This window comes from Borostomias antarcticus, assembly GCF_949987555.1.
Source record: "Borostomias antarcticus genome assembly, chromosome: 20".
NCBI lineage: Eukaryota > Metazoa > Chordata > Actinopteri > Stomiiformes > Stomiidae > Borostomias > Borostomias antarcticus.
In genome coordinates this window covers 1934042-2006130 of record NC_140253.1, presented here as the reverse complement: position 1 = coordinate 2006130, position 72089 = coordinate 1934042, and the positions used below count along the sequence as shown (strand labels likewise).

General features: G+C 44.2%; 3 protein-coding genes across 5 annotated transcripts in view; 2 read left to right on the top strand and 1 right to left on the bottom strand.

The window, feature by feature from the left end:
• The window catches only part of LOC311322362 (uncharacterized protein), a gene marked incomplete at both ends in the record, with an annotated part of 2977 nt that extends 1281 nt beyond the window's left edge, over positions 1-1696 (bottom strand). The window contains 2 exons of the mRNA XM_084454429.1: positions 276-773; positions 1369-1696. Coding sequence (XP_084310555.1) covers positions 276-773; positions 1369-1696 — 826 coding nt within the window. The remainder of the gene's footprint in view (positions 1-275; positions 774-1368) is intronic.
• Positions 1697-30718: 29022 nt separating this feature from the next.
• On the top strand, positions 30719-48851 carry vps37a (VPS37A subunit of ESCRT-I). Of its 3 annotated transcripts, none has more exons than XM_084454757.1 (12): positions 30719-31117; positions 31866-31940; positions 35168-35285; positions 37717-37817; positions 38376-38577; positions 41417-41487; positions 44103-44230; positions 44724-44782; positions 44998-45066; positions 46148-46291; positions 47724-47847; positions 48518-48851. In XM_084454757.1, exons 1-11 carry the CDS (start codon positions 31008-31010, stop codon positions 47802-47804), a joined length of 1158 nt encoding a protein of 385 aa, XP_084310883.1. In that variant the 5' UTR covers positions 30719-31007; the 3' UTR covers positions 47805-47847; positions 48518-48851. The 3 variants fall into 3 exon arrangements, with proteins under 3 accessions (XP_084310883.1, XP_084310882.1, XP_084310884.1); XM_084454756.1 differs by having other exon boundaries at positions 38373-38577; XM_084454758.1 differs by lacking the exons at positions 41417-41487; positions 44103-44230; positions 44724-44782; ... (2 more) ...; positions 47724-47847; positions 48518-48851 and adding an exon at positions 38755-39339 and having other exon boundaries at positions 38373-38667.
• Positions 48852-69578: 20727 nt separating this feature from the next.
• LOC311322361 (fibrinogen-like protein 1) overlaps positions 69579-72089 on the top strand; it is a gene marked incomplete at both ends in the record, with an annotated part of 4109 nt that continues 1598 nt past the window's right edge. Inside the window, 4 exons of the mRNA XM_084454428.1 lie at positions 69579-69647; positions 69786-69987; positions 71284-71443; positions 71830-71924. Of these exons, the coding sequence (XP_084310554.1) occupies positions 69579-69647; positions 69786-69987; positions 71284-71443; positions 71830-71924 (526 nt within the window). The remainder of the gene's footprint in view (positions 69648-69785; positions 69988-71283; positions 71444-71829; positions 71925-72089) is intronic.

Below are 72089 nucleotides of genomic sequence, written 5' to 3'. Positions count from 1 at the left end.
ATTTGTTTTATGACCCTTATATTACGAGGCTAGTTGACTGAGAAGCTTTTTTCTTTTTACACACACACACAGAATATCTACTGTACATACAGCTGGTTAACTGTGTAGCAGCCAGAACACAACCCACCATCTGTCCCTCAGCGAACTGGGATATGAACCAGTGACCTTTTGGTTTCTGTCCCTCTTCTCTGGCTGCCTTGCGTACCTATCTTCCTCACAGCACCAAATACACACATGAAATGAGACTGGAGATCAGAATGAAGAATTGAACCTACCACAAAGTCTCTTCTGAAGGGCATCTCTCTCTTTCATCAGGGTGTTGTAACTGGTCTCTAGCTGGTCTCTCTCTCTGGTCAGGTTGTTGTAACTGGTCTGTAGCTGGTCTCTCTCTCTGGTCAAGTTGCAACTGGTCTCTAGCTGGTCTCTCTCTCTGGTCAGGTTGTTGTAACTGGTCTGTAGCTGGTCTCTCTCTCTGGTCAGGTCCTTGTTACTGGTCTGTAGCTGGTCTCTCTCTCTGGTCAGGTTGTTGTAACTGGTCTGTAGCTGGTCTCTCTCTCTGGTCAAGTTGCAACTGGTCTCTAGCTGGTCTCTCTCTCTGGTCAGGTTGTTGTAACTGGTCTGTAGCTGGTCTCTCTCTCTGGTCAGGTCCTTGTTACTGGTCTGTAGCTGGTCTCTCTCTCTGGTCAGGTCCTTGTTACTGGACTGTAGCTGGTCTCTCTCTCTGGTCAAGTTGCAACTGGTCTCTAGCTGGTCTGGCTGGTGGTCAGCGTTGACTGAAAGAGAAGTTGGGGTTTACTTTAGCAGAGAAGAGGATGTGATTCTCGCAACGTGAAGATAAAACTTCCCTCTTTTCAGGCTGCCCACTCTGATCAAATCTGCATACAAATGACATGAGGTTACATTGTGAAATACATATGGCCAAATCCTTGAGAGCGTGTAAGCTGGTCTCTCTCTCTGGTCAGATTATTATTCTGGGTCTGTAGTCTCTCTCTCTGTCACTCTCCACCATGTCTGTGGAGAAGTCACTACAACCTTCTACATACGGTCATCAACAAAGATTATCAACATAAATAGTTTTTTTTAGTACAAAATGTATATCTACAATAAAAAATATCTCAAAAAGGCTATATATTATTCAAAAATGACTTTATATAAGATTCTGTACTCACAGCTGACTCCCAGGCCTATGATCCCAGCCAGTAGGAGAACACACAGCAGCCCCAGACACACTGCAGCAACTCTGGAGAGGCTCCACTCTGGACTCTGAGAAGCTGACCACAGAGATCACTCTTACTGTGTGTGTGTGTGTGTGTGTGTGTGTGTGTGTGTGTGTGTGTGTGTGTGTGTGTGTGTGTTTCTGTGTGTTACCTGGTCCATCTCCTGGTGTGCGATTTGACATGTCTTCTGCATTGTTGACCATTTCGGGAGAGTAAAAGACATCATCACGAACATCGATCTCCTCCTTGATGTCATCGTAAACATGTGAGGTCATGTCCTCTGCATTGTTTACCCTTTCAGGACAATAGACATCATCATAAACATCGATCTCCTCCTTGATCAAGTCATTATAAACATCGATCTCCTCCTTGATCAAGTCATTATAAACATGGATATAGTTCTCCTGGTCCATTCCTCCAACTCTGCTGGTCTTGTTCTCTGATGGAACTCCTCCTCCTTCCTTCACAACCAACTCCATGGTGACTGAGTCTACTCTGGTGACCTCTGGTCCTTGATCTGATGAGTCCTCGTGTGTCTGGAGCTTTAAGGTGTGTAAAGATCAGGAAACACACGCCTGTATTGGGGAGGTGCTGGCTGGTGGAATCAGAACCAAAGGGAACTATCATATCAGTTAACTATACAACAGGAAGGAGACAGACAATAGAGGAAACCATGCTGTTATTGATCTGTTGTCATGGTACATGCATATCTGACATCCTACCTATCTTAGCTGAACTGAAATCTTAAATGTCATTAAAGGAGAACACCAGACAATATATACAGTAGGTGTCCCACAATAGCATAGCTACCTGGATAGGGGAAAGAGTTGGAATATGTCGAAAGAGAGAATGCTGAAGTTCCCGTTGATATTTTCATCTTGTTCCACTGTGCTTGCCTCCTTCTCATCCTGGCTGATATTCTCTCTCTCAATGTATCTGTTGTTCTACCACTCTGTCTGATTTGGTGTTTAAGCAGCGCTAGTCTGAGTTTGTAGTTTGAGGAAGTTCTCAATGTCTCTGTTTAGTTCCTCTGTCATCACTCTGATTCCTATAGCCGTAGGGTGAAACCAGAGCTCGTTCCTTTTTACTGTATTTAATGTAAGCATGAGTGTCACCAAGGTAACTGGAGTGATGAGAGAGAGAGAGAGAGAGGAAGGGAGGGATGCAAAATGCATTCAACTGACATTGTATGTATTGACATCTCTCTCTTCCACCCATCTACCTCCCTCTCTCCTCCTCTCTCCTCTCTCTCCTCCTCTCTCTCCTCCTCTCCTCTCTCTCCTCCTCTCTCTCCTCCTCTATCCCTCCCTCCTCTCTCTCCTCTCCTTTCCTCTGTCCCTCCTCCTCTCTCTCCTCCTCTCTCTCTTTCTCCCTCTCCTGCTCTATCTCTCCCTCCTCTCCTTTCTTCTGTCCCTCCTCTCTCTCCTCCTCTCTCTCCTCCTCTCTCTCTCTCTCTCTCCCTCTCCTCCTCTCTCTCTCTCTCTCTCTCTCTCTCTCTCTCTCTCTCTCTCCCTCTCCTCTCTCTCTCTCTCTCTCTCTCTCTCTCTCTCTCCTCCTCTCTCTCTCTCTCTCTCTCTCTCTCTCTCTCTCTCTCCTCCTCTCTCTCTCTCTCTCTCTCTCTCTCTCTCTCTCTCTCTCTCTCCCCCTCCCCTCCCAGTGCCTCCCAGTGTCAGGTCGTTTCCATAGCAGCAGCTAACTGTCATGACGTCTGTAGCCAAGGCAACAGTGGTTAATTAACATGAAGGAATTATTAACTAATTGTTAGGGTGGTAGTTAGCCCAGTTGTTAAAGCATCTGTCCTGTTGGAGACCATTTTGGTTAGAAATAAATAAATTAGTTAAATTAGTAAATAGTTAAATGAACAATGACTCCACCTGGTGGACATCTATGAAAGTCAAAGTACAGGAAATAAACTCCTCAAAAACGTTCAGGAACGTAATTTCGGTGGATTATTTCTCCCCTTTAATAATACCAGTTGTATTGTATTTTATATTGTTGGGAAGCGTGATTAGTCACCTTTACAACGAGGTCCAACTTGTAAGGATCGTGCATCTATGGAATGAGCAACACAGCTAAACGTGTGGGTAGCCCCCCCAAAATGTGCCAAAATCCCCTGCAATATTCTTACCCGCACTTTTAGCTGTGTTGCTCATTCCACAAATGCACGGTCCTTACAAGTTGAACCTCGTTGTAAAGGTGACTAATCACACTTTCCAATGATTTAAAATATAATACCAACTGGTATTATTAACTATGATGACTATGATGTGTTTTCACTGCTGTCTACTAAACTAAACTAAACCCAGTGCAGCAGCTCTGGAGAGGCTCATCTCTGGCCTCTGAGAAGCTGACCACAGAGACCTCTGACCTCTGGTTGTCATTGCTGCCCTCCATCATAGGGGAGAGAGAGGAGGAGGGGGTTATGAACCTATAACCTACTGGGTCAAGCAGGGTTGAGAACACAGTTTAACATCATTATGAGCCTGAGGTTGTTTTCTGTAGAGAATAATGACCTGGTCCCTGAGTCTGAGTCACCTGACCTGACTGCTCTCTGTTCTAGAGATGAGCTGCTGTTTTTATGTGGGGGGATTTGTATCATAGTTCGTGTTGAACTCCTGTACAAGTCACATACTGATGTATTCCACATGCCAGTACATCACATTCTCCACTAAGATGGCGCCAATATCCATCATTCATGATGATTAGAAATCACTAGACTCACAGAGGACGAGACGGAGGGAGATGTTCAGAGTGGCTTGTAGGACACACAGCAGCCCAAAGCTCAAAACAACCAGCCTGAAGAGTCTAAATCCTGTGGGACAACACACACACACACACACACACACACACACACACACACACATATGCAGGCACACATACACACACGAAGAGACACACACACACAGACACACACACACACACAGAGTTGTTTGAAATGATTTGTTTCTCTTGGCATAATGATTGGAAGGTGGCCAAATCAGCTTGTATGATCTGTCCTACCTGACTGTGGGGTCTCCTCTGGGGTCCTGGTTTGAACATCCTTGGTTGGATCATCAGAGAGGTTGATAACCTCCACCTCCATCTCTCCATGACCTCTAAACACCGCCATCCCTACCAGCTCTACTGGCTACTGTAGAATAGATATCAGCTCTACTGGTTACTGTAGAATAGATATCAGCTCTACTGGTTACTGTAGAATAGATATCAGCTCTACTGGTTACTGTAGAACAGTTATCATCTCTACTGGTTACTGTAGAATAGATATCAGCTCTACTGGTTACTGTAGAATAGATATCAGCTCTACTGGTTACTGTAGAATAGATATCATCTCTACTCGTTACTGGTTGTGCTCTACTCGTCACTAGTTGTGTGTGTGTATACACTTAATGTACAGTTGTGCATGTATACGTGGGCCTGTGTGTGTTTGTGTGTGCATTTGTGTATGTGTATGTGTGTACAGGTATGTGTGTGTGTGTGTGTGTGTGTGTGTTTGTGTGTGTGTTTGTATGTTTGTGTGTGTGTGTGTGTGTGTGTGTGTTGGTATTGTTTCCTGTCGGGTCTCAGTGATCTCTGAGGCTCTTAACCACAGGGAGGTTGAGAACAGCGTGCTAGAGTTTGGGGTTGAGAACACCGTGCTAGAGTTTGGGGTTGAGAACACCGTGCTAGAGTTTGGGGTTGAGAACACCGTGCTAGAGTTTGGGGTTGAGAACAGCGTGCTAGAGTTTGGGGTTGAGAACAGCGTGCTAGAGTTTGGGGTTGAGAACACCGTGCTAGAGTTTGGGGTTGAGAACAGCGTGCTAGAGTTTGGGGTTGAGAACACTGTGCTAGAGTTTGGGGTTGAGCTGAATGTCTCTTTCTCACCATCGTTTGTCATTTCTCAACATGTGATAGATAATCAACTTTAATAGGTCAAGAATACAAAATATATTCTTGCTACAGAAAAGAAAAGGGAGTTTTAACCCGTTTGGTAGATGTCCCCAAAGTGAGGGCAAGCTGTGATGACAGTCAGCATGGCCTGGAGTTCACAGCTCAGCTCGACTCCCAGCTCAAATCACACGTGTGGTAACGGCTACGTTGGCCTAACCTCCTTTTTCACTACAGAGGTCTCCTCAGGACAGAGACAGGCTGAGGTCTCCTCAGGACAGAGACAGGCTGAGGTCTCCTCAGGACAGAGACAGGCTGAGGTCTCCTCAGGACAGAGACAGGCTGAGGTCTCCTCAGGACAGAGACAGGCTGAGGTCTCCTCAGGACAGAGACAGGCTGAGGTCTCCTCAGGACAGAGACAGGCTGAGGTCTCCTCAGGACAGAGACAGGCTGAGGTCTCCTCAGGACAGAGACAGGCTGAGGTCTCCTCAGGACAGAGACAGGCTGAGGTCTCCTCAGGACAGAGACAGGCTGAGGTCTTCTCAGGACAGAGACAGGCTGAGGTCTCCTCAGGACAGAGACAGGCTGAGGTCTCCTCAGGACAGAGACAGGCAGAGGTCTCCTCAGGACAGAGACAGGCTGAGGTCTTCTCAGGACAGAGACAGGCTGAGGTCTCCTCAGGACAGAGACAGGCTGAGGTCTCCTCAGGACAGAGACAGGCTGAGGTCTTCTCAGGACAGAGACAGGCTGTTGTTCACATAGCAGAACCCCGTCTAACATAAACCACCACTGTTTCTCTATTTGAATGTCTGCATTTATAAAAAATATATAAAGTGTGTGTTTTTAATTTAACAGAAAAAAGCTATAATTAACTCTAAATGGAGCTGGCAGAGCACAGGCCTCCACCCATGAATGCATGTTGTGTCTCTGTGCTCGCTCACGTGTTTAACCCCACTGTGTGGCGGCCTTCCTCCTGCTCAGCTGGGAACAGAACCGGTCTAATAAAGATCAAAGATGCTCTGTGGAAGAGTTTGCCTCTGGGGAAGCTCTCCAGTCAAAACAGGTCTCCTAAATCACCCCCAAAAAGTGTCTTTGAATGGAAGGACAGACACGCACCACTGAGCTTATATTTCACATATTTGATATGAAGCTATGGTACTGTAACTTGATATTTTATTGAAATATGTTAATACAGTTCACACAAGGCAACAGAAAATTATTTTAAAAATTACAGGCCATTTACAAACATACCAGAATAGTCTTCATCATATATCTTCATAAACAAACATTGTTAATTAAGTCTTCATCATCCTCACATCCAGGGTGTCATTTGTCAAAAAAAAGTGGAAAAGAGTGTAACATAAAAAAGATACAGACTTACAAATGTATATAAAACACAGACATTTCATAAAATCATGTGCAGGCTGTGCAAATACAGTTCTCAGTACCATTAACCCTGGTGATAAAAATAATGATCAGGGGGTGAGATATCAAAAGCAGAGACATGGAAATCAACCCCATCACACCCAGCAAGTCACACCAAAACATCTACTGCCTGAGAGAGAGAGAGAGAGAGAGAGAGAGAGAGAGAGAGAGAGAGAGAGAGAGAGAGAGAGAGCTGTACTTAAAACAAAGATCACAGAACTGTATCATCTGCCTCCATTAACATCAGATCTCTCTCTCACAGATCCAGGTGAAAGAGTGAAGGCAAGCATTGTCATTCCATTTTTTCACAGGATCATTGTTTATGCTCTCAGCACAGTTTTCCTTTGTTCCACCATTAGGCTCACTGCTGCCCCAGTACCTACAGGGTTAAACAACAACACACAACCAGACAGTCACACACTGAGGGAGGTACCAGTACCTACAGGGTTAAACAACAACACACAACCAGACAGTCACACACTGAGGGAGGTACCAGTACCTACAGGGTTAAACAACAACACACAACCAGACAGTCACACACTGAGGGAGGTACCAGTACCTACAGGGTTAAACAACAACACACAACCAGACAGTCACACACTGAGGGAGGTACCAGTACCTACAGGGTTAAACAACAACACACAACCAGACAGTCACACACTGAGGGAGGTGGGATCATGACAACAACAGGTGGTTCCTATGTAGCCATGAATATGAAGAGTTAGTCCTGAAGAAGGAGTAGTTTTCTCTTACGGTGTGGTCAGTGGTGTTCCGTCCACCCAGGTCCAGTTCCCCTCTACATCTATGTCAGTCAAACCGATCCACACTCTCAACTTGCTGAAGGTAAAGACAAATACCTGCCAAGGAGGAAGAAAAAAAAGTTGTGTTTTGCTATATGGAGAAAAGTTATAGACTCAGGTTTGTCCTCTCTCTCTCTCTCTTTCTCTCTTTCATTCTTTTCTCTCTCTCTCTCTCTCTCTCTCTCTCTCTCTCTCTCCCTCTCTCTCTCTCTCTCTCCATCTCTCACCTGTTCCTCTGTGCTGTTTATGATCACCAGGTGTGCTCCTCTGCTTATACAGTCCTGTCTGCTCTCATTCCAGGTTTTCATCTCAGTAGAGACGTAGTAACAGCTGGAACCAAACCTCTTCCATCCATCGATACTCTCTGTTTGACAACATTACACAAAACACTGATGAGAATATTGTTGGAGCCATGATGTCATTTTTGTTTGTTATATTTAATCCTTATTTAAAGTTTGATCTGTGTACATGCAGCTCAAACATTGAACAGCCTTAATGTATGCAGCCAGCTGCAGGTAATGAGAGACAGGTGTGCACTGGAAGATCAAACAGTTTTTGACCGTGTCAGTGGTCTACAGTAGTAGGGTGACCGTGTCAGTGGTCTACAGTAGTAGAGTGACCGTGTCAGTGGTCTACAGTAGTAGAGTGACCGTGTCAGTGGTCTACAGTAGTAGGGTGACCGTGTCAGTGGTCTACAGTAGTAGAGTGACCGTGTCAGTGGTCTATAGTAGTAGGGTGACCGTGTCAGTGGTCTACAGTAGTAGGGTGATCGTGTCAGTGGTCTACAGTAGTAGAGTGACCGTGTCAGTGGTCTACAGTAGTAGGGTGACCGTGTCAGTGGTCTACAGTAGTAGGGTGACCGTGTCAGTGGTCTACAGTAGTAGAGTGACCGTGTCAGTGGTCTACAGTAGTAGGGTGACCGTGTCAGTGGTCTACAGTAGTAGAGTGACCGTGTCAGTGGTCTACAGTAGTAGGGTGACCGTGTCAGTGGTCTACAGTAGTAGGGTGACCGTGTCAGTGGTCTACAGTAGTAGGGTGACCGTGTCAGTGGTCTACAGTAGTAGACCGACCGTGTCAGTGGTCTACAGTAGAAGGGTAACCGGCACGCTGGAGTTTTGAACTGATTAATTTTACTACATTTAATTTTATATTGAAATGTAAAGCTTCATATCTGATTATATGACTCTTATATTACGAGGCTGAGCTTTTTTCTTTCCACGCACACGTGCGCACACACACACACACACACATACACACACACTCGCAAACACACACAAACACACACACACACAGAATATATGCTGTACATACATACCCAGCTGGGCACAGCTGGTTGACTGTGAAGCAGCCAGAACACAACCCACCATCTGTCCCTCAGCAAACTGGGATATGAACCAGTGACCTTTTGGTTTCTGTCCCTCTTCTCTGGCTGCCTTGCGTACCTATCTTCCTCACAGCACCAAATACACACATGAAATGAGACTGGAGATCAGAATGAAGGATTGAACCTACCACAAAGTCTCTTCTGAAGGGCATCTCTCTCTTTCATCAGGGTGTTGTAACTGGTCTCTAGCTGGTCTCTCTCTCTGGTCAGGTTGTTGTTACTGGTCTGTAGCTGGTCTTTCTCTCTGGTCAGGTTGTTGTAACTGGTCTGTAGCTGGTCTCTCTCTCTGGTCAGGTTGTTGTAACTGGTCTCTAGCTGGTCTCTCTCTCTGGTCAGGTTGTTGTAACTGGTCTCTAGCTGGTCTCTCTCTCTGGTCAGGTTGTTGTAGCTGGTCTCTAGCTGGTCTCTCTCACTGGTCAGGTTGTTGTAGCTGGTCTCTAGCTGGTCTCTCTCTCTGGTCAGTTTGTTGTTACTGGTCTCTAGCTGGTCTCTCTCTCTGGTCAGGTTGTTGTTACTGGTCTCTAGCTGATCTCTCTCACTGGTCAGGCTGCCCACTCTCATCAAATCTGCATAGAAATGACATGATGTTACATTGTGAAATACATGCCCAAATCCTTTAGAGCGTGTAAGCTGGTCTCTCTCTCTGGTCAGATTATGATTCTGGGTCTGTAGTCTCTCTCTCTCCACCATGTCTGTGGAGAAGTCACTACAACCTTCTACATACTATATTACGATTATCAACATAAATAGTTTTTTTAGTACAAAATGTATATCTACAATAAAAAATATCTCAAAAAGGCTATATATTATTCAAAAATGACTTTATATAAGATTCTGTACTCACAGCTGACTCCCAGGCCTATGATCCCAGCCAGTAGGAGAACACACAGCAGCCCCAGACACACTGCAGCAACTCTGGAGAGGCTCCACTCTGGACTCCCAGCACCTGACCACAGAGATCACTCTTACTGTGTGTGTGGGGGGGGGGGTTTGTGTGTGTGTGTGTGTGTGTGTGTTTCTGTGTGTTACCTGGTCCATCTCCTGGTGTGCGATTTGACATGTCTTCTGCATTGTTGACCATTTCGGGAGAGTAAAAGACATCATCACGAACATCGATCTCCTCCTTGATGTCCTCGTAAACATGTGAGGTCATGTCCTCTGCATTGTCTGCCCTTTCAGGACAATCGACATCATCATAAACATCGATCTCCCCCTTGATCAAGTCATTATAAACATGGATATAGTTCTCCTGGTCCATTCCTCCAACTCTGCTGGTCTTGTTCTCTGATGGAACTCCTTCATTGAGATAGATCCTGTCTCCAACCATCTCCATGGTGACTGAGTCTACTCTGGTGACCTCTGGTCCTTGATCTGATGAGTCCTCGTGTGTCTGGAGCTTTAAGGTGTGTAAAGATCAGGAAACACACGCCTGTATTTGGGAGGTGCTGGCTGGTGGAATCAGAACCAAAGGGAACTATCATATCAGTTAACTATACAACAGGAAGGAGACAGACAATAGAGGAAGCCATGCTGTTATTGATCTATTGTCATGGTACATGCATATCTGACATCCTACCTATCTTAGCTGAACTGAAATCTTAAATGTCATTAAAGGAGAACACCAGACAATATACAGTATGTGTCCCACAATAGCATAGCAACCTGGATAGGGGAAAGAGTTGGAATATGTCGAAAGAGAGAATGCTGAAGTTCCCGTTGATATTTTCATCTTGTTCCACTGTGCTTGCCTCCTTCTCATCCTGGCTGATATTCTCTCTCTCAATGTATCTGTTGTTCTACCACTCTGTCTGATTTGGTGTTTAAGCAGCGCTAGTCTGAGTTTGTAGTTTGAGGAAGTTCTCAATGTCTCTGTTTAGTTCCTCTGTCATCACTCTGATTCCTATAGTCGTAGGGTGAAACCAGAGCTCGTTCCTTTTTACTGTATTTAATGTAAGCATGAGTGTCACCAAGGTAACTGGAGTGATGAGAGAGAGAGAGAGAGAGAGAGAGAGGAAGGGAGGGATGCAAAATGCATTCAACTGACATTGTATGTATTGACATCTCTCTCTTCCACCCATCTACCTCCCTCTCTCCTCCTCTCTCCTCTCTCTCCTCCTCTCTCTCCTCCTCTCCTCTCTCTCCTCCTCTCTCTCCTCCTCTATCCCTCCCTCCTCTCTCTCCTCTCCTTTCCTCTGTCCCTCCTCCTCTCTCTCCTCCTCTCTCTCTTTCTCCCTCTCCTGCTCTATCTCTCCCTCCTCTCCTTTCTTCTGTCCCTCCTCTCTCTCCTCCTCTCTCTCCTCCTCTCTCTCTCTCTCTCTCCCTCTCCTCCTCTCTCTCTCTCTCTCTCTCTCTCTCTCCCTCTCCTCCTCTCTCTCTCTCTCTCTCTCTCTCTCTCTCCTCCTCTCTCTCTCTCTCTCTCTCTCTCTCTCTCCTCCTCTCTCTCTCTCTCTCTCTCTCTCTCTCTCTCTCTCTCTCTCTCTCCCCCTCCCCTCCCAGTGCCTCCCAGTGTCAGGTCGTTTCCATAGCAGCAGCTAACTGTCATGACGTCTGTAGCCAAGGCAACAGTGGTTAATTAACATGAAGGAATTATTAACTAATTGTTAGGGTGGTAGTTAGCCCAGTTGTTAAAGCATCTGTCCTGTTGGAGACCATTTTGGTTAGAAATAAATAAATTAGTTAAATTAGTAAATAGTTAAATGAACAATGACTCCACCTGGTGGACATCTATGAAAGTCAAAGTACAGGAAATAAACTCCTCAAAAACGTTCAGGAACGTAATTTCGGTGGATTATTTCTCCCCTTTAATAATACCAGTTGGTGTTGTATTTTATATTGTTGGGAAGCGTGATTAGTCACCTTTACAACGAGGTCCAACTTGTAAGGATCGTGCATCTATGGAATGAGCAACACAGCTAAACGTGTGGGTAGCGCCCCCAAAATGTGCCAAAATCCCCTGCAATATTCTTACCCGCACTTTTAGCTGTGTTGCTCATTCCACAGATGCACGATCCTTACAAGTTGTACCTTGTTGTGAAGGTGACTAATCACACTTTCCAATGATATAAAATATAATACCAACTGGTATTATTAACTATGATGACTATGATGTGTTTTCACTGCTGTCTACTAAACTAAACTGAACCCAGTGCAGCAGCTCTGGAGAGGCTCATCTCTGGCCTCTGAGAAGCTGACCACAGAGACCTCTGACCTCTGGTTGTCATTGCTGCCCTCCATCATAGGGGAGAGAGAGGAGGAGGGGGTTATGAACCTATAACCTACTGGGTCAAGCAGGGTTGAGAACACAGTCCAACCATCTCTATGGTGACTGAGTCTACTCTGGTGACCTCTGGTCCTTGATCTGATGAGTCCTCGTGTGTCTGGAGCTTTAAGGTGTGTAAAGATCAGGAAACACATGCCTGTATTGGGGAGGTGCTGGCTGGTGGAATCAGAACCAAAGGGAACTATCATATCAGTTAACTATACAACAGGAAGGAGACAGACAATAGAGGAAGCCATGCTGTTATTGATCTGTTGTCATGGTACATGCATATCTGACATCCTACCTATCTTAGCTGAACTGAAATCTTAAATGTCATTAAAGGAGAACACCAGACAATATATACAGTATGTGTCCCACAATAGCATAGCTACCTGGATAGGGGAAAGAGTTGGAATATGTCGAAAGAGAGAATGCTGAAGTTCCCGTTGATATTTTCATCTTGTTCCACTGTGCTTGCCTCCTTCTCATCCTGGCTGATATTCTCTCTCTCAATGTATCTGTTGTTCTACCACTCTGTCTGACTTGGTGTTTAAGCAGCGCTAGTCTGAGTTTGTAGTTTGAGGAAGTTCTCAATGTCTCTGTTTAGTTCCTCTGTCATCACTCTGATTCCTATAGTCGTAGGGTGAAACCAGAGCTCGTTCCTTTTTACTGTATTTAATGTAAGCATGAGTGTCACCAAGGTAACTGGAGTGATGAGAGAGAGAGAGAGAGGAAGGGAGGGATGCAAAATGCATTCAACTGACATTGTATGTATTGACATCTCTCTCTTCCACCCATCTACCTCCCTCTCTCCTCCTCTCTCCTCTCTCTCCTCCTCTATCCCTCCCTCCTCTCTCTCCTCTCCTTTCCTCTGTCCCTCCTCCTCTCTCTCCTCCTCTCTCTCTTTCTCCCTCTCCTGCTCTATCTCTCCCTCCTCTCCTTTCTTCTGTCCCTCCTCTCTCTCCTCCTCTCTCTCCTCCTCTCTCTCTCTCTCTCCCTCTCCTCCTCTCTCTCTCTCTCTCTCTCTCTCTCTCTCTCTCCCTCTCCTCCTCTCTCTCTCTCTCTCTCTCTCTCTCTCTCTCTCTCCTCCTCTCTCTCTCTCTCTCTCTCCTCCTCTCTCTCTCTCTCTCTCTCTCTCTCTCTCTCTCTCCCCCTCCCCTCCCAGTGCCTCCCAGTGTCAGGTCGTTTCCATAGCAGCAGCTTACTGTCATGACGTCTGTAGCCAAGGCAACAGTGGTTAATTAACATGAAGGAATTATTAACTAATTGTTAGGGTGGTAGTTAGCCCAGTTGTTAAAGCATCTGTCCTGTTGGAGACCATTTTGGTTAGAAATAAATAAATTAGTTAAATTAGTAAATAGTTAAATGAACAATGACTCTACCTGGTGGACATCTATGAAAGTCAAAGTACAGGAAATAAACTCCTCAAAAACGTTCAGGAACGTAATTTCGGTGGATTATTTCTCCCCTTTAATAATACCAGTTGTATTGTATTTTATATTGTTGGGAAGCGTGATTAGTCACCTTTACAACGAGGTCCAACTTGTAAGGATCGTGCATCTATGGAATGAGCAACACAGCTAAACGTGTGGGTAGCGCCCCCAAAAATGTGCCAAAATCCCCTGCAATATTCTTACCCGCACTTTTAGCTGTGTTGCTCATTCCACAAATGCACGATCCTTACAAGTTGTACCTTGTTGTGAAGGTGACTAATCACACTTTCCAATGATATAAAATATAATACCAACTGGTATTATTAACTATGATGACTATGATGTGTTTTCACTGCTGTCTACTAAACTAAACTAAACCCAGTGCAGCAGCTCTGGAGAGGCTCATCTCTGGCCTCTGAGAAGCTGACCACAGAGACCTCTGACCTCTGGTTGTCATTGCTGCCCTCCATCATAGGGGAGAGAGAGGAGGAGGGGGTTATGAACCTATAACCTACTGGTTCAAGCAGGGTTGAGAACACAGTTTAACATCATTATGAGCCTGAGGTTGTTTTCTGTAGAGAATAATGACCTGGTCCCTGAGTCTGAGTCACCTGACCTGACTGCTCTCTGGTCTAGAGATGAGCTGCTGTTTTTATGTGGGGGGATTTGTATCATAGTTCATGTTGAACTCCTGTACAAGTCACATACTGATGTATTACACATGTCAGTACATCATATTCTCCACTAGATGGCGCCAAGCTCCATCATTCCCCTCCCATTCCTTCCAGGAGGCCATGTGACTCGTCCTGCTCTAGAGAGGAAGATGAAGAACCACATCACTACTTGTTCTTTGGAGAGACCTCCCCTGTGAAGAGAGGGCTGGGAGGAGAGACCACACCCAGTGGTGGAGCGGTGACTGAAGAAGTGGGTATGATCTCATCCTACAGTTTTTACATCAGTGCTGGTCTAGGGGTGGGATATTGGTCATGTAGTTGCTTTGTGCTGCAAACAGTATTTTATTTGAATATAGTAATGTTTATTTGATAGGGACAGACACAATTAAAACAAGTTTGACAAGAGTCAAAAGCATTGCACCAGCTTTCACTAGTTTACAGCATCCAGTCCATAAGAGCTAACCAATTAAGAGCTAACAAAATAAGAGCTAACCAATTAAGAGCTAACAAAATAAGAGCTAACCAAATAAGAGATAACAAAATAAGATCTAACCAATTAAGAGCTAACAAAATAAGAGCTAACCAAATAAGAGCTAACAAAATAAGAGCTAACCAATTAAGAGCTAACTATATAAGAGCTAACCAAATAAGAGATAACAAAATAAGAGCTAACCAAATAAGAGATAACAAAATAAGATCTAACCAATTAAGAGCAAACAAAATAAGAGCTAACCAATTAAGAGCTAACAAAATAAGATCTAACCAATTAAGAGCTAACAAAATAAGATCTAACCAATTAAGAGCTAAGAAAATAAGATCTAACCAATTAAGAGCTAACAAAATAAAATATAACCAATTAAGAGCTAACAAAATGCACATGAAAATGAAATAGAGATGTAAAGTTGAGGTGATGAAAACATGGCATCATAAAAGCTACAGGGTTTCGTACACCGTTCTGTTTGACCTTCTCAGATATGTTGTGATGTGGTTCACTAGTATAAAACTTCTGATAAAGTGTGGATAGTTTAACAGCCAGAACAGTTTCCCTGTTCTGGGAGGGGGGGGAGGGGGGTGTACAGAGAAGTCTCAATTGGTTTTTGTCTCCTGCTTCTTCTAATGTCTGGCAATTGCAGAAATACAGGGCTGGACTGGCCATGTGGCGTACCGGGCAAATGCCCGGTGGGCCGGACCTACTTGTGGGCCGATCTAAAAAAAACAATTTTTTCTTTTTCTTTGGGGGCTAACGAACGGCCCATAGAGCAGGGACAGCGGCCCATTGGTCCATTTTCTATACTGACACTGGGCTGGCCCAATCATATGTAGGCCCCACCCCTCCCTATGTTAGTTTCATGTGTCATTTGCGTGGGCCGTTAGAGAGCCAAAAGTCAGTGGATGGAGAAAGATGGATAAGGACAAGTATAGTAAACCAAAGCGTAAGAGGGGCGCAGAGAAATTACGAGCTAAAAAGATTAAAAGTCTTGAGGCGGATGCTGCAACATGTGCAAAAATTACTGATATGTTTGCGCCAGGGGCTTCAACGTCTACAGCCTCAGAACACCATGTTGAACACGAACTTGAAGGAGAGGTGGCTGGTGGCCATGGTGGCCGAGAGCAGGACAGGGAAGCCGAGGAGGGACAGAGACATGACAGGGCCGAGGAGTGACAGAGACATGACAGGGCCGAGGAAGGACAGAGACATGACAGGGCCGAGGAGGGACAGAGACATGACAGGGCCGAGGAGGGACAGAGACATGACAGGGCCGAGGAGGGACAGAGACATGACAGGGCCGAGGAGGGACAGAGACATGACAGGGCCGAGGAAGGACAGAGACATGACAGGGCCGAGGAGGGACAGAGACATGACAGGGCCGAGGAGGGACAGAGACATGACAGGGCCGAGGAGGGACAGAGACATGACAGGGCCGAGGAGGGACAGAGACATGACAGGGCCGAGGAGGGACAGAGACATGACAGGGCCGAGGAGGGACAGAGACATGACAGGGCCGAGGAAGGACAGAGACATGACAGGGCCGAGGAGGGACAGAGACATGACAGGGCCCTGGAGGGACAGAGACATGACAGGGCCAAGGAGGGACAGAGACATGACAGGGCCGAGGAGGGACAGAGACATGACAGGGCCGAGGAAGGACAGAGAAATGACAGGGCCGAGGAGGGACAGAGACATGACAGGGCCGAGGAAGGACAGAGACATGACAGGGCCGAGGAGGGACAGAGACATGACAGGGCCGAGGAGGGACAGAGACATGACAGGGCCCTGGAGGGACAGAGACATGACAGGGCCCTGGAGGGACAGAGACATGACAGGGCCGAGGAAGGACAGAGACATGACAGGGCTGAGGAGGGACAGAGACATGACAGGGCCGAGGAGGGACAGAGACATGACAGGGCCCTGGAGGGACAGAGACATGACAGGGCCGAGGAGGGACAGAGACATGACAGGGCCGAGGAAGGACAGAGACATGACAGGGCCGAGGAGGGACAGAGACATGACAGGGCCGAGGAAGGACAGAATGAGCAGGAGGAGTGTGTAGTTGAAACGGTAAGGAAATATAGCTGAAAGCTAAAAAAAGCTATAGCTAAATATGAATATGGGTGACGGCTATCTGCTGGCTAGCGCCAGCTAGCATTAGCTAGGTACAGATAGCTAGCATTATCTAGCTACCCACCTCCCTGCCAAGCTAATCGGGTCGTAGCTAGCTACGTTTGAGCTAGCTAGCGTTAACACTGTCTAGGCCAGCCAGATAACGTCAGTACTAGTAGTGCTAACTTTAGCACGTTAGCTTGGCAATTAGCACTAGCGCTATTACGACGTTATCTATTCTGGCCTAGCCTAGCAGTGTTGCTGCTGCTGGGCTACTTAACGTTATATCTTCGAAGAACAAGAGGAGCAGGCTAACGTTAGCTGTGTGGCCATGGTCCAAAATTAACCCTAGCCATTTACTAGCCAATGGCTGGCTGCTAAAAATCTATTGGTAATGGATAATTTACCAGCCAGTTGACTGGTAAGCCTAGCTCCTTTCAGGACTGTTACTAAGGGGCTAGGTGAAAAAAGTTCGTTTTGGACCCTTCTAGTACATTACTACTGTTATGCACACACTATAATATTGATTGAGGATCACATGTGAGACCAAGATAACATGCTAAATAATAATAAGAGCAAATTGGACACAGACACTGTCATTGACAAAGTGTCAGAGAAGAGTGAGCTACTGAGGAAACTCATAGTAAGTTGATATGAAATTGTTGTTATTATTATAAAATTATTCATAATAATGTAGCAGCTTTTTAGACTGAAGATGGTGTGATCGTGTGACTCATTATTACCCCCCCTCCCCTGTCTCTCAAACGATGCCCGGCCCTAACTTGTGTGGTTCATTGTCCATTGTTGATGAGGGTATTCAGAGGGCCATGCAGCCTTTTCCACTAAGTAAGTATACAATACATGCAACTATGTTTTTATATTTTCTAGAATCTGTCATTTAATCATTTATAATTTAAAAATGATCATTGATCATGTCTCATCTCTCTCTCACCCCCCCCCCTCTCTCTCTGTCAGGATATTATTGTTGAGGGTATCCAGAGGGTCATGCAGCCTTTTCCAGTAAAGATAAAGGTATTATGATCATGTAATTACCAGTACTGTGATCAACTCAATCAATTATAATGTCTCAGTCTCACCTTTCTCTCTGTCTCCCCTTTTCTCCCTCTCTATCAAAGGTTGCCCTCATTTGTTTGAAAAGAAGCACTTTGCTTTTAACTGGAGTGGACTTCACAGGCATCCTTTTTTATGTAAGTAGTGAGTTTACAATCTATGCAACTGCTTACATTTTCTAGAAGATATTGTTACTATCTGAATCTATAGTTTATCTCACTTATCGTGTCTCATCTCTCTTCCTCCCTCTTTCTCACTCAGGATGCCATTGTTGATGAGGGTATTCAGAGGTCCATGCAGCCTTTTTCCAGTAAGTAAGTATAGGCCTACAATTCATGCAACTCTGATCATCTGAATCTGTCATTTAATCATGTATGACTTATCATTGATCATGTCTCATCTCTCCCTCTCTCTCTCTCTCTCCCCCCCTCTCTCTCTCTATCTCTCTTTCTCTCTCTCTCTCTCTCTCTCTCTCTCTCTCTCTCTCTCTCAGGAGATGCCATTATTGTTGAGGGTATCCAGAGGGCCATGCAGCCTTTATTACGAAAGTAAGTATCAAATACATGCAACTATCTCTCTACATTGTTCTCAATTGAAGATACTGGACCAGTACTGTGATCATTTAACTCCATCAATTATCATTCTCACCTTTCTCTCTTTGTCTCTCCCTCTCACTCTTTTAAAGGTTGCCTTGTTTGAGGAGATCTTTTCAGCCCAGTGGAGTTCACAGGCAACATTTTGAGTTACTTGTATACTTTGTACATATATTTCTATACTTACATTTGAATAATAATAATAATAATTTAATAAATTATTTGAAATTATACTTTGACTTCTATCAGAGCTTTTTCTTTGACAATTTCTTGTACTTCTACTGTAACTGTTACTTGAGTATGGAGATTGTGTACTCCACGGCCACGTCTGACCACCAGGGAGTCAAGAGTGAGTGAGTACACTCGTCCATTTGCACTGGTACACTTGTCCACGGAACTTACTCATCTTTGTAGTGGTTTGGGGAAATAGTACGGTGGTATTGCATATTTAAAGGGGCCGCAAGGATTTCGTACTGGTGGGTGGTGTCCGACCGATTGTGGTGGGCCGGTCTGAGCCAAAAATGCCAGGGCCGATTTTTTGTCCCAGTCCAGCCCTGCAGAAATATGTCATATTCTGACTCTATCCCTCCCTCTCTCCCCTCCCTTTGTAATATTTACACGTTTTTAAACGTTAACTTTTCAGTTTGCATGTAAAGTGTGTCTGTGTTCAGTGATCAGTGTTGTTCAGATACAGTGCAGAGATACAGATTGACAGTGGTGGTTGTGTTCTCTCTCTCTCTCTCTCTCTCCCTCTCTCTGTGTCTCTCTCTCTCTCCCTCTCTCTCTCTATCTCTGTCTCTATTTCTCTCTCTCTATCTCTCCCTCTCTCTGTATCTCTATCTCTCTGTTATCCATTATATATCTTCATACACCAACATAATCATTGTTATCCATTATATATCGTCATACACAACATAGTCATTATATTGTACATTATATATCTTCATACACCAACATAGTCATTATATTATCCATTATATATCTTCATACACCAACATAGTTATTATATTATCCATTATATATCTTCATACACCAACATAGTTATTATATTATTCATTATATATTGTCATACACCAACATAGTCATTATATTATTCATTATATATTGTCATACACCAACATAGTCATTATATTATTCATTATATATTGTCATACACCAACATAGTCATTATATTATTCATTATATATTGTCATACACCAACATAGTCATTATATTATTCATTATATATTGTCATACACCAACATAGTCATTATATTATTCATTATATATTGTCATACACCAACATAGTCATAACTGTATATTTAAGCAATCGACCACGAGAGGCAGTGGGTGGTTACAGGGGACTTTACCACAGCTACGGGGCGTGGTTAGGCCCAGGGGATTTGACCACAGCTACGGCGTGGTACGACGCGACAGCGGAGGGCCTAAAACCCCCGTAGCTGTGGTAAAATCCCCTGTAACCCACTGCCTCGAGTGGTCAATTGCTTTTCTACAACGGTTACTACATATATATATATATTCACAAAAAACACTCAGTAGTAACATTCAATCATTTATTTACTGATCATTCTTATCATTTTAGTATTTACAAAATCTTCCGCGACAGGCTATAGTTCTGAATTAAATGGTTGCCAGGCAACAACGGCTATCTCGCCTATTCGGGTCGGCCTTGTTCGCATAAACCATGAGGCATAATTCGGGTGGTTCACGTTTATTTGAATATTTCCAGCCATGGTGCAGTTATTATAACAGTTCTCCAGAGCACTCGTTTTTGCTGGTAGGGAAGTGTTGGAGTCGGACTGATGAGTGCGTCTTTGTAATAGGATACGAAAAAGGCGAGTTTCTGCGAGTGGTTGCTACGCAACGCATAGCCTACCGCTTGATTGATCAATGGCCTCGTCAATGAGATTGACGGCGCATTAATACTGATTGTTATGCGGTCGCAGCAGTGGGTTACAGAGTATTTTAAACACTGCTTCTAGCCAATCAGAATCAAGTATCCAAACTCTCCGTTGTTGAATATCCATTATTATATACCTTCATACACCAACATAGTCATTGTATTATCTTCATACACAAACATTCCCAACATCATCTTCATCTTCATCAAACTACATCATAGATGTTCATATCATTAAAGGAGTAAAAACCTCAAATCCATCCAGCATGACTGAGACCCCGTCCACAGGAACACGGATGTTCATGAAAACACACTTTGTTCTCCCGTCCACACGTACACAGTGTTGGATCACTGAAAACTGATCTTTTTAGGGGGACAATAAATATACTGCAGCAAATAGTTTGAATTCCACCTCTCCGTAATGTTGCGAGGTCCAAAGTAGAACTACGCCGCAAACGTGTGTTCTGGACCAGGCCCGGCAGAACTAGTGCTTCTGGACCAGGCCCAGCAGAACTAGGGCTTCTGGACCAGGCCCGGCAGAACTAGCGCTTCTGGACCAGGCCCGGCAGAACTAGTGCTTCTGGACCAGGCCCGGCAGAACTAGCGCTTCTGGACCAGGCCCGGCAGAACTAGCGGATGGTGGGACCATTTCCAGAGTGGCTCTGTAATTGCTGAAGAATGGCAGGAACATTTTGGGATGTCCAGAGCATCACTCTGAAGACTTTTATCTCCCTCCTTTTCCTTGTTGTGGACGCTGATATTTTCTAAAAAACTTGGTGTGGATAAAGTTTTTTTTTTTTTTTTACCGGAAGGGAGTAAAATAAATCTCCATGTTGGTGTGGATGTGGCAACATGATCTCTCAGTATGTCTCCATATTAAGACCTGCATCTGATAACCTGGGTCTTAAATGTTCAGTGTATTTACACCCTCCCTCAGTCCCAGCCTGCTATGTCTTACTGTATTTCACTAATCTGACCTGTGACATGACAGGATTCTAATATGTGGCTTAAATAACTTAAACATTTCTATTCCATAATCATATTAGTTAATCACATAAGCAGACACACTGTAAATAAAAAACTGAGCCATTCCCATCCTTTAATAGACAATAAACAGAAACACTAGTTGTGTGTGTGTGTGTATACACTTAATGTACAGTTGTGCATGATGTGCAGAAACGTGTTTGTGTACGTGGGCCTGTGTGTGTTTGTGTGTGCGTATGTGTATGTGTGTATGTATGTGTGTTTGTGTGTGTGTTTGTGTGTGTGTTTGTGTGTGTGTGTGTGTGTGTGTTTGTATGTTTGTGTGTGTGTGTGTGTGTGTGTGTGTTTGTATGTTTGTGTGTGTGTGTGTGTGTTTGTGTGTGTGTGTGTGTTGTTATTGTTTCCTGTCAGGTCTCAGTGATCTCTGAGGCTCTTAACCACAGGGAGGTTGAGAACACCGTGCTAGAGTTTGGGGTTGAGAACAGCGTGCTAGAGTTTGGGGTTGAGAACACCGTGCTAGAGTTTGGGGTTGAGAACACCGTGCTAGAGTTTGGGGTTGAGAACACCGTGCTAGTGTTTGGGGTTGAGAACACCGTGCTAGAGTTTGGGGTTGAGAACACCGTGCTAGAGTTTGGGGTTGAGAACACCGTGCTAGAGTTTGGGGTTCAGAACACCGTGCTAGAGTTTGGGGTTGAGAACACCGTGCTAGAGTTTGGGGTTGAGAACACCGTGCTAGAGTTTGGGGTTGAGAACACCGTGCTAGAGTTTGGGGTTGAGAACACCGTGCTAGAGTTTGGGGTTGAGAACACCGTGCTAGAGTTTGGGGTTGAGAACAGCGTGCTAGAGTTTGGGGTTGAGAACACTGTGCTAGAGTTTGGGGTTGAGAACACTGTGCTAGAGTTTGGGGTTGAGCTGAACGTCTCTTTCTCACCATCGTTTGTCATTTCTCAACATGTGATAGATAATCAACTTTAATAGGTCAAGAATACAAAATATATTCTTGCTACAGAAAAGGAAAGGGAGTTTGAACCCGTTTGGTAGATGTCCCCAAAGTGAGGGCAAGCTGTGATGACAGTCAGCATGGCCTGGAGTTCACAGCTCAGCTCGACTCCCAGCTCAAATCACACGTGTGGTAACGGCTACGTTGGCCTAACCTCCTTTTTCACTACAGAGGTCTCCTCAGGACAGAGACAGGCTGAGGTCTCCTCAGGACAGAGACAGGCTGAGGTCTCCTCAGGACAGAGACAGGCTGAGGTCTCCTCAGGACAGAGACAGGCTGAGGTCTCCTCAGGACAGAGACAGGCTGTTGTTCACATAGCAGAACCCCATCTAACATAAACCACCACTGTTTCTCTATTTGAATGTCTGCATTTATAATAAATATATAAAGTGTGTGTTTTTCATTTAACAGAAAAAAGCTATAATTAACTATGAATGGAGCTGGCAGAGCACAGGCCTCCACCCATGAATGCATGTTGTGTCTCTGTGCTCGCTCACGTGTTTAACCCCACTGTGTGGCGGCCTTCCTCCTGCTCAGCTGGGAACAGAACCGGTCTAATAAAGATCAAAGATGCTCTGTGGAAGAGTTTGCCTCTGGGGAAGCTCTCCAGTCAAAACAGGTCTCCTAAATCACCCCCAAAAAGTGTCTTTGAATGGAAGGACAGAGACGCACCACTGAGCTTATATTTCACATATTTGATATGAAGCTATGGTACTGTAACTTGATATTTTATTGAAATGTGTTAATACAGTTCACACAAAGCAACAGAAAAAATATAAAAAACATGTACAGGCCATTTACAAACATACCAGAATAGTCTTCATCATATATCTTCATAACAAACATTGTTAATTAAGTCTTCATCATCCTCACATCCAGCGTGTCATTTGTCAAAAAAAAACAGTGGAACATAAAAATGATACAGACTTACAAATGTATATAAAACACAGATATTTCATTAAATCATGTGCAGGCTGTGCAAATACAGTTCTACCATTAACCCTGGTGATAATAATAATGATCAGGGGGTGAGATATCAAAAGCAGAGTCAAAGTCACACCAATACATCTACTGCCTGAAAGAGAGAGAGGGAGAGAGAGAGAGAGATAGAGAGAGCTGTACTTAAAACAAAGATCACAGAACTGTATCATCTGCCTCCATTAACATCAGATCCCTCTCTCACAGATATAGTAGAGAGAAGTGTTACAACCACCGTCTATCCAACTACTAACAGGATTTGTATAGTCGTAGATCGCAGCACAGTCCTCTGATGGTGTACCAGTAGGCTCATGGCCGCCCCAGTACCTACAGGGTTAAACAACAACACACAACCAGACAGTCACACACTGAGGGAGGTACCAGTACCTACAGGGTTAAACAACAACACACAACCAGACAGTCACACACTGAGGGAGGTACCAGTACCTACAGGGTTAAACAACAACACACAACCAGACAGTCACACACTGAGGGAGGTACCAGTACCTACAGGGTTGAACAACAACACACAACCAGACAGTCACACACTGAGGGAGGTGGGATCATGACAACAACAGGTGGTTCCTATGTAGCCATGAATATGAAGAGTTAGGCCTGAAGAAGGAGTAGTTTTCTCTTACTCTGTGGTCAGTGGTGTTCCGTCCACCCAGGTCCAGTTCCCCTCTACATCTCTGTCAGTCAGACCGATCCACACTGTCAACTTGTTGAAGGTAGAGAGAAATACCTGCCAAGGAGAAAGAAAAAAAAGTTGTGTTTTGCTATATGGAGAATAGTTATAGACTCAGGTTTGTCCTCTCTCTCTCTCTCTCTCTCTCTCTCTCTTTTTCTCTTTCTTTCTTTTTCTCTCTTTCTCTCTCTCTCTCTCTCTCCATCTCTCACCTGTTCCTCTCTGCTGTTTATGATCACCAGGTGTGCTCCTCTCCTTATACAGTCCTGTCTGCTCTCCTCCCAGTTTTTCTTCTCAGTAGAGACGTAGTAACAGCTGGAACCAAACCACTTCCATCCATCGATACTCTCTGTTTGACAACATTACACAAAACACGGATGAGAATATTGTTGGAGCCATGATGTCATTTTTGTTTGTTATATTTGATCCTTATTTAAAGTTTGATCTGTGTACATGCAGCTCAAACATTGAACAGCCTTAATGTATGCAGCCAGCTGCAGGTAATGAGAGACAGGTGTGCCCTGGAAGATCAAACAGTTTTGGACCGTGTCAGTGGTCTACAGTAGTAGGGTGACCGTGTCAGTGGTCTACAGTAGTAGGGTGACCGTGTCAGTGGTCTACAGTAGTAGGGTGACCGTGTCAGTGGTCTACAGTAGTAGGGTGACCGTGTCAGTGGTCTACAGTAGTAGAGTGACCGTGTCAGTGGTCTACAGTAGTAGGGTGACCGTCTCAGTGGTCTACAGTAGTAGGGTGACCGTGTCAGTGGTCTACAGTAGTAGGGTGACCGTGTCAGTGGTCTACAGTAGTAGAGTGACCGTGTCAGTGGTCTACAGTAGTAGAGTGACCGTGTCAGTGGTCTACATTAGTAGAGTGTAGTAGAACTACATTTAAATTTTATATCCAAATGTAAAGCTTCATATCTGATTATATGACTCTTATATTACGAGGCTGAGGTTTTTTCTTTCCACACACACGCATACACACGTGCGCACACACACACATACAAACACACACACACACAGATATATGCTGTACATACATACCCAGCTGGGCACAGCTGGTTGACTGTGAAGCAGCCAGAACACAACCCACCATCTGTCCCTCAGCAAACTGGGATATGAACCAGTGACCTTTTGGTTTCTGTCCCTCTTCTCTGGCTGCCTTGCGTACCTATCTTCCTCACAGCACCAAATACACACATGAAATGAGACTGGAGATCAGAATGAAGAATTGAACCTACCACAAAGTCTCTTCTGAAGGACATCTCTCTCTTTCATCAGGGTGTTGTAACTGGTCTCTAGCTGGTCTCTCTCTCTGGTCAGGTTGTTGTAACTGGTCTGTAGCTGGTCTCTCTCTCTGGTCAGGTAGTTGTAACTGGTCTCTAGCTGGTCTCTCTCTCTGGTCAGGGTGTTGTAACTGGTCTGTAGCTGGTCTCTCTCTCTGGTCAGGCTCTGGTTACTGGTCTCTAACTGGTCTCTCTCTCTGGTCAGGGTGTTGTAACTGGTCTGTAGCTGGTCTCTCTCTCTGGTCAGGCTCTGGTTACTGGTCTCTAACTGGTCTCTCTCTCTGGTCAGGTCCTTGTTACTGGTCTCTAGCTGGTCTCTCTCTCTGGTCAGGTCCTCAACTGAAACAAAAGGGAAGTTGGGGTTATTTTTGCAGAGTAGAGGATGTGGTTGGAGGGTCTCAGGATGTGAAAGTAAACCTTCTCAGTCTGACGACATGAAACAATGTAATTTACTTTCTATTTGATCAAACATTATTGTCATGAAATTGAACTTGAAGAAATGCGTCAACATGAAGTAAAAAGAAAAAAGAACTCTGCCTTGGCTCCAGGAATGTTTCAGAAGGAGAGGAGCTCATTGCGAGGTCGGGGGTCGTGTCCTTATGATCCCAAGAAGAGCAGACATGCTCAAAAACTCCAAGGCGCTCAATCTCCCGTTATTAAAACGCCTTCATTGTTGAGCTATTCCATAATCAAGTCATAATATTCCATAACCAGGTAATAATATTATATCATATTATCATAATATTCTATAATCAGGTCATAATATTATATCATATTATCATAATATTCTATAATGAGGTCATAATATTTTCATAATATTCCATAATCGGGTCATAATATTATATCATTATCATAATATTCTATAATCAGGTCATACTATTATATCATATTATCATAATATTCCATAATCAGGTCATAATATTATATAATTATCATAATATTCCCTAACCAGGGCATAATATTATATAATTATCATTATATTCCATAATCAGGTCATAATATTATATCATATCATAATATTCCATAATCAGGTCATGACATTAGATAATTATCATAATATTCCATAACCAGGGCATAATATATAATTATCATAATATTCCATAACCAGGGCATAATATTATATCATATCATAATATTCCATAATGAGTTCATAATATTATATCATATGATCATAATATTCCATAATCAGGTCATAATAGTATATAATATTATCATAATATTCTATAATCAGGTCATATTATTATATCATATTATCATAATATTCCATAATCAGGTCATAATATTATAGCATATTATCATAATATTCCATAATCAGGTCATAATATTACATCATATTATCATAATATTCTATAATCAGGTCAAAATATTATATAATACTATCATAATATTCCATAATCGGGTCATAATATATCATTATCATAATATTCTATAATCAGGTCATAATATTATATCATATTATCATAATATTCCATAATCAGGTCATAATATTATATCATATTATCATAATATTCCATAATCGGGTCATAATATTATTTCATTATCATAATATTCTATAATCAGTTCATAATGTTATATCATATCATAATATTCCATAATCAGGTCATAATATTATATCTTTTCATAATATTCTATAATCAGGTCATATTATTATATCATATTATCATAATATTCTATAATCAGGTCATAATATTATATCATATTTTCATAATATTCTATAATCAGGTCATAATAGTATATCATATCATAATATTCCATAACCAGGTCATAATATTATATCATATTATCATAATATTCTATAATCAGGTCATAATATTATCATAATATTCCATAATCGGGTCATAATATTATATCATTATCATAATATACTATAATCAGGTCATAATATTATATCATATTATCATAATATTCCATAATCAGGTCATAATATTATATCATTATCATAATATTCTATAATCAGGGCATAATATTATATCATATTATCATAATATTCCATAATCAGGTCATATTATATCATTATCATAATATTCTATAATCAGATCATAATATTATATCATATTATCATAATATTCTATAATCAGGTCATAATATTATCATATTATCATAATATTCCATAATCAGGTCATAATATTATATCATAATATTATTATAATATTCTATAATCAGGTAACCCCTGATGAAGGCAACTGAAGCTGACGCGTTGGGTGTAGCCACATTATGGCACAGCACAGCCGCAACATTATTTGAGACGATGCTGTGACCAGGGTTTGGATCAAATCCAGCTCAATTCCATCAATGTAGAATTTCAACTGCAATAGAAACCCTGTAATAAACTTAGTTTCAAATGATTCTGAATAGATTGATGATAGAGCAGGACTTTTTTGCATATTCCATAGTTTGATTTGAACTTCCTTCCTGAATTGAGCCCAACCCTGGCTGTGACACATCATCCTTCTGTCTGGGATCATAATGATTAGAAATCACTAGACTCACTGAGGACGAGACGGAGGGAGATGTTCAGAGTGGCTTGTAGGACACACAGCAGCCCAAAGCTCAAAACAACCAGCCTGAAGAGTCTTAATCCTGAGGGACAAACACACACACACCCACATATACAGGCACACATACAAACACACACGAACACACACAGACACACACACACACACACAGAGTTGTTTGAAATGCTTTGCTTTTCGCTTTTGGCATAATGATTGGAAGGTGGCCAAATCAGCTTGTATGATCTGTCCTACCTGACTGTGGGGTCTCCTCTGGGGTCCTGGTTTGAACATCCTTGGTTGGATCATCAGAGAGGTTGATAACCTCCACCTCCATCTCTCCATGACCTCTAAACACCGCCATCCCTACCAGCTCTACTGGCTACTGTAGAATAGATATCAGCTCTACTGGTTACTGTACTGTAGAATATCAGCTCTACTGGTTACTGAAGAATAGATATCAGCTCTACTGGTTACTGAAGAATAGATACCAGCTCTTAAAGACAGTGTGGAACGGTGACTCCTCCTTCTTTTCTTCTTTAGTTCTTTCTGTCTCTTATCTCTCGTATCTTCCTCAACGTCACCAATCGTGTCAGCAGTGTGAAACCACATAGATATAGATACACCCACAGTCAAGCCAACGTGATCTCTCAGTATGTCTCCATATTTAGACATGCATCTGATAACCTGGGTCTTAAATGTTCAGTGTATTTACACCCTCCCTCAGTCCCAGCCTGCTATGTCTTACTGTATTTCACTAATCTGACCTGTGACATGACAGGATTCTAATATGTGGCATAAATAAATTAAACATTTCTATTCCATAATCATATTAATTAATCACAAGCAGACACACTGTAAATAAAAAACGGAGCCATTCCCATCCTTTAATAGACAATAAACAGACACACTAGCTGCTGTGTGTGTGTGTGTGTGTGTGTGTGTGTGTGTGTGTGTGTGTGTGTGTGTGTGTGTGTGTGTGTGTTGTTTCCTGTCATGTGATCTCTCAAGCCCTTAACCACAGGGAGGTTGAGAACACTGTGGTAGAGTTTGGCAATGAGTCTTTGTCTTTTTCTTTCTCAGCATGGTTAGTAATTTCTCAACATGTGGTGATAATAATACAAGTTAAACACGGTAGCTGCAGTAGCTTGTTTTTGCATAAATATGCATGTGTATAATGTTTAGCTGTACATAACTGCAAAGGGAAGAGTTGTGCGTGTGTGTGTACTGTATATGTGTGTGTGTGTGTGTGTGTTGGTGTTGTTTCCTGTCATGTCTCAGTGATCTCTAAGGCTCTTAACCACAGGGAGGTTGAGAACAGCGTGCTAGAGTTTGGGGTTGAGAACACCGTGCTAGAGTTTGGGGTTGAGAACACCGTGCTAGAGTTTGGGGTTGAGAACAGCGTGCTAGAGTTTGGGGTTGAGAACACCGTGCTAGAGTTTGGGGTTGAGAACACCGTGCTAGAGTTTGGGGTTGAGAACAGCGTGCTAGAGTTTGGGGTTGAGAACACCGTGCTAGAGTTTGGGGTTGAGAACACCGTGCTAGAGTTTGGGGTTGAGAACACCGTGCTAGAGTTTGGGGTTGAGCTGAACGTCTCTTTCTCACCATCGTTTGTCATTTCTCAACACGTGATAGATAATCAACTTTAATAGATCAAGAATAAAAAATATATTCTTGGTACAGAGTAGATCAAGAATAAAACAACATAATACATGGGTAGTGCATACAATACAACAGTTATAGTAAAAGTAAAACGGTAAAAATAGTAAAATAGGTGAAGCTTTGTAAGAAATAACTACAAATTATAAAACATTATAAATGACTATATAAAACTATCCAATGGTAAGTGACAGATGACACACAGGGGAGCGCGCACGTGTGTGTGTGTTTGCGTGCGCGTGTTTGCGTGCGTGTGTATGTGTGTGTGTTTGCGTGCGTGCGAGCGTGTGTATGTGTGTGTTTGCATGCGTGCGAGTGTGTGTATGTGTGTGTTTGCGTGCGTGCGAGCGTGTGTATGTGTGTGTGTTTGCGAGCGTGTGGGTGTGTGTGTTTGCATGCGTGCGAGTGTGTGTGTTTGCATGCGTGCGAGTGTGTGTATCTGTGGGTGTGTGTGTGTGTGTGAGAGAGAGAGAATACATGATAGATAATGAGATTATAATCATTATGATTAATTCAGGTCAGTGTCAGTTGAAAAATTCTGTTCAATTTTAGGAAATAAATTGATTAACCTAAGGAAGGAACATTAATGTTGGGTTCAGAGCCAGACCAATGAGAGGAAGAGGGTACTTGTTTTTAACGGTGATGTCGTTCAGCAGTCGATACAGGGCCTCAGACCTCCATCTTTCTTGGACACAAAGAAGAATCCCGCTGCCACCGGGGACTGGGAAGGGGTGATGATGCCTGAGGCCAGGGACTCGGAGATGTAATTACACATCGCCTCCTTCTCCGGGACTGAGAGGCTATGCGACCGGCCGGTGGGGAGGGCGCCGGGCGTCCCCGGGAAAGAGGTTGATTGATTGATCATAGGGGCGGTGGGGTGGAAGCGAAAGCGCCCGGGGCCATTGGCCAATCTAAGTGATCTAAGTGGTTTTGCACTTGATTTGTTTGTGTATGTTGTTCTGCAGTTCATCCATACTTGATCTTGATAGATAATGTGGAAAAATAAATACAAACATCAAACTACAATCTTTTGTAGAATGCTTTATCTTTCTATTACATCAAAAGTAGATGTTTGAATACTGCAGGTTTAGAACCTCCTAGTGGACAAACAGTTAATGTCAATTTAAAAGTGCTCAGTGCCAGCTTCTTTATGGCGTAATGCCTAATCCACTGTCAGTAGCCTACATACCATTCGGCCTACCTTTGGAATGAGACTTGCCTTAACATTGAGATGTAATTTATTATATGGTATGCCTGAATAATTTTGAATTTGGAAATAAATCTGAAGTATCACTTGCCTCCGTGAATTCTAACGTATTTTGGACGTATGTTAAAACTGTTTCTGTGTATTTTGTGTACCGCGTCATATGACGTAGTGCACAAACTACTTAGCCACAGTGCCCACGGTCACACACCGGAGACTGTTGTTGTTGTTTGTTAACCGGGGCGGCGCTCGGTAGCTCCTCGCTAAGCCTACCGCGAGTGACAGTGCTCAATCTGGACGAATGTGTCGTTAGCGAGGACGACTTTGTTCTTTTGTAGCAGCTAGCCACATTGCTAACACATGTTTTTTTGACTGGCAATCATTTTTTGTACATCTCGTCTCTCCTTGTTGAGGCTGCACCTTTCGACCCTTTACGACTTCACCGAACCCTTTACGACTTCACTGAACCAGCCTCACGATTCAGTCCAGAAGAGGATGAACTGGCTCTTCCCCCTGTCCAAGGGCTCTGGACCTCTCCCTCCTCTCAGCAGCCTCCAGCAGCAGCGGCAGCGGCAGATCGACTCCCTCAGAACTGCCCACTCCAGGTACATGGCTACTGCTAGCTAGGCTAGGCTAGGCTAGGCTATGCTAGGCTATGCTAGGCTATGCTAGGCTATGCTAGGCTATGCTAGGCTAGGCTATGCTAGGCTAGGCTAGTCAGCTCTGTGCTGTCAACTACTGCTTAGCAATGCTAAACCTCCCGGTAGCTAATCAGCTGTCTGCCATCTAGCTTGCAAGAAAGCTATGAAAATAAGCCAGTTTCAGCTTGTTGAGATTGTTTACTAACACTGTTTTTTTGTTGTTGTTGACATTAGCATCGGCGGCTAGCCTGTTAAGCCAGCTAGCTAGCCAGCCACATCACGTGATCTCCCTGGAGCCCCCGTGGTGACCGTGCAGTGACTGCTCAGATTCAAGTCTTATCCATTGTTTACTAAGAGAGCCTGCCAAGCTAAGGGTCCTGTCTCATCGTAGCTCTTCACAGATCTGTGTGTGAAGAGGACTAAGGTGTTAGATCTGTGTGTGAAGAGGACTAAGGTGTTAGATCTGTGTGTGAAGAGGAATAAGGTGTTAGCTAGCTAGCTAGCCGGCTGTAATAATGGACAATATTAGTAAAGTAAAGTCCTGCCTTTTCTGGGTGAATTTTGATAGTTAGATCTGGCTGTTTTTGCCACCTCTCTCTGAAATAAAACCCATGCTGGCTTACAGGCCTGCACGACGCAATGTGATTTATAAAATAGTGTGTAACGGTATCACACTGTTTTTTTTCCTGAATGTTTGTTCTTTTCTTCTCAGCCTAGCAGAGATCCAGAAGGATGTGGAGTACAGAGTTCCTTTCACAGTCAACAACGCTACGATCAGTGTCAACGTGTGAGTATGCACATAGACACACACACACACACACACACACACACACACACCATGACTGAGAAGGTATGTCCAAACTTTTGACTGGTACTTACATACTGTTTATACACGCCATACACTAGGGCTGGGAGTCCGAACTTCGGGATTCGAATATAATTCGAATATTGACAGAAATACTGGTATTCGAACGAATATTAGGCAGCCCTTAATATTCGAACCTGTAAGTTTTGTAAATGTGTTGGCTAGCAAACGTTGCTTTTGATTCAGATTCAGAGGGTTTTTCACGCCTGGTGAAGTTGCAATCGCGAGCTCATTAGCAAGGCTATTGGACCTGTAGGAGGTGACGTTAGTTAGCACTTAGTTAGCAGAACAATGGCCTCGCCAACGCCCACAATCACGCTGGAGGAGATCGAAATCTATACCCCTAGACTGGGTTGCACCAGTTTGTCTAAACCCAAGCATTTAGTCACGCCTAAACACTGACTAAACTCTTAGTTGCTACTAGTTAGTCGCATATTAGTTGGTATCTTATTTCGGTTGCACCACGGCAATTTAGGCGTTGTCTTAACTAGTAGGCCTAACTACTAACTAGTTACTAAAAAATAGTCGTTGTATGACTGTGGCGGCAGGATCCAAATAGCCAATCGGTAAGCAAGTCAAAATGTAAACAAGGAGGTTGATCGCCCTGACCCAGCCCTTACCAAGGAGCTTGGGCCGTGTCCCAATGTCCATATTACATACTATAAAGAACATACTGCAACTCGCCTACTACATACGATTTAGTACATACCTGTACTACTCCACGAAAACATGTTTAGTATGCGAGATAAATGTAGCATGCTTCACGAGTCATCCAGTGAAAGCGACGGGCTCCGGCTCGCATATGCGATTCATGTTAAACTTACAACAATATTGAGCTAGCCAGGCATTTGAGTTGGTCATCCAACAGGCTTGATCCTCACCTTTCTGTATAATCCCAACTGTGAAATGGATGTGATAATAGTCCACAAAATATTCTTCCTTTGCCTCGTTTAGCACCAGCTGCAACACTCTTCTCCAAATTCATTATCTCCGTTAGCAAGGCTAACGTTGCACTCGGTAGCTTGTGCTTATTATTATTATTGGAGTTGGTGCTTGTGCAGTGGAGGGGTTCTTTTGGGGGAGTTAGCCGTTGGATTGTTATGCTTAAATTATCCTAGCCAGCTAGTTCCCAAGCTTGTTTGATAACCTTTGATTCAGACATACCGTAGGCTGCCTGGTACAGTCCACTGACCAGTTGCTGGTTAACTATGAGAGGCAGGATCCCAGCCGACCGTTGCTTCCCCCCAACCCGCAACGGAGGGTTATCAACTGGGCTGGGACTCCCCCTCTCATCGCTAACCAGCAACTGAGACCATTGAGCTAAAGGTGGTTAGCTAGCTCGATCGTGAAATTACTCAAACTTATTAAATATGACACCAATAAGCACACCGGTGCCAATAGTTAGCTTAATCTTGATATAACTAAGACATCTGCTAAAAAAAATAATTTTTCCACCGACAGATTTAGCTACAATGTTTCAGCCCACCTCCGTCCTAATGCTTCTGAAAACATCATTGCTGATCGATATTGCCTATGATACAATGCCCACTAGTGGACAGAATGTGCACAACTTTATTTTAATACCTAGGTAGGTCTTTCTGTAAGAATTTAATGGTAAAAATATTATTAATAATAATTCGAATATATTCGAATATTATTATTAATAAATAAACGAACTTCGAATATGATTTTGGGGCAAAAGTCCCAGCCCTACCATACACACACTCTCTCACATACACACAATCACTCACACACAGACACACGTACATACACACACACACACACACACACACACACTCTCACAGATAGCCGGTTTCACCCAGCTTGTGAGTATCTCCTGTGTGTCCCCCCCTCCCCCAGAGTCTATTGATGTCCAGGCTGCGGGTCACTGTGTTTACAGATCCTCTCCCAGGTCTGCAGTCTCTCCTGTAAACATGAACACGTCCCACGTTCCTGCTCATCGTCTGGCGTGACCACACTAACACAGGCGCGCAGTAGCAGTGGAGCTTTCTTGGGAAACATGGTAGTGCTATCACCCCAGTAGTCTGACTCAACGGATGTAGGTTTTGAGGATAAGGCTCGTCATTCGTTTATTACTGCCCAACTAGTGGCGACGGATTATGTTGTCCGCCCAATCAGATTCAATCCAGACTACGTGAAACAACAACTACCTAGCAACTGCTCTGCCAAAGACAATTGTGATTGGTTTAAAGAAATACAGTCCCCCTATTGGCTTTTGAGGTCTTTTCTTCTGTTGCTCTGCGTTGTGTAATTTGTTTTAATAAGCCTTGATAAGAGTTGCAGCACCGTCTAATTATGAACCACGATGTTAATAGGGGAGCAGCGAATCTGTCCGGCCGAGTTGCCTACCGTTTCCAAATCAAAGTCTCAAGGTTTGGTTGAGGCGTTAAATAGTTCTCTCTCGGCCCACCCCCCACGCCTAGGCCTGCCCGTTAGGGCCTAGTGAAGCTAGATTGGTGGAGGAGTGACCATACAGATGTGTCGCCTGTCACCCTAACATGATGTCTTAATCACCATTGGTTGTCAGTCTGGGTTGTGTCTGTTGATGGTGTCCCATAGAGATGTGCCATTGATACCCCAGAGGAGAGGCCCCCCCTGTGGCCTAAGTGTGACCTCTTGACACCCACTACCCCGAACGGCCACAGCAGCACTCTTGTGTATCTTGTGCAGGCCTATCAGCTTAAAACTGAGCGTTCTGTCACTCTTTAATCCACTCACCCTCTGTCCTCTGTACCCCACTCTCCTCCCTCCCTCTCCTCCCTCCCTCTCCTCCCCTCCTGTACCCCTCCTCCCTCCCTCTCCTCCCCTCCTGTACCCCCCCCTCTTCTCCCCTCCTCTACCCCCACTCCTCTTCTCCTCCCCTCCTGTACCCCGCCCCTCTTCTCCTCCCCTCCTCTACCCCCTCCCTCCCTCTTCTCCTCCTCTCCTCTACCCCCCTCCCTCTTCTCCTCCTCTACCCCCCCCTCCCTCTTCTCCTCCTCTACCCCTCCCTCTTCTCCTCCTCTCCTTCCCCCCCCTCTTCTCCTCCTCTCCTTCCCCCCCCCCTCTTCTCCTCCTCTACCCCCCCCTCCCTCTTCTCCTCCTCTACCCCCTCCCTCCCTCTTCTCCTCCCTCCTCTACCCCCCCAGTCTGCTGCCCCCCCAGTTCCCCCAGGAGAAGCCCGTGGTCAGCGTCTACCCCCCAGTAGGTCACCACCTGGTGGACAGTAACAATGGCACCATGGTGACCAGCCCTCTCATCACCAACGTGAGTCCTTTCATTCATTCAGTTATTTATTTATTCATTCATTCATTCATTCATGCATGCAACCCACAGACAGGAATCGAACGGCTGTATTAAACTCTACCAGCCTGTGTGTGTGTGTGTGTGTGTGTGTGTGTAGGTGCGGTGTTCCCTACTAGCTAGGCTACAATTCCAGTTAGGCCCTTCGTCTCAGGTTCATGTTTTGAGATACTGCTGGTCTCCTTTAGTAGAGAAAAAGAACCCTCATTTACTAAGAACATCATAGGACAGAAAACTGGACATACGGTCATTTCCACGGCAACTTGGGCGTTTCTCAATTTGGACGTGAGCGGAGACTGCGACCAAATGTAGGCTACCCTATGGTAAAATATTCAGATTCTAAAATATTCTATTTTTTTTAAAGGCTGACTGTCATATCCCTAACATAAATGGGTTGTTATTAATTAACGGGGTAAACAGGTATTTGGTGTTAGAGTAATTTCGCTTTCATTTTGAGATTGATGGATGCAGCCTTACAAGTCTTAAATTGAAAGCGAAATTAATCTTACACCAATCAATCACGCCATGGCTGCTGGTCACGTAGGCCTAATTACAAGCAATCCAAATTGCCAAATGAAAAGTAATGGGTAGGCTTATTCAGTCACTTTCGCTTTGATAGTCATCAACGCTCTTATATTACCCTGACCTACCGTAGACTTGTCTCTAACCCTGACCTACCTACCGTAGACTAGTCTCGAACCCTGACCTACCTACCGTAGACTAGTCTCTAACCCTGACCTACCTACCGTAGGCTAGTCTCTAACCCTGACCTACCTACCGTAGACTAGTCTTTAACCCTGACCTACCTACCGTAGACTAGTCTTTAACCCTGACCTACCTACCGTAGACTTGTCTCTAACCCTGACCTACCTACCGTAGGCTAGTCTCTAACCCTGACCTACCTACCGTAGACTAGTCTCTAACCCTGACCTACCTACCGTAGGCTAGTCTCTAACCCTGACCTACCTACCGTAGACTTGTCTCTAACCCTGACCTACCTACCGTAGGCTAGTCTCTAACCCTGACCTACCTACCGTAGACTAGTCTCTAACCCTGACCTACCTACCGTAGACTAGTCTCTAACCCTGACCTACCTACCGTAGACTAGTCTCTAACCCTGACCTACCTACCGTAGGCTAGTCTCTAACCCTGACCTACCTACCGTAGGCTAGTCTCTAACCCTGACCTACCTCCCGTAGGCTAGTCTCTAACCCTGACCTACCTACCGTAGACTAGTCTCTAACCCTGACCTACCTACCGTAGGCTAGTCTCTAACCCTGACCTACCTCCCGTAGGCTAGTCTCTAACCCTGACCTACCTACCGTAGACTAGTCTTTAACCCTGACCTACCTACCGTAGACTAGTCTCTAACCCTGACCTACCTACCGTAGACTAGTCTCTAACCCTGACCTACCTACCGTAGGCTAGTCTCTAACCCTGACCTACCTCCCGTAGGCTAGTCTCTAACCCTGACCTACCTACCGTAGACTAGTCTTTAACCCTGACCTACCTACCGTAGACTAGTCTCTAACCCTGACCTACCTACCGTAGACTAGTCTCTAACCCTGACCTACCTACCGTAGACTAGTCTCTAACCCTGACCTACCTACCGTAGGCTAGTCTCTAACCCTGACCTACCTACCGTAGACTAGTCTCTAACCCTGACCTACCTACCGTAGACTAGTCTCTAACCCTGACCTACCTACCGTAGACTAGTCTCTGACCCTGACCTACCGTAGGATAGTCTCTAACCCTGACCTACCTACCGTAGGCTAGTCTCTAACCCTGACCTACCTACCGTAGACTAGTCTCTAACCCTGACCTACCTACCGTAGACTAGTCTCTAACCCTGACCTACCTACCGTAGACTAGTCTCTAACCCTGACCTACCGTAGACTAGTCTCTAACCCTGACCTACCGTAGGCTAGTCTCTAACCCTCACCTACCGTAGGCTAGTCTCTAACCCTGACCTACCTACCGTAGACTAGTCTCTAACCCTGACCTACCTACCGTAGACTAGTCTCTAACCCTGACCTACCGTAGGCTAGTCTCTAACCCTGACCTACCTACCGTAGGCTAGTCTCTAACCCTGACCTACCTACCGTAGACTAGTCTCTAACCCTGACCTACCTACCGTAGACTAGTCTCTAACCCTGACCTACCGTAGGCTAGTCTCTAAGTGTTCATCGCTAGCTATGGCGTTCATCATAGCGCTACGATGCCTCTGGGAAACTCAGCCCAGGTCACCAGGTTAACAATCAGTTCAACGTTAGGTCATCAGTAAAGTACAGAGTGAAACGCAAAGCTCTGCTCCTCCTGTATGTGTCTTAAGGCTCACTGTGTGCGTGTGTGTGTGTGTGTGTGTTTGTGTGTGTGTGTGTGTGTGCGTGTGTAGTTTGGCATGCACTCAGACCTGGGGAAGGTGATTCAGAGTCTGCTGGATGAGTTCTGGAAGAGTCCGCCTGCCCTGATGTCTGGGTCCTCCGGCTTCCCCTAGTGAGTTCCTGTCGCTGTCATGTGACCTCCCACACTCCTGTCATGTGACCTCCCACACTCCTGTCATGTGACCTCCCACACTCCTGTCATGTGACCTCCCACACCTGTCATGGGGTCATGTTTTCAGGGGAAATTCACTGATTGCAACATAGCGATTTCTAGATTTGAGAAGAGCCTAAATTCAGAAGGACAAAGGACAGTATTTTGACTGTGTCCTCTCCCTCCCTGTCTGGTTACCTTCCTTCCTTCCCCATCCTCCCTCTCCATCCTCTCTCCTTCCTCCCTCATCCTCTCTCCATCCTCCCTCATCCTCTCCCTCATCCTCCCTCTCCCTCCTCCCTCATCCTCTCTCATCCTCTCCCTCATCCTCCCTCTCCATCCTCCATCCTCTCTCTCCCTCATCCTCTCTCCATCCTCCCTCATCCTCTCTCTCCATCCTCCTTCACCCTCTCTCCCCCCCCTCCCTCATCCTCCCTCTCCCTCCTCCCTCATCCTCCCTCATCCTCTCTCCCCCCTCCCTCATCCTCCCTCTCCCTCCTCTCTCCCCCCTCTCAGCAGCATGTACAAGCCGTCGGGCTGTCTGCCCTCCTACCCCTCTCAGGGCTTCCACTACGGCCCCCGCCCCCCCATGGGTCCTGCCCCCGCCCCCCAGCCCCAGCCCGGGGTAGGAGAACCCCCACACTGCCCCCCCAGGGCTGCTGCCCCCGCCTACGGCCTCATCACTGACCTGCCCCTGCCAGTACCCACCACAGACTCCCAGGTAAACAACAACAACAACACTGATAAACTACTAGCAGATTCCCAGGTAAACAACAACAACAACACAGACAACCTACTAGCAGACTCCCAGGTCAACAACAACAACACTGATAAACTACTAGCAGACTCCCAGGTAAACAACAACAACAACACTGATAAACTACTAGCAGACTCCCAGGTTAACAACAACAACAACACAGACAACCTACTAGCAGACTCCCAGGTCAACAACAACAACAACACCGACAACCTACTAGCAGACTCCCAGGTCAACAACAACAACAACACAGACAACCTACTAGCAGACTCCCAGGTCAACAACAACAACAACACAGATAACTTACTAGCAGACTCCCAGGTAAACAACAACAACAACACAGATAACCTACTAGCAGACTCCCAGGTCAACAACAACAACACAGATAACCTACTAGCAGACTCCCAGGTCAACAACAACAACCCTGATAACCTACTAGCAGACTCCCAGGTAAACAACAACAACAACCCTGATAACCTACTAGCAGCCTTCCAGGTTTGATAGCATTTATTGTCCATTGGCTTGGAAATTCTTCCTGTGATGCCAGCTGTCCATGAAACACCAACTGAGACATTCAGCTGGGAGCCTGTAACAGACATTCAGCTGGGAGCCTGTAACAGACATTCAGCTGGGAGCCTGTAACAGACAAACAGCTGGGAGCCTGTAACAGACAAACAGCTGGGAGCCTGTAACAGACAAACAGCTGGGAGCCTGTAACAGACATTCAGCTGGGAGCCTGTAACAGACAAACAGCTGGGAGCCTGTAACAGACATTCAGCTGGGAGCCTGTAACAGACAAACAGCTGGGAGCCTGTAACAGACATATGTATGTTAGATGGTGTTGCGGGGGTATGTATATGAGATGGTGTTGGGGGGTGTGTTAGATGGTGTTGGGGGGTGATTTAGATGGTGTTGGGGGGTATGTATATGAGATGGTGTTGGGGTGTGTGCAGGGCTGAAAATTAACACCTGCCACTGGCGAAATGCAGGTAAAATTTCCAATTGGCGACTAGATTTCGGAAGGCTATCTGAAAAAAATGTATACTTGTCCGGTAGAGTTTTTCATCTACAGTCTAATCTAAAGTGAATTTTCACCCCTGGGTGTGTGTGTGTGAGATGGTGTTGGGGGGGTATGTTAGATGGTGTTGGGGGTGTGTGTGTGAGATGGTGTTGGGGGTGTGTGTGAGATGGTGTTGGGGGTGTGTGTGTGAGATGGTGTTGGGGGTGTGTGTGAGATGGTGTTGGGGGTGTGTGTGTGTGAGATGGTGTTGGGGGTGTGTGTGTGTGTGAGATGGTGTTGGGGGTGTGTGTGTGTGTGTGTGAGATGGTGTTGGGTGTGTGTGTGTGTGTGTGTGTGTGAGATGGGGTTGGGGGTGTGTGTGTGAGATGGTGTTGGGGGTGTGTATGTGTGAGATGTTGTTGGGGGTGTGTGTGTGTGAGATGGTGTTGGTGTGTGTGTGTGTGTGTGAGATGGTGTTGGGTGTGTGTGTGTGTGTGTGTGTGAGATGGGGTTGGGGGTGTGTGTGTGTGAGATGGTGTTGGGGGTGTGTGTGTGTGTGTGTGAGATGGGGTTGGGTGTGTGTGTGTGTGTGTGTGTGAGAGATGTTGTTGGGGGTGTGTGTGTGTGAGATGGTGTTGGGGGTGTGTGTGTGTGTGTGTGAGATGGGGTTGGGTGTGTGTGTGTGTGTGTGTGTGAGAGATGTTGTTGGGGGTGTGTGTGTGTGAGATGGTGTTGGGGGTGTGTGTGTGTGTGTGTGAGATGGTGTTGGGTGTGTGTGTGTGTGTGTGTGTGTGTGAGATGGGGTTGGGGGTGTGTGTGTGTGTGTGTGAGATGGTGTTGGGTGTGTGTGTGTGTGTGTGTGTGTGTGAGATGGGGTTGGGGGTGTGTGTGTGAGATGGTGTTGGGGGTGTGTATGTGTGAGATGTTGTTGGGGGTGTGTGTGTGTGAGATGGTGTTGGTGTGTGTGTGTGTGTGTGAGATGGTGTTGGGGGTGTGTGTGTGTGTGTGTGAGATGGGGTTGGGGGTGTGTGTGTGTGAGATGGTGTTGAGTGTGTGTGTGTGTGTGTGTGTGAGATGGGGTTGGGGGTGTGTGTGTGTGAGATGGTGTTGGGGGTGTGTGTGTGTGTGTGTGAGATGGGGTTGGGGGTGTGTGTGTGAGATGGGGTTGGGGGTGTGTGTGTGTGTGTGTGTGAGATGGGGTTGGGGGTGTGTGTGTGTGTGTGTGAGATGGGGTTGGGGGTGTGTGTGTGAGATGGGGTTGGGGGTGTGTGTGTGTGTGTGTGTGTGTGTGTGTGTGAGATGGGGTTGGGGGTGTGTGTGTGTGTGTGTGTGTGTGTGAGATGAGGTTGGGGGTGTGTGTGTGAGATGGGGTTGGGGGTGTGTGTGTGTGTGTGTGTGAGATGGGGTTGGGGGTGTGTGTGTGAGATGGGGTTGGGGGTGTGTGTGTGTGTGTGTGTGAGATGGGGTTGGGGGTGTGTGTGTGAGATGGGGTTGGGGGTGTGTGTGTGAGATGGGGTTGGGGGTGTGTGTGTGTGTGTGTGTGAGATGGGGTTGGGGGTGTGTGTGTGTGAGATGGGGTTGGGGGTGTGTGTGTGTGTGTGTGTGAGATGGGGTTGGGGGTGTGTGTGTGTGAGATGGGGTTGGGGGTGTGTGTGTGTGTGTGTGTGAGATGGGGTTGGGGGTGTGTGTGTGTGAGATGGGGTTGGGTGTGTGTGTGTGTGTGAGATGGGGTTGGGGGTGTGTGTGTGTGTGTGTGAGATGGCCCTCTGTCTCGGTGTGATGAATTGTCTCCCTGTCCTGTAGAGTGGGATGAACGGCCACATGTACAAGATGCCCGAGATTCCAGAATCATTTCCCGAGCTCTCAGACATGAGGTACGCAAACCTCAACACTCCCTACCTCAACACTCCCTACCTCGACACTCCCTACCTCAACACTCCCTACCTCGACACTCCCTACCTCGACACTCCCTACCCAGACACTCCCTACCCAGACACTCCCTACCCAGACACTCCCTACCTCGACACTCCCTACCCAGACACTCCCTACCTCAACACTCCCTACCTCAACACTCCCTACCCAGACACTCCCTACCCAGACACTCCCTACCCAGACACTCCCTACCCAGACACTCCCTACCTCGACACTCCCTACCCAGACACTCCCTACCTCAACACTCCCTACCCAGACACTCCCTACCTCAACACTCCCTACCTCAACACTCCCTACCTCAACACTCCCTACCCAGACACTCCCTACCCAGACACTCCCTACCCAGACACTCCCTACCCAGACACTCCCTACCCAGACACTCCCTACCCAGACACTCCCTACCTCGACACTCCCTACCCAGACACTCCCTACCTCAACACTCCCTACCCAGACACTCCCTACCTCAACACTCCCTACCTCAACACTCCCTACCCAGACACTCCCTACCCAGACACTCCCTACCCAGACACTCCCTACCCAGACACTCCCTACCTCGACACTCCCTACCCAGACACTCCCTACCTCAACACTCCCTACCCAGACACTCCCTACCTCAACACTCCCTACCTCAACACTCCCTACCTCAACACTCCCTACCCAGACACTCCCTACCCAGACACTCCCTACCCAGACACTCCCTACCCAGACACTCCCTACCCAGACACTCCCTACCCAGACACTCCCTACCTCGACACTCCCTACCCAGACACTCCCTACCTCAACACTCCCTACCTCAACACTCCCTACCTCAACACTCCCTACCTCAACACTCCCTACCTCAACACTCCCTACCTCAACACTCCCTACCTCAACACTCCCTACCCAGACACTCCCTACCCAGACACTCCCTACCTCAACACTCCCTACCTCAACACTCCCTACCTCAACACTCCCTACCTCAACACTCCCTACCCAGACACTCCCTACCTCAACACTCCCTACCCAGACACTCCCTACCTCAACACTCCCTACCTCAACACTCCCTACCCAGACACTCCCTACCTCAACACTCCCTACCCAGACACTCCCTACCTCAACACTCCCTACCTCAACACTCCCTACCTCAACACTCCCTACCTCAACACTCCCTACCTCAACACTCCCTACCGTAACACTCCCTACCGTAACACTCCCTACCTCAACACTCCCTACCCAGACACTCCCTACCTCAACACTCCCTACCCAGACACTCCCTACCTCAACACTCCCTACCTCAACACTCCCTACCTCAACACTCCCTACCTCAACACTCCCTACCTCAACACTCCCTACCTCAACACTCCCTACCTCAACACTCCCTACCTCAACACTCCCTACCTCAACACTCCCTACCGTAACACTCCCTACCTCGACACTCCCTACCCAGACACTCCCTACCTCAACACTCCCTACCCAGACACTCCCTACCTCGACACTACCTACCTCGACACTCCCTACCTCAACACTCCCTACCCAGACACTCCCTACCTCAACACTCCCTACCTCAACACTCTCTACCTCAACACTCCCTACCCAGACACTCCCTACCTCAACACTCCCTACCCAGACACTCCCTACCTCAACACTCCCTACCTCAACACTCCCTACCCAGACACTCCCTACCGTAACACTCCCTACCTCAACACTCCCTACCTCAACACTCCCTACCTCAACACTCCCTACCTCAACACTCCCTACCTCGACACTCCCTACCCAGACACTCCCTACCGTAACACTCCCTACCTCAACACTCCCTACCTCAACACTCCCTACCTCAACACTCCCTACCTCAACACTCCCTACCCAGACACTCCCTACCTCAACACTCCCTACCCAGACACTCCCTACCGTAACACTCCCTACCCAGACACTCCCTACCTCGACACTCCCTACCTCAACACTCCCTACCTCAACACTCCCTACCTCAACACTCCCTACCTCGACACTCCCTACCCAGACACTCCCTACCTCGACACTCCCTACCTCGACACTCCCTACCTCAACACTCCCTACCTCAACACTCCCTACCCAGACACTCCCTACCTCAACACTCCCTACCTCAACACTCCCTACCTCAACACTCCCTACCGTAACACTCCCTACCTCAACACTCCCTACCTCGACACTCCCTACCCAGACACTCCCTACCTCGACACTCCCTACCTCAACACTCCCTACCTCAACACTCCCTACCTCAACACTCCCTACCTCAACACTCCCTACCGTAACACTCCCTACCTCAACACTCCCTACCTCAACACTCCCTACCCAGACACTCCCTACCTCAACACTCCCTACCCAGACACTCCCTACCCAGACACTCCCTACCTCAACACTCCCTACCTCAACACTCCCTACCTCAACACACGTGGTTTTAACTCAGCCTCTGAAATCACCCCCTCCCTTGTCCTGGGTTCTGATATTTGCTTGTGTGTGTTCGTGTGTGTGTGTGTGTGTGTGTGTGTGTGTGTGTGTGTGTGTGTGTGTGTGTGTGTGTGTGTGTGTGTGTGTTCTCCAGTGTGTCCCAGCTGAAGGAGGTGAGCGAGCGGGAGGATGTGTTGCTGGAGCTGTTTGTCTGTCTACCGCAGCTCAAACAGATCACGGCCGACAAGGACGAGCTGGTCAACAGCATCGTAGACATGGCCAGTGAGTACGGCACTTCCTGTCGGCGATGACATCACTTCCTGTCGGCGTTACCCTAACCACTATCATAGTAGTATAGTCGGTACAGCACAGTGGCTTTATACAGGCTGGAAAACAAACACGCATGATGCCCTGTGCCACAGCTCTTTGTTTGTGTTTGTGTTTGTTTGTTTACGCTAAAAACACAACAGCTAGTACACAATACTTGAGCCACTAGCACGACAAAATTAACATTACACATCACATAAACATCACTACATACAAACATCACTTAACATTGTTAAAGCTTAGCTATGCAGTACTGTATAGTGGTTACAAGTATGCAGTGTTTTAATGGCTTTCCTGTCAGTTCAGTGAAGGGTTATATATTCAGGGTATGGTGCCCTATTATAGGCCATGAAACACAGTGTGTCAAACTGCCTGTGTTGATGTTGTTTGTGTTGATGTTGTTTGTGTTGATGTTGTTGTTGTTGTTTTTGTCTGTCTGCTCCTTAAGAGATGAACCTTCATCTGGAGCCCCAGCTGGAAGGGAAGAGGCAGGAGATACTCTACAAGGTCTGGAGGAAACCAATACATTAACAAATACTAAGAAATACATTAACAAATAATCTACAAGGTCTGGAGGAGGTGCTCCATAGAATAATAATAATAATAATAAATACTTGACTAATTATGTTTAATACATTCATAAATATGTTAATAAATATGAATATGGGATATTGTTCTTGCTACTGGCTATTCTGAGTATTAAACCTTGTTGTTGTTGACAGTACGAACAGCTGACCCAGATGAAGTCAGCCTTTGAGACAAAGATGCAGAGACAGCACGAGCTCAGTGAGGTAAGGAGCTACACACTCTCCTCCTCCTCTCTCTGTCTCTCCTCTCTCTCCTCCTCTCTCTCTGTCTCCTCTCTCTGTCTCTCCTCTCTCTCTCTCTCCCTCCTCTCTCTCTCTCCTCTCTCTCGCTCTCTCCTCCTCTCTCTCTCCCTCCTCTCTCTCTCTCCTCCTCTCTCGCTCTCTCCTCCTCTCTCTCTCTCTCTCTCTCCTCTCTCTGTCTCTCCTCCTCTTTCCATCTCTCCTCTAGGGATGTAATGATAACCCGTGGTAAATTTCCATTACATTTATCATGATAAAATGATCACTAAAACCGTGTTTGATTTCCGCACCTTGAAAAACTCACTTGTAAATACTTCAACTGTCTCCGTTATCTTAGTGTTAATGCAAACAGAAAGTGCTGCTCATTTGATTTGTGGTTTTCAATATCAAACTCAGAGAAGGGATTTCAGTGTATCAGTAGTTTTTGAAAATGTTCAGCGCATCTTATAATAATAATAATACTCATAACCGTGATCGTATTTGCTCACTATAATCGTGATATGACATTTTCATACCGTCACATCTCTACTCTCCTTTCTCCTCCTCTATCCTCTCTCCTCCTCTCTCCTCTCTCTCTCCTCTCTCTGTGTCTCCTGCTCTCTCTCTCCTCTTCTCTCTCTCTCCTCTTCTCTCTCCTTTCTCTCTCTCTCTCCTCCTCTCTTTCTCTCCTCTTTCTCTCCTCTCTGTCTATCCTCCTCTGTCTCTCCTCTTCTCTCTCTTTCTCTCCTCTGTCTCTCCTCTCTGTCTCTCCTCTTCTCTCTCTCTCTCTCTGTCTCTCCTCCTCTCTCTGTCTATCCTCTTCTCTCTCTCTCTCTCTCCTCCTCCTCTATCTCCTCCAGTCATAAAGACATGTCTCTCTCCTCTCTCCCAGTCATAAAGGGGTCTCTCCCAGTCTTAAAGGGGTCTCTCCCAGTCATAAAGGGGTCTCTCCCAGTCATAAAGGGGTCTCTCCCAGTCATAAAGGGGTCTCTCCCAGTCATAAAGGGGTCTCTCCCAGTCATAAAGGCGTGTCTCTCCCAGTCATGAAGGCGCGTCTCTCCTGCAGGGTTGCAGTCTCAGTGCCCTGCAGGCCCGTGTGAAGGTAGCGGCCCACCAGGCCGAGGAGGAGTCGGAGGAGACGGCCGAGGGCTTCCTGGAGGGACGGAGGGAGATAGACGACTTCCTGTCCAGCTTCATGGAGAAGAGGACGGTAGGAGGGGAGGGGTCTGTGTGTGTGAGAGAGAGAGAGAGAGAGAGAGAGAGAGAGAGGGAGAGAGAGTCAGACATCTTGAATGGCTGTTATGCTTACAAAGGATTGTAGAGGAGTTGATGGTAAAACCCATATCTCGCCATTTTCCAACCTCAGTGAGAACGAACAAAACATTCCTGTGTTGATCCCATCATGTTCCATCTCTGCAGTAACCCAGACACTTTTACACATCAGTCTGCTGATACACCAGGTGTTGTTGTTGTTGTTGTTGTTGTTGTTGTTAATGAAGCGTCTAAAGAGGTGTTTGTTCTGGAGGTAGCCTGCACATTTAACCCTAGCCTAGAGGAATCCTTCATGACCAGGGTCATTACGTACCAACCTCTCCTGAATACCGTCAGAGCTAGGGTAGGGATGCAGACTTCCTGTGTTCATATTTGACAGCCTAGGACAAACACACAGGTTGGTCGTAATGGTTCCGGTGACTGGGGATGCCCAGAAAGAGGGCTAAACGCCTCGCTAAGTCCTGTATGACCCCAATATAAGACCACCCTGATCATAAGAACAACCCCCTTTTTTCTAGAGTCATTTTTTGAAAAATAGTTTCTGTAAAGAAATATGTTTTATTGGAAATAATGATAATAAAAACACATTGAATAAGGTAGGCTGTTATTCTCTTTTATGAAAATATAGTCTATTTGGTAGGCTATTTCTAATAGCAAGTACCAGTAGGCTGTCCATCTCACAGTGGAAAAACAGCCATGTGGTCTATCTGACGCAGGCCTAATGCACCGAACCAGGAAGTCCCGGTTGACTCGAATGTGAAAACGTACCCCCCAGAAATGCCACTTCAAGAACCGAAATGGTGAAAATAACAGGCAGGAATAAACCATCCCAATGACAAACTCACGATTACCAGACTTGTTTTTCACTGCCGTACTTTTCACGTTTGAAAATACATGGGAGGTAACAAGCTTACGGCCGACTGGTGCTCTAACTAGTTGTGAGCAATGTTGGCTGGCTTCAGTCAGGAGGGGAACAGGCTATTTGGCGCCACCTGTTGTTCACCATGTATAATAACATGTCAAAGTCTAGACCCCGAATATAAGACGAGCCCATTTTTCCAGACGTTTTTCCAGGGGGAACCCTATCTCTCAGTATATTCAGGTCAATACGGTCCTGCTCTGTCCCTGCAGTCATTGGCAGCCGTCATGCATGGTGGACACACAGCTATCTGTACCCTTGAAAGATGTGTGACAAGATAACCTACTGTGAACAAGAAACCTACTGTGAACAAGAAACCTACTGTGTGTGTGTGTGTGTGTGTATGTATGTATGTGTGTGTGTGTGTGTGTGTGTGTGTGTGTGTGTGTGTGTGTGTGTGTGTGTGTGTGCGTGTGCGTGCGCGCGTGTGTGTGTGTTCTCTGCTCCACAGCTCTGTCACAGCAGAAGGGCCAAAGAGGAGAAGCTTCAGCAGTCCATCAACACACACGGGCAGTTCCCTAGCAACCACTAGGCCACGCCCCAGACCCCGCCCCCTCACTAACGGTTCTATAAAGGTAAACACACTTTGTAAAAAAAAAAAAAAAAAAAAAAAAAAATGATTTCATTAAAAAAAATTAAATCAGTTTTTCAGTTATGCAATGTCATGATTAAATCAATATCTGGTGCCCTGGACTCCCACCCCATACTACGCACACGCAGCGCATGCCTTGTGGTGCAACACGATTTTACCCTATCAGTGATTTTATAGAAAACTGTATACAAACTGATGCTTGTTTGTGATCAGTTTTAAATCAGTGAATTAATTTACTCAAGAAAAAGGGCAGTGATTAAATTAATACAACATTTGATGAGGAAATAGCCTTTACCATGTTGTAGGCACTGCAAAACGATTTAAGATTTCTAAACCTGTCAGCTCATATGGATGAGGATGTCTGAGGACCTGATCAGGGGGGGGTCTCCCTCAGCTAATATGGATGAGGATGTCTGAGGACCTGATCAGGGGGGGGTCAGCTCATATGGATGAGGATGTCTGAGGACCTCATCAGGGGGGGTCTCCCTCAGCGTTCTGGACTGTTGGGCACAGAGACACTGCACGGTACTGAGCAGACACAGATGTTCATATTATTAAGGCATCTTTCTCTCCCTCCCTCCTTCCTCTCTCCCTCTCCTCTCCCTCCCTTCTCTCTCCTCCTCTCCACCTCTCCTCTCTCCCTCTCCTCCCAGGTGTGGAGGTACAGAACCAGCAGTCTGCCCCTCAGAGAGGAAAACACACAGTGTTCCAGATAGACACTGAGAAACTGACCAGTAACCAGAACCAGACGACGCATTTCACTAGACCGTTTCCTATGATGATGATGACGATGATGTTTTTGGATTCATGTTTACTTGAACTTGGATGAGGTGTATTATTCAATGCTGCCCAATATTACACACACACACACACACCCCGACTCGACAGATACTGTATTTAACTAATGTTGATAATAGGCTTTGTAATAATTAAAGACACACACCTTGTATTATATGTTATTTAATTTGTTTAGCTAAATAAACCTGTTTAGAATACACCGGCTGTTGCTGTGATCTGTCACTGTCCTGATTGTGGTGTGCCTGGGATTTGAACCCATGTTGTAGATATGAAACGAGATCACATAAATCGGCTACACACGCAGCAGCGCTAGCGTACGTATACTGTAGGCCTACTATACGTTAACGCTATACAATCCATACTGTTTGTCACAGAAAATCACCGATAGGCTACACCATGGGTATTGTATAGCACTATACTGTTTATTGTAGCCTACGTTACGTTCTGTGTTGAAGTTTTGTCGTTCTGTCTGGTTGTGTCTTTCACGTGCCGCTCGTGACTGGCCTCCCGGCTATGTGGGGCACGTTGCTCAAATCCTGCAAATGCAGATGCTTTCTGGTCTGGTCTTCTATGTAAATGTGCATTTATGTTTTGTTCTGATGCGGGGCAAATCTGGATAGGGGAGCTCCCCTGGTAGCTCAGTAGGTAAGAATGCAGCTTAGTGCAAGTGCTGCCCTTCCAGCATGGGTTCAAATCCCCTTCTCTCAATATTGACTTCATATCATTATATATCATACATATTGAGAAATACTCAAGACTGCAGCAGATTTTGAGGTGTGGGCCGCAGTTTCACATGCCATGATCTTTAGAAACGTCTTTCGAAACGAAATAGCTTCCTCACTTGCTCCAGCACTAATGCGCACAGCGCGCAATCGTTGCTCCAGCACGCTGTGCGCATGCGTGCTGGAGCAAGTGAGGAAGCTATTTCGTGTCTAAAGACGTTTCTAAAGATCATATTACAGAGGCATGTGAAATACCACAACAGGCCTATGCTCTCTATGTAAGCACAACTAGCGATTCATCAAGACGGATTGATGAAAACAACCGTTTCGCGGCAGAAAATAGATTTTTAGAAGCTGCATTCTCAGTGCCCCGACCACCGCCATTACATGGATATACTGGCTCGCGCTGGATTTTAAATTTCTTCTACAGGCCTCCGAACTACACCAAAGTGATCTCGGTGAGTCAAACGTCTTATAATATGTCGTAAATAAGGTCCAGGTTGTCAAAAACGAGCATTGTCCTTTAGGTGAGTTTGATCCATTTATTTTCTTTGTGGGGTGGCTCTGATTGTATGATTTTCCGTTTTGGGCCGGGATTGATCTCTGCCGGAACTGCTCAGGGTGTTTGTGAGTGGGTGAACGGATGGACACACGAATTGCGCTGTGACTGTGACTATTTTACTGTTGTTTACCACGCCAGAGTGGGCTGGATAAAGGACTTCCGTGTGGTGCGATATTCAAGGACTTGGAGGTGGTGCCACCTGCTGGTGGGATCTTGGGACATCTTGGGATCTTCAGTTGTTTGCCGTGTGTGGGTCAGAATACATGCATGAAACGTGTGCCCTTGTGTTTACGTGTTATTCTTTACAAGCTTGCTGAGGGTTCATGTGAAGTACATACATGCATCCTGTGTAATAGCCTGGGACTCAGACAGACTATAAATATTGCCAGGGTTCCCCTGCCCTGGCTGGCGCCCAACCAATCACGTTTGAGGAACAGACCGTTACAGTACAGAAAAGGGAATTAGTGACCCACTGGAACAGACTTGGTATACTACGCTTAACAACAATGCTAGTCATCGTGTAGAATACTATTTACACTATGAAGACAGTAGTAATACACTGTATAAAAACAGTACCCCCCAACAACTAACATTTTTAAAAAGACTTCCAATCCTTCTGAAACCTCTTTCTGACCAAATTTATTTTTTGTCTACAATCTTCATGAACCTTAACAGTTATGTAGTACAAGCAATTCTGATCAAAGATCTGCCACCCAGGTGTGTCTAGTCCATTACTAGGCCGAGCAGTGAACAATTTAATTATGTCCACCTGAAAAAAACCATAAGGGGTATGTATGGCGGGTTTTTTTCAGACCAAATTTATTTTTTGTCTACAATCTTCATGAACATTCACAGGTGTGAAGGCCAAACAATTCTGATCATAGATCTGCCACCCAGGGGTGTCTAGTCCATTACTAGGCCGAGCAGTGAACAATTATTTTTTAATTCATTATTTCCACCTGAAAAAAAACCTAAGGGGTATGTATGGCTTCTTTTTTTTTTCGGACCAAATTTATTTTTATCTACAATCTTCATGAACATTCACAGGTATTTAGGCCAAGCAATTCTGATCATAGATCTGCCACCCAGGTGTGTCTAGTCCATTACTAGGCTGAGCAGTGAACAATTTAATTATGTCCACCTGAAAGAAACATAAGGGGTATGTATGGCATTTCTTTTTTCAGACCAAATTAATTTGTATCTACAATCTTCATGAACATTCACAGGTATGTAGGCCAAGCAATTCTGATCATAGATCTGCAACCCAGGTGTGTCTAGTCCATTACTAGGCCGAGGAGTGATCAATTTAATTATTTCCACCTGAAAAAAAACATAAGCGGTATGTATGGCTTTTTTTTTTTCAGACCAAATTTATTTTTATCTACAATCTTCATGAACATTCACAGGTATGTAGGCCAAGGAATTCTGATCATAGATCTGCCACCCAGGTGTGTCTAGTCCATTACTAGGCCGAGGAGTGAACAATTTAATTATTAGCACCTGAAAAAAAACATAAGGGGTATGTATGGCTTTCTTTTTTTCAGACCAAATTAATTTTTATCTACAATCTTCATGAACATTCACAGGTATATAGGCCAAGCAATTCTGATCATAGATCTGCCACCCAGTTGTGCGCAGTCCATTACTAGGCCGAGCAGTGCACAATTTAGTTATGTCCACCTGAAAAAAAACGTAAGGGGTATGGCTTTTTTTTTTTTCAGACCAAATTAATTTGTATCTACAATCTTCATGAACATTCCCAGGTATGTTAGGCCAATCAATTCTGATCCTAGATCTGCCACCCAGGTGTGTCTAGTCCATTACTAGGCCGAGCAGTGAACAATTTAATTATTTCCACCTGAAAAAAAACGTAAGGGTATGTATGGCTTTTTTTTTTTAAGACCAAATTTATTTTTAACTACAATCTTCATGAACATTCCCAGGTATGTAGGCCAAGCAATTCTGATCATAGATCTGCCACCCAGGTGTGTCTAGTCCATTACTAGGCCGAGCAGTGAACAATTTAATTATGTCCACCTGAAAAAAAACGTAAGGGGTTTGTATGGCTTTTTTTTTTCAGACGAAATTTATTTTTATCTACAATCTTCATGAACATTCACAAGTATGTAGGCCAAGCAATTCTGATCCTAGATCTGCCACCCAGGTGTGTCTAGTCCATTACTAGGCCGAGCAGTGAACAATTTAATTATTTCCACCTGAAAAAAAACGTAAGGGTATGTATGGCTCTTTTTTTTTTCAGACCAAATTTATTTTTATCTACAATCTTCATGAACATTCCCAGGTATGTAGGCCAAGCAATTCTGATCCTAGATCTGCCACCCAGGTGTGTCTAGTCCATTACTAGGCCGAGCAGTGAACAATTTAATTATGTCCACCTGAAAAAAAACGTAAGGGGTATGTATGGCTCTTTTTTTTTTCAGACCAAGTTTATTTTTATCTACAATCTTCATGAACATTCCCAGGTATGTAGGCCAAGCAATTCTGATCCTAGATCTGCCACCCAGGTGTGTCTAGTCCATTACTAGGCCGAGCAGTGAACAATTTAATTATGTCCACCTGAAAAAAAACATGACGGAGGGCTTTTTTTTTTTTCAGACGTGACGTATGGCTTTTTTTTTTTTCAGACCAAATTTATTTTTATCTACAACATTCATGAACATTCACAGGTATGTAGGCCAAGCAATTCTGATCCTAGATCTGCCACCCAGGTGTGTCTAGTCCATTACTAGGCCGAGCAGTGAACAATTTAATTATGTCCACCTGAAAAAAAACATGACGGGTATGTATGGCTTTTTTTTTTTCAGACCAAATTTATTTTTATCTACAATCTTCATGAACATTCACAGGTATGTAGGCCAAGCAATTCTGATCCTAGATCTGCCACCCAGGTGTGTCCAGTCCATTACTAGGCCGAGCAGTGAACAATTTAATTATTTCCACCTGAAAAAAAACGTAAGGGGTATGTATGGCTTCTTTTTTTTTCAGACCAAATTTATTTTTATCTACAATCTTCATGAACATTCACAGGTATTTAATTATGTCCACCTGAAAAAAAACGTAAGGGGTATGTATGTTTTTTTTTTTTTTTCAGACCAAATTTATTTTTATCTACAATCTTCATGAACATTCCCAGGTATGTAGGCCAAGCAATTCTGATCATAGATCTGCCTGTACCCATGTACATATACAGAATATACAGGCAATATATAAATATACAAATGTCATAAGGAGTTGCGGTTTAAAAGACTAGCTGTACCCCGATGTTTTGTTTCATGTGTGTCATCGTCATTGTCCAATTGATTTCAGTATCAGTAAAACGTGAATTTAACTTGGAAGCTGGGTTGGTGTCGTTTCTCATGTGATTTGATTTGATTCATTGATGGATTTAAAAACACAGACAGGAATCCAAAGGATAACATGAGAAAGAGAACCATTATTTAGGCCACAGCAAAAACATGACATAAAACATACATTTAAAACATTAGAAAAGCTACCCTATAGCTAAAACTGTACATCCTATAATTACTAAAAACTGATTGAATTCCTAGTATTTAGGGGCTATTCCTCTACCCTGTCCATGAGCCACTTCCTGACTGTTTTCTTGAAGAAGTATATACAGATTTTTTTATTTTTTTTATTATTCTTTTCAGGGCCAAACTGTCCTTGCCTCTTGCTTGACCAGCAGCTCTTGGATGGCTCAGTGGTTAAGCACCAGCACCAGCCCTGCTCCCGGATCACAGGTTCAAATCCTGCAAAAGTCGATTCTTTCTAATTCTGGTTTGCTGGTTTTCCAGCACAGGTCCTGCTGATCTTGACTTCGTGTCATTATACATAATGAAATGAATGAGGTTGATGTTTTGACCCCTGGAAGGAATGTGTGTTTTAAGAATGAAAATACTTCTGGAAAGAAGCTGTTGATTTGAGAACAGGTTGTGATCATGGCTGCTTAGAGACTGTGTCAAACCCCACTGGGAGAAACGTATATGAAGGGTCCCAGGAATGCATGTTTTAAGAGCCAGACTACATGTGTATAGGAGCGGGGGACAGAAGAGCACGTGGCTCAGTGGCTCAGTGGTAAGTAATGCAGCCTTCCATGCATGAGGGTGATGGTTTGAACCCCAGAATGGCAGCCTTTCTCTTAATGTCATTCTTCTTTAGTCCAATGCTCAATGCTGGGGCTCCCATGTCAGAGATCGCCTTTTGAGTCCCTCTAACGACCTACCTGTCAGAAAGTGAGTATTTGAACCGTTAGTAGGGAATCAGGTGTACAGTATGTAGGATGGACCAACACTTCGTGGCACAGCTTTCTGGTAGCTCACTGAGCACAGACTGGCAGTTGTCAAACTTGCTGTGTGTGTTGAGATTTGGCCTCAAATCTTGTCCTAAAGTTATGACTGTCAGTAGGGAATGAGGTGATTATTTGAGTTCTCAGATAGCTCAACAGGCTGGCGTCCCTACAGCTTTGTGTAGGATCTGCTCTTCCAGCATGGATTCAAATCCTGGCACATCAATCTTGACATCACAACATTATACACAATAAAAAAGGTAAATGCTCAATACTACACCGAAGTTTAGCTATTCATAATGGTATGGTTCATGACTTATCCCTTATCCACTCAGCCACGATTCTGCATTGATCGATTCATTAATTCAAACATCATCTCAGATTGCCCCTAACCCTAAGTGAGATAACTGATCTTCTGTCAGACCATCACACCCGAGTGTTTGCTGTTTATTTGATTGTCCTAATGCTAAGACCCATCATGGTATATGGTTCCAGATCTAAAGCATGTGGCCAGTTCATACCATGTGGTTCCCCATAGACTCAGTGTTAGAGATAGCTCTGCTGTTTCTATCCTGGTGATTGTTACTTTAGATCATATTCATCTGAATTGACTTAAGCTAGCCTCGCGAAACCACCCTGACCTCCCCAGCTCACATTCTGTTTCTCATCTGACGTGTCAGGTTAGGCTTGAGCAACAAAATGTCTGACTTCCCTAGAGGCTAACTGTCAATCAACCATAATTGATGTCAGGTGCGTTGGTCACTGGGTATGTGGGAATCTCCATTGCTTCAAGGAAATAAAAATATCTACTTCACGTAACCACTGACTGACTGGTCAAACTCATTCCATCATACCATCCACATGATTCAGAGGTCTAAGTCTATTTTGATACAACGGCCTCTTGTGCTCATGCATGGTTTGAACCAGGTGTGGCCACGCCTCTGTGGGAGGAGGCACCCTCAGAGGTACTGTAAGCCTGAGACTCTAGGGTCAGGCAACCAGGGACCTGACCACCTCTGATTAATCACAGTCATTACTGACACCTGTGCAAGACGGCCAATCACACACCTGGCTCCTTTCCAATGACACACGCTCCTGCCTACCTGCTACCTTGCTCTTTACTGCTTTCTGTGTTACCAACAAGCTGCTTACCAATTAAGTCAAACACCTCTGTTATCAATAAATCATGTTGTCATGTTAGGACATAAGATCATCAATGAATTAAAAAACGTAAGGGGTATGTATGTTTTTTTTTTTTTTCCCAGACCAAATTTATTTTTATCTACAATCTTCATGAACATTCACAGGTATGTAGGCCAAGCAATTCTGATCCTAGATCTGCCACCCAGGTGTGTCTAGTCCATTACAAGGCCGAGCAGTGAACAATTTAATTATGTCCACCTGAAAAAAAACGTAAGGGGTATGTATGTATGTTTGTTTTTTTTTCAGACCAAATTTATTTTTATCTACAATCTTCATGAACATTCACAGGTATGTAGGCCAAGCAATTCTGATCCTAGATCTGCCACCCAGGTGTGTCTAGTCCATTACTAGGCCGAGCAGTGAACAATTTAATTATGTCCACCTGAAAAAAAACGTAAGGGGTATGTATGGCTTTTTTTTTTCAGACCAAGTTAATTTTTATCTACAATCTTCATGAAAATTCACAGGTATGTAGGCCAAGCAATTCTGATCATAGATCTGCCACCCAGGTGTGTCTAGTCCATTACTAGGCCGAGCAGTGAACAATTTAATTATGTTCACCTGAAAAAAAATGTAAGGGGTATGTATGGCTTTTTTTTTTTCAGACCAAATTAATTTTTATCTACAATCTTCATGAACATTCACAGGTATGTAGGCCAAGCAATTCTGATCCTAGATCTGCCACCCAGGTGTGTCTAGTCCATTAAAAGACCGAGCAGTGAACAATTTAATTATGTTCACCTGAAAAAAAATGTAAGGGGTATGTATGGCTTTTTTTTTTTTCAGACCAAATTTTTTTTTATCTACAATCTTCATGAACATTCACAGGTATGTAGGCCAAGCAATTCTGATCGTAGATCTGCCACCCAGGTTTGTCTAGTCCATTAAAAGACCGAGCAGTGAACAATTTAATTATGTCCACCTGAAAAAAAACGTAAGGGGTGTATGGCTCTTTTTTTTTTCAGACCAAATTAATTTTTATCTACAATCTTCATGAAAATTCACAGGTATGTAGGCCAAGCAATTCTGATCATAGATCTGCCACCCAGGTGTGTCTAGTCCATTACTAGGCCGAGCAGTGAACAATTTAATTATGTTCACCTGAAAAAAAATGTAAGGGGTATGTATGGCTTTTTTTTTTTCAGACCAAATTAATTTTTATCTACAATCTTCATGAACATTCACAGGTATGTAGGCCAAGCAATTCTGATCATAGATCTGCCACCCAGGTGTGTCTAGTCCATTACTAGGCCGAGCAGTGAACAATTTAATTATGTCCACCTGAAAAAAAACGTAAGGGGTATGTATGGCTTTTTTTTTTTCAGACCAAATTTATTTGTATCTACAATCTTCATGAACATTCACAGGTATGTAGGCCAAGCAATTCTGATCATTGATCTGCAACCCAGGTGTGTCTAGTCCATTACTAGGCCGAGGAGTGAACAATTTAATTATGTCCACCTTAAAAAAAAACGTAAGGGGTATGTATGGCTTTTTTTTTTTCAGACCAAATTTATTTTTATCTACAATCTTCATGAACATTCACAGGTATGTAGGCCAAGCAATTCTGATCGTAGATCGGCCACCCAGGTGTGTCTAGTCCATTAAAAGACCGAGCAGTGAACAATTTAATTATGTCCACCTGAAAAAAAACGTAAGGGGTGTATGGCTCTTTTTTTTTTCAGACCAAATTAATTTTTATCTACAATCTTCATGAACATTCACAGGTATGTAGGCCAAGCAATTCTGATCCTAGATCTGCCACCCAGGTGTGTCTAGTCCATTACTAGGCCGAGCAGTGATCAATTTAATTATGTCCACCTGAAAAGAAACATAAGGGGTATGTATGGCTTTTTTTTTTTCAGACCAAATTTATTTTTATCTACAATCTTCATGAACATTCACAGGTATGTAGGCCAAGCAATTCTGATCGTAGATCTGCCACCCAGGTGTGTCTAGTCCATTAAAAGACCGAGCAGTGAACAATTTAATTATGTCCACCTGAAAAAAAACGTAAGGGGTGTATGGCTCTTTTTTTTTTCAGACCAAATTAATTTTTATCTACAATCTTCATGAACATTCACAGGTATGTAGGCCAAGCAATTCTGATCATAGATCTGCAACCCAGGTGTGTCTAGTCCATTACTAGGCCGTGCAGTGAACAATTTAATTATGTCCACCTAAAAAAAAACGTAAGGGGTATGTATGGCTTTTTTTTTTTTCAGACCAAATTTATTTTTATCTACAATCTTCATAAACATTCACAGGTATGTAGGCCAAGCAATTCTGATCAGAGATCTGCCACCCAGGTGTGTCTAGTCCATTACTAGGCCGAGCAGTGAACAATTTAATTATGTCCACCTGAAAAAAAACGTAAGGGGTATGTATGGCTTTTTTTTTTTCAGACCAAATTTATTTTTATCTACAATCTTCATGAACATTCACAGGTATGTAGGCCAAGCAATTCTGATCATTGATCTGCAACCCAGGTGTGTCTAGTCCATTACTAGGCCGAGGAGTGAACAATTTAATTATGTCCACCTTAAAAAAAAACGTAAGGGGTATGTATGGCTTTTTTTTTTTCAGACCAAATTTATTTTTATCTACAATCTTCATGAACATTCACAGGTATGTAGGCCAAGCAATTCTGATCGTAGATCTGCCACCCAGGTGTGTCTAGTCCATTAAAAGACCGAGCAGTGAACAATTTAATTATGTCCACCTAAAAAAAAACGTAAGGGGTGTATGGCTCTTTTTTTTTTCAGACCAAATTAATTTTTATCTACAATCTTCATGAACATTCACAGGTATGTAGGCCAAGCAATTCTGATCATAGATCTGCAACCCAGGTGTGTCTAGTCCATTACTAGGCCGTGCAGTGAACAATTTAATTATGTCCACCTAAAAAAAAACGTAAGGGGTATGTATGGCTTTTTTTTTTTCAGACCAAATTTATTTTTATCTACAATCTTCATAAACATTCACAGGTATGTAGGCCAAGCAATTCTGATCAGAGATCTGCCACCCAGGGGTCTCTAGTCCATTACTAGGCCAAGCAGTGACAAATTTAATTATTTCCTCCTGAAAAAAACCATAAGGGGTATGTATGGCTTTTTTTTTTTCAGACCAAATACATTTTTATGTACAATCTTCATGAACATTCACAGGTATGTAGGCCAAGCAATTCCGATCATAGATCTGCCACGCAGGTGTGTCTAGTCCATTACTAGGCCGAGCAGTGAACAATTTAATTATGTCCACTTGAAAAAAAACGTAAGGGGTATGTATGGCTTTTTTTTTTTCAGACCAAATTTATTTTTATCTACAATCTTCATGAACATTCCCAGGTATGTAGGCCAATCAATTCTGATCCTAGATCTGCCACCCAGGTGTGTCTAGTCCATTACTAGGCCGAGCAGTGAACAATTTAATTATGTCTACCTGAAAAAAAAATGTAAGGGGTATGTATGGCTTTTTCTTTTTCAGACCAATTTTATTTTTATCTACAATCTTCATGAACATTCCCAGGTATGTAGGCCAAGCAATTCTGATCGTAGATCTGCCACCCAGGTGTGTCTAGTCCATTACTAGGCCGAGCAGTGAACAATTTAATTATGTCCACCTGAAAAAAAACATGACGGATGGCTTTTTTTTTTTTCAGACGTGACGTATGGCTTTTTTTTTTTTCAGACCAAATTTATTTTTATCTACAATATTCATGAACATTCACAGGTATTTAATTATGTCCACCTGAAAAAAAACGTAAGGGGTATGTATGGTTTTTTTTTTTTTTCAGACCAAATTTATTTTTATCTACAATCTTCATGAACATTCCCAGGTATGTAGGCCAAGCAATTCTGATCATAGATCTGCCTGTACCCATGTACATATACAGAATATACAGGCAATATATAAATATACAAATGTCATAAGGAGTTGCGGTTTAAAAGACTAGCTGTACCCCGATGTTTTGTTTCATGTGTGTCATCGTCATTGTCCAATTGATTTCAGTATCAGTAAAACGTGAATTTAACTTGGAAGCTGGGTTGGTGTCGTTTCTCATGTGATTTGATTTGATTCATTGATGGATTTAAAAACACAGACAGGAATCCAAAGGATAACATGAGAAAGAGAACCATTATTTAGGCCACAGCAAAAACATGACATAAAACATACATTTAAAACATTAGAAAAGCTATCCTATAGCTAAAACTGTACATCCTATAATTACTAAAAACTGATTGAATTCCTAGTATTTAGGGGCTATTCCTCTACCCTGTCCATGAGCCACTTCCTGAATGTTTTCTTGAAGAAGTATATACAGATTTATTTATTTTTTTATTATTCTTTTCAGGGCCAAACTGTCCTTGCCTCTTGCTTGACCAGCAGCTCTTGGATGGCTCAGTGGTTAAGCACCAGCACCAGCCCTGCTCCCGGATCACAGGTTCAAATCCTGCAAAAGTCGATTCTTTCTAATTCTGGTTTGCTGGTTTTCCAGCACAGGTCCTGCTGATCTTGACTTCGTGTCATTATACATAATGAAATGAATGAGGTTGATGTTTTGACCCCTGGAAGGAATGTGTGTTTTAAGAATGAAAATACTTCTGGAAAGAAGCTGTTGATTTGAGAACAGGTTGTGATCATGGCTGCTTAGAGACTGTGTCAAACCCCACTGGGAGAAACGTATATGAAGGGTCCCAGGAATGCATGTTTTAAGAGCCAGACTACATGTGTATAGGAGCGGGGGACAGAAGAGCACGTGGCTCAGTGGTAAGTAATGCAGCCTTCCATGCATGAGGGTGATGGTTTGAACCCCAGAATGGCAGCCTTTCTCTTAATGTCATTCTTCTTTAGTCCAATGCTCAATGCTGGGGCTCCCATGTCAGAGATCGCCTTTTGAGTCCCTCTAACGACCTACCTGTCAGAAAGTGAGTATTTGAACCGTTAGTAGGGAATCAGGTGTACAGTATGTAGGATGGACCAACACTTCGTGGCACAGCTTTCTGGTAGCTCACTGAGCACAGACTGGCAGTTGTCAAACTTGCTGTGTGTGTTGAGATTTGGCCTCAAATCTTGTCCTAAAGTTATGACTGTCAGTAGGGAATGAGGTGATTATTTGAGTTCTCAGATAGCTCAACAGGCTGGCGTCCCTACAGCTTTGTGTAGGATCTGCTCTTCCAGCATGGATTCAAATCCTGGCACATCAATCTTGACATCACAACATTATACACAATAAAAAAGGTAAATGCTCAATACTACACCGAAGTTTAGCTATTCATAATGTTATGGTTCATGACTTATCCCTTATCCACTCAGCCACGATTCTGCATTGATCGATTCATTAATTCAAACATCATCTCAGATTGCCCCTAACCCTAAGTGAGATAACTGATCTTCTGTCAGACCATCACACCCGAGTGTTTGCTGTTTATTTGATTGTCCTAATGCTAAGACCCATCATGGTATATGGTTCCAGATCTAAAGCATGTGGCCAGTTCTAACCATGTGGTTCCCCATAGACTCAGTGTTAGAGCTAGCTCTGCTGTTTCTATCCTGGTGATTGTTGCTTTAGATCATATTCATCTGAATTGACTTAAGCTAGCCTCGCGAAACCACCCTGACCTCCCCAGCTCACATTCTGTTTCTCATCTGACGTGTCAGGTTAGGCTTGAGCAACAAAATGTCTGACTTCCCTAGAGGCTAACTGTCAATCAACCATAATTGATGTCAGGTGCGTTGGTCACTGGGTATGTGGGAATCTCCATTGCTTCAAGGAAATAAAAATATCTACTTCACGTAACCACTGACTGACTGGTCAAACTCATTCCATCATCCCATCCACATGATTCAGAGGTCTAAGTCTATTTTGATACAACGGCCTCTTGTGCTCATGCATGGTTTGAACCAGGTGTGGCCACGCCTCTGTGGGAGGAGGCACCCTCAGAGGTACTGTAAGCCTGAGACTCTAGGGTCAGGCAACCAGGGACCTGACCACCTCTGATTAATCACAGTCATTACTGACACCTGTGCAAGACGGCCAATCACACACCTGGCTCCTTTCCAATGACACACGCTCCTGCCTACCTGCTACCTTGCTCTTTACTGCTTTCTGTGTTACCAACAAGCTGCTTACCAATTAAGTCAAACACCTCTGTTATCAATAAATCATGTTGTCATGTTAGGACATAAGATCATCAATGAATTAAAAAACATAAGGGGTATGTATGGCTTTTTTTTCCCCAGACCAAATTTATTTTTATCTACAATCTTCATGAACATTCACAGGTATGTAGGCCAAGCAATTCTGATCCTAGATCTGCCACCCAGGTGTGTCTAGTCCATTACAAGGCCGAGCAGTGAACAATTTAATTATGTCCACCTGAAAAAAAACGTAAGGGGTATGTATGTTTTTTTTTTTTTCAGACCAAGTTAATTTTTATCTACAATCTTCATGAAAATTCACAGGTATGTAGGCCAAGCAATTCTGATCATTGATCTGCAACCCAGGTGTGTCTAGTCCATTACTAGGCCGAGGAGTGAACAATTTAATTATGTCCACCTTAAAAAAAAACGTAAGGGGTATGTATGGCTTTTTTTTTTTCAGACCAAATTTATTTTTATCTACAATCTTCATGAACATTCACAGGTATGTAGGCCAAGCAATTCTGATCATTGATCTGCAACCCAGGTGTGTCTAGTCCATTACTAGGCCGAGGAGTGAACAATTTAATTATGTCCACCTTAAAAAAAAACGTAAGGGGTATGTATGGCTTTTTTTTTTTCAGACCAAATTTATTTTTATCTACAATCTTCATGAACATTCACAGGTATGTAGGCCAAGCAATTCTGATCCTAGATCTGCCACCCAGGTGTGTCTAGTCCATTACAAGGCCGAGCAGTGAACAATTTAATTATGTCCACCTGAAAAAAAACGTAAGGGGTATGTATGGCTTTTTTTTTTTCAGACCAAATTTATTTTTATCTACAATCTTCATGAACATTCACAGGTATGTAGGCCAAGCAATTCTGATCCTAAATCTGCCACCCAGGTGTGTCTAGTCCATTACTAGGCCGATCAGTGAACAATTTAATTATATCCACCTGAAAAAAAACGTAAGGGGTATGTATGGCTTTTTTTTTTTCAGACCAAATTTATTTTTTATCTACAATCTTCATGAACATTCACAGGTATGTAGGCCAAGCAATTCTGATCACAGATCTGCGACCCAGGTGTGTCTAGTCCATTACTAGGCCGAGCAGTGAACAATTTAATTATGTCCACCTGAAAAAAAACATAAGGGGTATGTATGGCTTTTTTTTTTTCAGACCAAATTAATTTTTATCTACAATCTTCATGAACATTCACAGGTATGTAGGCCAAGCAATTCTGATCATAGATCTGCCACCCAGGTGTGTCTAGTCCATTACTAGGCCGAGCAGTGAACAATTTAATTATGTCCACCTGAAAAAAAACGTAAGGGGTATGTATGGCTTTTTTTTTTTCAGACCAAATTTATTTTTATCTACAATCTTCATGAACATTCACAGGTATGTAGGCCAAGCAATTCTGATCCTAGATCTGCCACCCAGGTGTGTCTAGTCCATTACTAGGCCGAGCAGTGAACAATTTAATTATGTCCACCTGAAAAAAAACGTAAGGGGTATGTATGGCTTTTTTTTTTTTCAGACCAAATTATTTTTTATCTACAATCTTCATGAAAATTCACAGGTATGTAGGCCAAGCAATTCTGATCATAGATCTGCCACCCAGGTGTGTCTAGTCCATTACTAGGCCGAGCAGTGAACAATTTAATTATGTCCACCTGAAAAAAAACATAAGGGGTATGTATGGCTTTTTTTTTTTCAGACCAAATTAATTTTTATCTACAATCTTCATGAACATTCACAGGTATGTAGGCCAAGCAATTCTGATCATAGATCTGCCACCCAGGTGTGTCTAGTCCATTACTAGGCCGAGCAGTGAAAAATTGAATTATGTCCACCTGAAAAAGAACGTAAGGGGTATAGTATGTATGGCATTTTTTTTTTCAGACCAAGTTTATTTTTATCTACAATCTTCATGAACATTCACATGTATGTAGGCTAAGCAATTCTGATCCTAGATCTGCCACCCAGGTGTGTCTAGTCCATTACTAGGCCGAGAAGTGAACAATTTAATTATGTCCACCTGAAAAAAAACGTAAGGGGTATATGGCTTTTTTTTTCAGACCAAATTTATTTTTATCTACAATCTTCATGAACATTCACAGGTATGTAGGCCAAGCAATTCTGATCAGAGATCTGCCACCCAGGGGTCTCTAGTCCACTACTAGGCCGAGCAGTGACAAATTTAATTATTTCCACCTGAAAAAAAACGTAAGGTATGTATGGCTTTTTTTTTTTCAGACCAAATTATTTTCATCTACAATCTTCATGAACATTCACAGGTATGTAGGCCAAGCAATTCTGATCAGAGATCTGCCACCCAGGTGTGTCTAGTCCATTACTAGGCCGAGCAGTGAACAATTGAATTATGTCCACCTGAAAAAAAACGTAAGGGGTATGTATGGCTTCTTTTTTTTTTTCAGACCAAATTGTTTTCTATCTACAATCTTCATAAACATTCACAGGTATGTAGGCCAAGCAATTCTGATCATAGATCTGCCACCCAGGTGTGTCTAGTCCATTACTAGGCCGAGCAGTGAACAATTTAATTATGTCCACCTGAATAAAAACGTAAGGGGGTTGTATGGCTTTTTTTTTCAGACCAAATTCATTTTTATCTACAATCTTCATGAAAATTCACAGGTATGTAGGCCAAGCAATTCTGATCAGAGATCTGCCACCCAGGGGTCTCTAGTCCATTACTAGGCCGAGCAGTGACAAATTTAATTATTTCCTCCTGAAAAAAAACATAAGGGGTATGTATGGCTTTTTTTTTTTCAGACCAAATTATTTTCATCTACAATCTTCATGAACATTCACAGGTATGTAGGCCAAGCAATTCTGATCAGAGATCTGCCACCCAGGTGTGTCTAGTCCATTACTAGGCCGAGCAGTAAACAATTTAATTATGTCCACCTGAAAAAAAACGTAAGCGGTATGTATGGCTCTTTTTTTTTTTCAGACCAAATTCTTTTCTATCTACAATCTTCATAAACATTCACAGGTATGTAGGCCAAGCAATTCTGATCAGAGATCTGCCACCCAGGGGTCTCTAGTCCATTACTAGGCTGAGCAGTGAACACTTTTATTATTTCCACTTGAAAAAAAACATAAGGGGTTTGTATGGCTTTTTTTTTTCAGACCAAATTTATTTGTATCTATAATCTTCATGAACATTCACAGGTATGTAGGCCAAGCAATTCTGATCAGAGATCTGCCACCCAGGGGTCTCTAGTCCATTACTAGGCCGAGCAGTGACAAATTTAATTATTTCCTCCTGAAAAAAAACATAAGGGGTATGTATGGCTTTTTTTTTTTCAGACCAAATTATTTTCATCTACAATCTTCATGAACATTCACAGGTATGTAGGCCAAGCAATTCTGATCAGAAATCTGCCACCCAGGTGTGTCTAGTCCATTACTAGGCCGAGCTGTGAACAATTTAACTATGTCCACCTGAAAAAAAACGTAAGGGGTATGTATGGCTTTTTTTTTTTTAGACCAAATTTATTTTTATCTACAATCTTCATGAACATTCACATGTATGTAGTACAAGCAATTCTGATCATAGATCTGCCACCCAGGTGTGTAGTCCATTACTAGGCCGAGCAGTGAACAATTTAATTATGTCCACCTGAAAAAAACCATAAGGGGTATGTATGGTGGGTTTTTTTAAGACCAAATTAATTTTTTGTCTACAATCTTCATGAACATTCACAGGTATGTAGGCCAAGCAATTCTGATCAGATATCTGCCACCCAGGGGTCTCTAGTCCATTACTAGGCCGAGCAGTGACAAATTTAAATATTTCCTCCTGAAAAAAAACATAAGGGGTATGTATGGCATTTTTTTTTTCAGACCAAATTTATTTTTGGTCTACAATCTTCATGAACCTTCACAGGTATGTAGGCCAAGCAATTCTGATTAGAGACCCCTGGGTGGCAGATCTATGATCAGAATTGCTTGTACTACATACTAGAAGAAGTATATACAGATTTATTCTTGGCTTGTGGCGTTGTGTCCATTTCAAATCAATGCATTTTTCCCCCCTTTTGAAAACGTCCCAGGAACAAAACCAGTAAAAACATGTGACCTTTGTGTGCAAATCCTGTTGTGTCTATGTACTCTATATGTGTGTACCCATGTACATATACAGAATATACAGGCAATATATAAATATACAAATGTCATAAGGAATTGCGGTTTAAAAGACTAGCTGTACCCCGATGTTTTGCTTCATGTGTGTCATCGTCCATTTGATTTCAGTATCAGTAAAACGTGAATTTAACTTGGAAGCTGGGTTGGTGTCGTTTCTCATGTGATTTGATTTATTGATGGATTTAAAAACACAGACAGGAATCCAAAGGATAACATGAGAAAGGGAAAACCCTTATTTAGGCCACAGCAAAAACATGACATAACACATACATTTAAAACATTAGAAAAGCTACCCTATAGCTAAAACTGTACATCCTATAATTACTAAAAACTGATTGAATTCCTAGTATTTAGGGGCTATTCCTATACACTGTCCATGAGCCACTTCCTGAATGTTTTCTTGAAGAAGTATATACAGATTTTTTTATTTTTTTTATTATTCTTTTCAGGACCAAACTGTCCTTGCCTCTTGCTTGACCAGCAGCTCTTGGATGGCTCAGTGGTTAAGCACCAGCACCAGCCCTGCTCCTGGATCACAGGTTCAAATCCTGCAAAAGTCGATTGTTTCTAATTCTGGTTTGCTGGTTTTCCAGCACAGGTCCTGCTGATCTTGACTTCGTGTCATTATACATAATGAAATGAATGAGGTTGATGTTTTGACCCCTGGAAGGAATGTGTGTTTTAAGAATGAAAATACTTCTGTAAAGAAGCTGTTGATTTGAGAACAGGTTGTGATCATGGCTGCTTAGAGACTGTGTCAAACCCCACTGGGAGAAACGTATATGAAGGGTCCCAGGAATGCATGTTTTAAGAGCCAGACTACAGTTTGATGCTTTAGTTAGCTTTGATGCTTTAGTTGTTAGCTTAGGTAACATGCAATTAAAAAAGTGCACATAAACTGATGACGTGTGTGTGTGTGTTTTTGTTTTAAGTGTGTTAAATCAGTAATTGGAAATGTTGGATTAAGTGTAAAGCTTCAGTTTCAGGCTACTTAGACGATTAATGCAGCAGATCTGTTGGATAGCTCAGCACAGGCTCAAATCCTGCAAATGCTTTCTGGTCTTCTACGTAAATGTGAAATAATGTTTTGTTCTGATGGGCAACTCTGGACAAGGGGAGCTCCCCTGGTAGCTCAGTAGGTAGGAATGCAGCTTAGCAAGTGCTGCTCTTCCAGCATGGGTTCAAATCCGGTTCTCTCAATATTGACTTCATATCATACATAATGAGAAATACTCAAGACTGGCGCAGTTTTGGAGGTGTGGGCCTGGTGGTCTAGAGGTAAGAGTCCCTGCCTCTCATACAAGAGATTGGTGTTTTGGGCCTGGTGGTCTAGAGGTAAGAGTCCCTGCCTCTCATACAAGAGATTGGTGTTTTGGGTGGGAATGTGACAGAATACTTCTGTGAAGAACAGGCTGAAATACACCCAGAGAACAGGCCAGAATGTGGAGGGAATGCAGTGGCTCAGAGGTAACTAGCACTGCCTTCCATGTTAGAGTTTGGTGGTTCGAGAATGAGATACTTCTGGTTGAGATCATCGCTTCTTAAGACGTCTCCCTGGTAGAAACATGGGCAGTGTACAGCAAAGGTAATTAGTGACCCACTGAAACAGAATATACTACACACAAATGCTAGTAGAATGCTAGTCATCGTGTAGAATACTATTTACACTATGAAGACAGTACTAGGACACTGTATAAAAACCATACCCCCACACCATCTGGCATTCTTAAAAAGTACTTTTATTCTTTCTGAAACCTCATATTCTGATTCAGAGGGTCACATAAGCCCTCCTTTAAACACTCTGAAATCGCAGGGGGGGTGCCAAGTACCCCCCCCGCCCCATGTGCTCTGGGACTGTTTCTGTGATCCGGCTGCCGGGGTGGATTCGATCCAGTGACTCTTACGTACGCACTCAGAGCCGTGACCAGAACCATATCACCACCAGGTCCCCTTCACACTCAGACAGGTTCTCCGGGCGTATTTCAAGTGTTTCTTTACTGAAGTAATCTGGTTTTAAAACTTTTAGATTTACTATCAGGTACTGTGAGCATCAGGATTTGAACCCACATCTCAACAAACACAGCAAGGTTTGCTGCTGCCAGTATTAGCCCACTGAGCTATGCAGGAACTGCAAAGTGATGTTCATCCATCATACTTACACCTCATTCCCTAATAACAGTCATAATTATAACTCCAGGATGCACTATTAAGCAATGCGAGATTCGAACCCACACTTCAACACACACAGCTGGCTTTGGAAACTCCTGCATTAGACCATTGTGCTACCTGAGTCCTCTAGAAACAACAAACTCATCCATCATACTTACACCTGATTCCCTATTACCAGACTTATAATACTAAACTTAGAACATGGGCACTGTCAGATTTGAACCTACGCCTCAACACACACAGCAGGGCTGGCAAACAGCAAGCATTAGCCCATTAAGCTATCCTAGCTATGCAACCAATTGTTCATCCATCAATCTTAGACCTGATTCCACACTAACAATGTTAAAACAAGAATATTATGCTGTGACATGGGAAAGTCAGCATCCCATTGAGCTATCTGTGAGATAGAGAAACCACAGGTTTTTACTCATATTAATCCATCATTCCAGACCACTAGAGTTGTAATGACAAGAAGATCAAGGCGGGAATCAAACCCTTGTTACAATGCACACATGGCAGGCGCAGCATTAACCCACTGAGCTATCTGTGAGCTCTTGCTGCAAGAGTTTTTCATCATATTAATCCATCATTCCAGAACAATAGAGTGATAACATTAACATGTTTAAGGCTGGAATCGAACCCACGTGTCAATGAACAAACGGCTTTGAGGGACACTAGACATTCCCATTGAGCTACCACAAGAACAGCTAACTAGGCAAATAACTAAAGACAAAACATTAGTTACAAACCTTTATAGTTTTCCAAAGGTACAGCTATCTGTAATCAGTTAATATACTGAGACTATCAGTGAGGTCGTTAGAGGGAATCAAACCCCAATCTCCAGAGTGGGAACCCTCAGCATTCACCATTAGACTAAAGAAGAATTTGATGGGAGTCAAAAGCTGATATTTGGGTTTTTTCAAGTTGGTAAGGTAGGAGTGTGGAGATAATTTAGACTAGCCTTTATTTTGTTAATCATCCAAGTCGGCTGGAAAGCTGATGCATTATGAAATTAGCACTTTTACGCTCCATGTCATCTATGGTCCTACTGTCATCAGTGGGAATTGAACCGTGATCACCAGTGTGGAACCCCTCAGCATCTACCATTAGACTAAAGAGGAATTTGATGAAATCAAAATCAAACAAAAGTGTGTGTGTGTGTGTGTGTGTGTGTGTGTGTGTGTGTGTGTGTGTGTGTGTGTGTGTGTGTGTGTGTGTGTGTGTGTGTGTGTGTGTGTGTGTGTGTGTGTGTGTGTGTGTGTGTGTGTGTGTGTGTGTGTGTGTGTGTGTGTGTGTGTGTGTGCTCCCTCCACAAACTGTAGACCAAACTATGCCTTGCCAAGGTCAGTGGCTGGGCACCATACCAAGCTGAATCACATCACTGAGAGAGAGAAGGAGCGAGACAGGGAGAGAGAGAGAGAGAAAGAGAGAGGAAGAGAGAGAGGGAGAGAGAGAGAGGAAGAGAGAGAGAGAGAGAGAGAGAGAGAGAGGAAGAGAGAGAGAGAGGAAGAGAGAGAGAGAGGAAGAGAGAGAGAGAGAGAGAGGAAGAGAGAGAGAGAGGGAGAGAGAGAGAGACAGAATAAGAAACGAGAGAAGAGTTCAATCAGTCTCATCAAGCGTCCGTAGTGAGAATGGCGGCGGCGGCGGTGCGCTCCGGTATGGCCGCTCTGGCGCTGCTCCTCCTGGCAGGATGCTTGTCGGTAAGTTCCTCAGCCGGGCGGAGGAGTTCCCTCTCCCTCCTCGCTCCAGCTACGCCGACTCCATCTCCCCCCTACCCCACACGCGTGCTACTCTGACCTGCTACGTCTCCCTACGTCTCCTCCTCCCCCCGGCCCCAGGCTCCCTGCGTCTCCTCCTCCCCCCGGCCCCAGGCCCCGCTGCCCGACTGTGGGGACGCGGTGGCCCGTCTGCAGGCGGAGGTCCAGAGGCTGGGCTCCATCCTGGAGGAGCAGCAGCGCTACATCCTGGAGCTCCACAGCAGCCAGGCCCAGAGCCTGACCCACATCCCCCTCTCACACCTGCAGACTGGACAGCCCCGAGGTACGTCTGGCTGCCTCAGCCCTCTGTGGTACTCACTCACTCACTCACTCACTCACTCACTCACTCACTCACTCACTCACTCACTCTCACTCACTCACTCACTCACTCACTCACACTCACTCACTCACTCACTCACTCACTCACTCACTCACTCACTCACTCACTCACTCACTCACTCACTCACTCACCTACCTACCTACCTACCTACCACCCTACCAACCTACCTACTACCTACCTATCTACCTGCCTGCCTACCTACTTACTTACTTACTTATTTCTGTAGATGCTGTCATTACTGAGAGCATCTACAGTACAAACACCTGGGCTGCTTCGGACTGCAAGGATTTTGTCCAGGCAGCTTGTGAAACAGATGTAGCATTGTGGTCAGGAAAGCTAATTCTGCCTATTGTCTAAATGCCTTACACACGAGTGCTGGAAACCATTTTAAATTATATTTTCCATAAATTCTGGAAAACATTTCCACCAATGAAGAATAACCTCTCTGGTGCCATAAATTACAAGGTGGGAATTTGTAATGCTTTAAAATGCTCACTTAATTAGCACAGGTCATATACTAGAAGGCACCACTGTATTTTGTATCAGGCAGTGGGCTGGCCACCCCTGGCCGCTAGGAGAGCACAGCACCGGCTCCTGTGTGTGTATAAAGCCATCTTAGAAAAGCTACCCAACTACCCAGCATCCCTCACCAGCTCCTGTGTGTGTATAAAGCCATCAAAAGCTCTAGTCAGAACCAGACATGGATCGGTTCATTCTTGACATTGACATTTATCAGCTTCAATGTCTAAAATGTACTGATGTATGATGTTTTTGTATTGATGATTGATTGATTTACTTTGAAATATTGATGACTGACCGATGGTTTTGAAATACTGTTACTGTTCTGAATGAATGAATGAATGAATGAATGAATGAATGAATGAATGAATGAATGAATGAATGAATGAATGCTTGCTTCGTAACCAGGGCACCCTCACAAATGAGACCTTGGTCTCCATGGGTTCCCTTGGCTAGATGAAGATTAAATGAAAAATAAACAAATACAGCAACGTTCAGTTGATGATGTTCTTGTGACCCCGTGACCCCGCCACACCTACTGACCTACTTCTGACTTCCTACTGATTTACCACTCATTGTTTTAGCGTTTTATTATTGTTATTTGCATGAACCCAACCTCATCCAGACATCCTTTGTATTTATTCTGCACTTTGGGTGCGTGCGTGCGTGCGTGTGTGCGCGTGCGTGCGCGTGTGTGTGTGCGCGTGTGTGTGTGTGCAGACTGCTCAGAGGTGTTCCAGGACGGGGGCGTGGTCAGCGGCGTGTACCAGGTCAGACCGCAGGGCGCGCCCTTCGCCCTCCAGGTGCTCTGTGACATGAGTGATGGAGGAGGCTGGACCGTGTTCCAGAGGAGGAGCGACGGGCAGGAGTCCTTCGACAGGTGGGGGGGGGGGGGGGGTTAAGTGTGTATGGTTGTGTTCTGAGGGTGTGTTTGAATGTGTGTGTGTCAGGTGTGTGTGTGTGTGTGTGTGTGTGTGTACTGTATGTGGAGGGGGATTTGAGTGTATATGTTGTGTTCTGAAGGTGTGCTTGAATGTGTGTGTGTCAGGTGTGTGTGTGTGTGTGTGTGTGTGTGTGTGTACTGTATGTGGAGGGGGATTTGAGTGTATATGTTGTGTTCTGAGGGTGTGCCTGAATGTGTGTGTGTGTGTCGGGTGTGTGTGTGTGTGAGAGAGAGAGAGATTGCATGCATATATGTGCGCATCGGCAGTAAGGAGGACGTGTGTGTGTGTGTGTGTGTGTGTGTGTGTGTGTCTCACACCGCAGGGCGTGGGTGGAGTACAAGCATGGCTTTGGAGACCTCCACTCCAATGGAGAGTTCTGGCTGGGTAATGATGCCTTACACCACCTCACCTCGCAAGGTACAGAACACACACACACACACACACAAAGACAAATGTCCATCCTTGGATGGACAGTGAAGTCATTTTCTATGCTCTCTTGTTTGATTCACCTTCCACGGCACGCAAGCACACCTGCTGGTGCTCCATGGCGGCCATCTTGGCTCTGACGGCAGCCATCTTGGC

Coding starts and splice junctions, on each gene's coding strand:
- vps37a (XM_084454756.1), top strand. CDS start 31,008: ATGAACTGGCTCTTCCCCCTGTCCAAGGGCTCTGGACCTCTCCCTCCT. Junction 38,578..41,416: donor TACCCACCACAGACTCCCAG/GTAAACAACAAC, acceptor CCTGTCCTGTAG/AGTGGGATGAACGGCCACAT. Junction 46,292..47,723: donor GCTTCATGGAGAAGAGGACG/GTAGGAGGGGAG, acceptor TCTGCTCCACAG/CTCTGTCACAGCAGAAGGGC.